The sequence below is a fragment of the Arachis hypogaea genome, chromosome 12 (genome assembly GCF_003086295.3).
Source record: "Arachis hypogaea cultivar Tifrunner chromosome 12, arahy.Tifrunner.gnm2.J5K5, whole genome shotgun sequence".
NCBI lineage: Eukaryota > Viridiplantae > Streptophyta > Magnoliopsida > Fabales > Fabaceae > Arachis > Arachis hypogaea.
In genome coordinates, this window is record NC_092047.1 from 87,748,180 (window position 1) to 87,820,268 (window position 72,089).

Sequence of the window (72,089 nt, forward strand, 5' to 3'; positions counted from 1 at the left end):
TGTGTGGCCGCAAACGACTCGTCAATTAGAGTTCCATATCAAAAGTTATGGAGTTTTGAAGATCAAAGGGGTTAAGGTTTCTCTCTTCTTCCTCTCTTCTCTAATTCAGCGCGTTTCTCTCTTCAAAAAGGGAAATGTGTTGTTTTGTGCTGAAAAGGGGAGTTTATATAGTGTGGGCTTGGGCCTATTTGGGCCCGGTTCATTCGCTTTAGCCTGTTGGCCCAACTTTGGGCCAAAACCTTTAAGATTAGTATTTTAATTCGCATTTTAATTATTTTTACTTTTCCAAATCATCAAGTGTACTTTCTTAATCTCTCTGGCTCATAATTTATTCTCACTTACAGTATCATACAATCTAAGCCGGTACTGCCGGTTAAATTTTCAATATGTGTCCTTATGCATTTTTTCGCAGAAAAGTACATTTTTTCACTCAGAAAAATCCTCTGAATTCAATGATCACATTTAAATTTTCAAATTGTGATTCTAAATTTTTCACCCCCGTCGGCCCATATTTATTAATTATTTATTTAATTTTTGTTTAATTGGGAATTTACATCCTACCCACCTACTTAGAAATTTTGCCCACAAAATTTGGACCACGAAAAGAAAAAAAAATGGGTTAAACCACCATTAAAAGTTTTCTCAATTTTGACTAACCTTATACCATTTATTCTATTATCCTTCAATATCAATTCAAATATCCATTTACAATTTATTTTAACACCAATTCAAATTCCTATTTACATCCTTCATTCTTATCTACAATGCCATAATCTATCCGATTTTAAGCCTATGCTGTACTCATCCATTTCACTTTTAGTCTCCTCTAGGTCTTTCTCGATAGTTAATCCAACATCAAGTTTGCCTCGCCTTTTTGAAACCTCCCATAACTCCCGATTGAAATCTTAACTTAAAATTTCCAGAACTCTTCAAATCCTTACCAAAAGTTGACGGAGTCACTTCTAAGCCAAAATTCACCACCCTTTGCAAATTTCCTCAATTAAATCGCAGCAGAAACTTAGTATACCAACTTTATCACAACTTAACATTTCAATTCAACATCTCGGATTTGTCATTCAAAACCAATTATTTCCAATTCTCAACCTAAAACCAAAATTGACTTATGTACTTTGAAATTGTGAAATTTCTTATGATTAAAAAAGTATGACTGAAAAAGATTTTTTATGAGAAAGTATTATTTAATTTGATTTGATACCTAATATATTAAAAGATTCAAGAACATGTTATATTTGAAACTATATGCTTTGAATTAGTTTGAGAGTCTCGTATTAGAAAACCGTAGTTATTGGCGATAATGACATTAACCTAGATGCATCTGCCTCAGACCTCAACTAGCAGGGTCATTGCTAGCCTAATGTGTAGGTCACACATTAGATCTGTTATTCTATATGGACAAATAAGAAGAAAAGGAATACCTTTAGAGGTGGAGCTGCCCAAGTGTGGACTATTTGATTTGATTTCTGTATTGAAATCTCTCCCTTATTGATTCACTTATTTGTATAAATTACTTTCGAAATAAAATATATTTTGATAATACTGTTATATGATCTCATGTGAATTATCGATGTATTATTTAGTCACTAAGCTATGAAACTCACTCCATTTTCTTTAAAAAAAATCAAGCCAGATAGTCGAACATGTTAGCTTTTGTTATCCAAGGGTAATTATCTTAATGAGAACTTACTCTTTGTTGAGTTCTTAAATGTTATATGCTCCATATGTCACAGACAGGTTAATTTACTTTGTGTCATTATTAAAAATAATATGTAACTTATTCATTTTATTACTTGTATATTTATTAAAAATATTTATAATGTTCTTATTTTATCTAGATTTGAAATTGTTAGGCTTACTAGAGTATTATCCTTGAGTGTCTGTCATGGCTCATTCTAAGCCGTGACAAGTTGTAGGCATAAATTAGAACAAATATGCATTCAATAAAACATCAAATCCTAGCCGATCTAGTGCGCAACTCTTTATTACTTTGCAATTTTCTAGCAAACAAAGGTTTCGAGAAAGCGCCACTAGGCAACCTTCTTCCACTTCCGTCCTAAAACTCTACCATAGAAAAAGTAACTTTAGCATAAAACTTAAAGTTAGAGACAAAGAACTAATCTAGTACTGCACGAACAACTCACGTTTATATCTCAGCAAGAATAACCCACGATTAAAGATAAACGAAGTTCAAACAAAAAAAATCCTAAAATAAAAATAAAATTAATAAATTATAAAAATTATTATTAAATAATGAAATAACAAAAAACTGTTTGCATACTTTTTCAAATGTAATTAAGTAAATATTTTAAATTAATCTTAAATTCATAATATGTAAAGTAGTTATTGTGTACAAGATACAAGGCAACCTTAAAGAAGAAAGAAACTTCAATTTTATATTTAAAAAAAGTTCTACAAGTTTTACCATGTTCCTCCATTTCTAAATCATCTAAACGAAAAGTAATAAAATTCCAAAATTAAAATCTGACAAAAATGGCATTAGTAAATCACTCAGCAAGCAACTAAAACTGAAAAGTGTCTTTTTTATCAAAAAAAAATTACACTCTAATCCATCCAACTCTACCAAAACAGAATTTTCTTCTCCTTTACACTACCAAAAAAGAGAATTCAACTATATATTTTTATTGTTCATAAGTTTTTTAAACATTTAAAATTAACAAGTATGTATATATATATATACACACATACATACATACATATATACAATGTAGCCGAAAATCAAAGTATTAATACCTTCCAGGCGTCGCAGCAGCAACGACGGTGCGGTAGCCAAACTGACTGGGGGGTAAAAACGAGATTAGGATTTTTATATTTGAAAAAATAAAAAAGGGGAGCAGTGGTGAAGAGGGAAGAGGGAATAATTGTGCAACCTACCCGGAAGAGGGAGGAGACACGCAGCTCTAGCAACAGAGGGAACAATGGCGGCAGAGAGACCAACGACGGCAGAGACAGAGGGAGCCGTTGGTCTTAGGTAAGGAAACATGATCTAGGCGAGTCCATGAAGTCTTTGGAGAAGAATGCAGGTGGTCAGCGCTGGCGAAGGGTAGCCTAAGGGGTTGCTAGAGGTAGAGAGAGAAGAGAGAAAAAGAGAGGAGAGTGGTAGAGAGAGAAGGGACTTTTCAAAAGTGAGGGAGGAGGGTGTCCTTTTTGAATTTCGGACATCGTTATCATCTGATTTACCGGCGAATAAATTTGACAGTAACGTATTCAATGACATCAAAACGCATCGTTCACAATATGCGCTTAAAAATCTGCCAGTAAATCTGCCCCTAGATTTCGCACATCTTATTTTATTTTTTCCTCCAAAATTTCCCAACAAATTTACCGTCTGAAAAGAAAATTTTGTCGATAATAGTTTGACCTGACGAATTTGATGCATATGCCACCGATAAATCTGATGGGAAATCTGCCGCTATCATGCAACATTAAATCCAACAGTATTTAGCATTTTTGTTATAGTGATACATGGACAAACCGTGTTCTGCCATGTAGAAACCACTATCTATGTCGACATACCATGTGTAACTAACTCCCACGTCAGCACCCCAATACACATAGTCGAACCATGTTCTGATACGTGGTACTAACGGTCAACGTCAACATGCCACGTCAGCACGCCATTAATGGATATAGTCGAGGAACTAACTAGAGTTACAAATGTAAATTTTGGAGAGTAGGTTAAAATTTTATGAACCAATTTAGAATGAGTACAATTTCGAGATCAATTAACTCATTAGAAAGCCAAACAAATTTTATTGTCTCCAAATATTATTATATTTTTTTCTCCTTACTTAATAGTTGAAATTAAAACCTTTAAAAGATGGTATAAACTCGCCCATTACATGATGAAATCAGTATCTGTAATCAAATTAATTAACTATGTGGGTGAGGACGTGCGGTTTAGTAATTTATCATCATTTCTCTTAATCAAGCAGTTGATGATTTACGGCTTCTGATCCAATAGACCCAGAAAAGGCACTGAAAGAAGTTCCTACAAAGATTACCGATGACATTAACAGAAGAATTACTCGACCCGTGACTGAAAAAGAGATTAAAGTGGTTGTCTTCTCTGTTAATCCCTTCTCAGCTCCTGGTAAGAATGGGTTCACTACAAAATTCTATCAATTTTTTTGGGAGGTAATTAAGGAAGATGTTACAAGAGCAGTTATCAGTCTCTTTATGGGGGGGCCACATACTGAGTGCATTCAATCATACCCACATTTGTTTAATCCCGAAGGTGACTAATACTACATCTACGAAACAGGTCAGACCTATTAGTCTCGGTATTGTTTTCTATAAAGTATTAGTACATCAATTACAGTCAGTGATAGATAAAGTAATCAGTTCTAATCAAAGCGCTTTCATTAAAGGAAGGCTTATTAGTGATAATGTGTTGATTGTTCATCAATTTATGCATTTCTTATAAAACAAGAGGTTTGGAGAATAGGAATTAACATTCAAAATTGACATGAATAGGCGTATAACAAGGTGGAATGGAGCTTTGTTTGGGCTATTATGAAAAAAATGAGTTTTTGTAAGAAATAGATGGACTAGATTAAGGAATGTGTGATGACGGTCTCTTACTCTGTTACTGGGGAAGGACAATCTGATGTCTACTTTATACCATGTAGCGGATTGCGGCAAGATGTTCCTCTATCCCCCTATCTATTTTTTTTTTCTTTTTTTGCAGAAGGGTTATCCCATCTTCTCCACGGAAGAAAATAGAGGCACGAAATTGTGGGTGAGACTTAATCATAGATGTCCATCTCTTACTCATCTATTCTTTACAGATGACTCAGTTTTATTCAGCAGGGCTGTAGAGAGAGATTATCAAAAGTTGATGGCCATTCTCAACACCTACTCTATGCTTAGCGGGAAGTAGAGAGTAGACAACAAATCTTCAGAGATCAAAAATAACAACTTTTGGCAAATCTCCATTCTGAAATAACAAATCTCCATTCTGAACAAATCTTCTGTTTTTTTCAGCCACAACACGCCGATAGAGAGTAGACAACAAATGGCAACCATTCTATAAGTTTCACATGTGGAAAATCAAGATTGATACCTTGGCTTACCATCGGTAGTCCAGAGATCAAAAATAACAACTTTCAACTATATTAAAGATAAGGTGTCTAGCAAACTACAACATTGAAAGAGATCATTCCAGTCGGGTAGTGGAAGAGAAGTCCTTATTAAGGCGGTTGCTACAACAATTTTCATTTATATTCTAAGCTGTTTTAAGCTCCTAGAGACCTTACTAGAGGAATTACACAGGATGATTATGCAATTCTGGTGGGCCACAAAGAGTCAGAACAGAAAATATGGATAAAATGGTGTACTATGTGCAAACCAAATTGCCAAGGCGAATTGAATTTTAAAGAACTCAAAGCTTTTAATTTAGCTATGCTAGGGAAACAAGGTTGGAGGTTGATTGCAAGAAGGAATGCAATGATCTATCCAGTTTACAAAAGCAAGTACTTCAGATACTCCAATTTTCTAAAGGCAGATATGGGATCCAACCCCTTGTGGGGCTGGAGGAGTTTACTGAAAGGCCGAAAAGTCTTAGAAAAAGGTGTTAAATGGAAGATAGGAAGGGGTAGATCAGTATGGATATGGGAAGACCCATGGATTCAGAATATGCCCACTCTAGCCACTATAACCCAACATAATCCAGAAAGTCAATTGATTTGGGTAGAGCAACTAATCACACGCAATCAATAGTGGAACCAACAATTAATCCAAGAACAATTCAGTCCAAAAATTGCACAGGCTATTCTGAGTACTACTATTGAAGGAGAAGAAGATTTGATTACCTGGCCAAGAGTGAAAAATCGGAGTTATTCAGTAGTTTCGGGTTACACAGTGGCACATCAATATTTTCAGCCTCTGCTGAATATGCTACCAACATAGTGTGCGCAGCAATGCCTATGGAGCTCAATATGGAACTTATAATGCCAACAAAAGATCAAATTTTTCTTATGGAAAATCATGCACAATGGCATTCCAATCTGTTCAAAACTCCATGAGAGGTTTCATATTGCAAACCTAATCTACCGAATAAGTGAAATTGAAATTGAAACGGTGGGTCGTTGCTTGGTTCTGTGCGAACAATCTACTGAGCTCTGGAGCCGTTCTGGAATTAATACCCCTACCATGCAACAAAATTCAGATATTTGGCAGTGGTGGTTACAATTGATAGAGAAGACAAAGAACCAAATAAATGGAAAACAGATTATAATTATAGTTGTCACCTACTTTAAAAAATTTGGAAGGTGAGAAACAAGTTTATATTTGAAGGTAATGCAATTTTACCGCAGCAAATCATTGATAACGCTGTAGCAAGTGATGTTAAGTTCAAAACTGTTCGTGAGCCCTACAGAAGAAAGAAGACGAATGCTACTTTTCCTTTCTCAAATTGTTTTTCTTTATTATAAGTTGTATTTCTATTGTAATTGGAATTCCCATCTTAACTCTTGTGAAGTCCATCGTGGACCTAAACTTCTTTTTTACTTATTGAATAAAAATTCTGCCTACTTTAAATAAAAAAGGAGTAAAGTATATTTTTGTACTTGAAATTTGGTAAATATTTTTAAAATATTTTTAAATTTTATTTTATTTTAATTTTATCTTAAAAATTTTTTATATGTATTAACTATATCTTAAACCGCTAAATTTTTAAAAAAAATTAGAAATAAATCAATAATAATTTTATAAAAATAACCTTTAATATAAGCAAATCAAGCATATTTTTTATGTATTTTTGTTGAATTAATCTTAAATTTTTTAAAAATTTTTGAGATAAAATTAAAACAAAATAAAATTTTAAGAATATTTTTAAAATTTTTACTAAATTTCAAAAAAATATATATATATCTTACAAAAAAAATCGATAATTTAAATTTCACATTAAATATAAAAAATATTTGGTCCTTGTCCTGAAATAGTAACTTGTGTCAAAGGTGAATTTTAATCTCTCCATCTCACAGTAGACATCTTAAAAGGTGATTAAATTAATTTTGATTAGGTTTGGATTAAAATAACGATCCGGTTAAAATCAAATTGTAGAATCCAACTTATTTTTTCATACCAATAGTAGTACCAAGGAACTTGCTATTGATGCACCCCCACCCACAAACTGCCTCCCTGCATTTGTGAACCTAACCCAAACACAACACAAACACAAACACAAACATTTTCCTTCTGATTTTCCTTTTCCCCGTTTACGTCACATCTCTTTCGTTTTTCTTTCTGTTTAATTATTGTTAATTAATAATATTTATTATTATATTGATCAACTCAACCCCTACGATCATACCAAAGAAGACATCAACAACAAGAACAGAAAGAAGCCTTTCCATGATTCATCAAAGACAAGAAGACAACGCCTTCTTCTTCCACCTTTCTCCTCCCACGTTCCAATTCCCGCGGTAATTTTGAGGAAACTGCGGGGGCACAACAATTCCAATTCCAATTCCTTTCTATCTCTAATTCCTCAGAAGAACCGAAGAAATATTAAGGGAAAAAAAAAAAGAAAATTCTGATTTAGGATGTCGAATTTGTACGGTGACTACAACCAGAAGATCGATTACGTGTTCAAGGTGGTGTTGATCGGAGACTCGGCGGTGGGGAAGACGCAGCTCTTGGCGCGGTTCGCGAGGAACGAGTTCAGCATGGATTCGAAGGCCACGATTGGTGTTGAGTTCCAAACGAAGACTCTCATCATCGATAACAAAACCGTTAAGGCTCAAATATGGGACACCGCTGGCCAAGAAAGGTTCCTTTCTCTTTCTCTTTCCCTTTCTCTTTCTCTTTTATCATTCAATTCAATTCAATTCAATATGTATAATTTATTATTTTTATTATTATTATGGGTCTTGATTCTTATAATTGTTGAATTAGGTCTGTTTCTTTTATTCTTGATTGCTATAATTATTGTTATGTATGGGTAGTTAGGTTTGGTTTGTGGAGGAGTAGGACCTGGTTCCCTTTAGGGTCATAGTGTGCCTCAACCACCATGACAACACCACGTTGTTGGTGATTGGGTAGTTTAATAGCTGCGAACGTTAAATATAATAATAAAATTAAGAAAAAGTATAAGGAGCCAATGACCTAAGCGTACAATGTGTACAATAAAGGTTTAAAAAGTATTAGAGAAATGATTATTATAGATGGTATCCATCCCAAAGACATGAGATTCCACATTGCTATTCTAAAAATATACTAAACCATAGTAACAGCCTCGTGAAGATACAAATTTCATTCGAGTCTAGAAGGGGATTATACGTTACCAAACTTAACTGCATTGATCACGTAAAGCCAATGGCCTAAGCATACAATGTGTACAATGAGCTAAATCTTTGGTTTATGAATAAAATGAACATCACCTATACTATCCAGAATAACCATCGGGATACCAGGGATAATAAACATTTCATGTTATAAAAAGCTAATTTTGGGTTCACCAATGTTCGAACTCTTGACCTTCCGGATCTGGAACTCTAATACCATGTCCTGAAACCACTCATCCCAAAAGCGTAACCTGACAAGACAATGTAACACTAATAATCATATCTCTAATACTTTTTAAACCTTCATTGTACACATTGTACGCTTAGGTCATTGGCTCCCTATACTTTCTCATCTATTATTTATATGGTACAAGATAAATATATTTTGACATTTTGTAATAGACTTATATAGGTCCTTAAAAGAAATGTATAAAATAAGTCTTTGAAAAGTCTTATTATGAACTTATAAGTATATGTGAGAAAAAAAAAAAAAGGATCCCTGGACTTATAGGTTCCAAAGAAATGAAATGTGTGCAGGTCGTATTTCTTCAAGGATCTATAAATCTAACATTATAGTTCGTTAAGAATTATATTTTCTCATTAAGAATCTATAAGTCCATCATGAAATTCCTTAGAGATTCCTATTGCTCATTTATTTGTGGAATTATTGCAGTGAATTAACTTTTTGTTAGATCCTCAGTGGAGTTTGCATGTTTTGGTTGCTCTAATTCTTAATGTAATTTCATAAAGGAGCTTTTGCTGGTCAATATTATTTTCTACCTTTTTGATTGATTTGTTTTTAATGTTCACCCGTCAGTGGGAAGATAGTACTCCTATTCTGCAAAGTGAATGTCTTTTGAACTTTCTTTTATCTACTAAGTATTTTTCTGGATGTTCCTCTCTATTTTTTTTTCCTTCCCATGTGCGTTTCTATTAATTTCCGGTCAGCGGGTTCAATCCTAGCTTGATATGACTGTGTCTTGTAAAATGGTACAAAAAGTAATTAGGATTCTGTTGTTGGATTGGATCAATTTATAGAAAAACTTTATTTGTTTTAATTGGACTTCCTTCGTGTTTTCTCATACCAAAGGTGCACCGGTCTTACTAATTGGATAAGTTTAGTATGAATTGATGAAGCTTTATCTGAATTATTAATCTATTATTGTCTTTACTGTAATATCCATGAGTGATTGTTTACTGATTTCTGAAAAGCAAAAACCTAGCCTTTGGACCAAACATGGATCCCAACACTATGATTTATGCCAAGGATTGTGATCATATTTTTCTGATTATGCAACACCTCTCTTCTGAAAATTTGTTTGTAATGGCTAATTGCTCCTGGGATGTTAAGATAGATTTTTTCTGCATTATAAGCAATCACAAGTATTTTTGTTTGCTTTTCGTTTGGCTTGGATATATGCTCAAAACATTCAATCTTTTGCATATTAGTTTTGTTTAGTTTTTCTTTTTTCTCTCATCGAGATTTTTTGTTTTGCATCTTAGTTTGTTACACAGCTTCTGAAAAAGTTCTCTCCTCTCTTTCAGGTACAGGGCAGTTACTAGTGCATATTATCGTGGTGCTGTTGGAGCAATGTTAGTTTTTGACATGACAAAACGCCAATCTTTCGACCACATGGCAAGGTGGTTAGAGGAATTGAGGGGTCACGCCGACAAAAACATTGTCATAATGCTAATAGGCAACAAGTGTGATCTTGCAGCTCTACGAGCAGTCCCAACAGAAGACGCCCAGGAGTTTGCACAAAGAGAGAACCTGTTCTTTATGGAGACTTCAGCGCTCGAGTCCACCAATGTTGAAACCGCCTTTCTGACCATTCTAACCGAGATATACCGAATAATCAGCAAAAAAACACTTTCTGCCAATGACGACACAGACCCCAATGGGAGTTCAGGGCTTCTGAAGGGAACAAGAATAGTTGTTCCGGACATGGATCACACCGAAAAGAAGGGTGGCTGTTGTGTATAAATCCTTATAGCTTCTGCTTCTTTTGGTTCTTCTTGAGAAACATATTTCTCAGTCAGGCTCCTCCTCATACACGTGGGGGAATTTGTAGGGAGGGTAGTTGGATTTTAGGCTATAATGTATTAGCTACTGTGCTTTATATATACGTGACTCCTTCAGAAAAATTTAGGTTGAATGTACTTAATTACCATGCTTTGGTTGCAAATATACGATTTTTTTTTTTCTTTTATGTTTGACACTTTCAGATTTAGAATTTAGGCTTCATATAGACTCAGTTGTGAACCATTGGGTCAGAATTTTCAAATAGAGGAATGCAAACTGTTCAAGTTACCAGACCCATCAATCTTCTGTATTAGACTAATAAATTGTTTAGTCGGAATAGCATTGTGATTATAAACAAATACATCACTTTGGTGTGCACAGAAAACTGAAAACACTTCCCTTTTATTGAGAAAAAAAACCAGAGATCCGAGTACCTGCAATCTAGCTACAACCAGCTTTTCTCATTACCTTCCTCTATGTCTTTCTTCTTTTTCTTTGTTGTGATCTTATTTCCTTAACTTGAGAGTGAAGCTTATCTCTCTTCCCTTGTTGATGCTGTTGTAGAGAAGTTGCCTTCAATACTTGAAGATGACTCGTTCCATGGAAGGAACAATCCTGGCATGCAGTTGCTCTGTATCTGGCTGATGGTTTTGTTGGATGAACTCGCCACTCAAATTTGCGGTAATTTTAAAATTGTTTATTTAGAATACCAAAGTTTATCACGACCTTCACCAATTTAGTCATTCAGATCTCAATTATACTCTAGTAGTTTTTGAGAATGAATTGCTGACACCATAGTAGTCCCTAGACCCCTTTTCGACGTCGATTCAACAACAAGAGTCATTATGTGATACTCCCTTATGAGGGCCACATCAAATGTGCAAGGACTCGAAGAGAGAACTAGAGACCACTATGATGTCCAAAGTTCAATTTCGAGAACCACTATATATTGCAATTAGGATATGAGAGATCAAATTGGTGAAAATCATGAATTTGGAAAACTAATATGAAAATTTAGTCTTTGAATATTTAATGATTGATTATGTCTTAAATTTTATCTTTAAATATAAATATTGGTAAACTGTTAATAGAAAAAAAAAATCTAAATATCCTAACTACAAAATTAGTTTAATTACATTGTTAGTTTATGTAGTTTTATCAAATTTGCAATTAGATTTTTTAATAAAAAATATTAAAATTAATGAAAAATTCATTAAAAAATATGTAATTAAATATTTAATTAAAATTTTAATTATGAAACTTTTAATTTAAAAAAAAAAATTAGTAATTATAATTTTTTTATACTGACAAAAATATAATTACAAAATTAAGAGCTGATTAATTAAATCTACAAAATTAGTAGAAAAAGTGAAAAACGGCCTACGCCTGCCACTCCCAATACCCACCTGGCCACTACTCCAAATCCATGATCTTCTCCCACCAAAGTTCCTCATCTCTCCCTGTCACACACCCAGCCTGCCTTCCTCTCCCCCCCCCCCCCCCCCCTCTTTTTCTCTTCCTTTCTACCCGTTCGAGCATCTCTCTCAAACGCCCGAACGATTGCCACTTCTTTCTCCAGCGTCACTCTCATGTCTTCACTGCCGGCTGCTGCTATGTGTTCTCTCTCCATCTTCGCTGTTGCTATTTAATGTTTCTGGAGCAAGGCTGCGAACTTTGAGCTCCTCTCCTCTATTGCTGTGCTCTCTAGTCACCCAGTCTCTGTTGCTGCAGCTGTACTCTCTCTCGCCGCCGGTCAGCTCTCTCCACCAATGTTCTCTTCTAGTCTTCTGTGCCTCTCTCCATATCTTGATTTCTGATTAATTGATTACTTGATCTATGTCACTAAAAAAATTGATTATTTGATATATTAACAATATGGATTAATTCGACTTTTTTTTAAGTTCTTTGTTCATCGAGTTATTTTATTAGATTAGTTCCGGTTTTGCCTATTTATGAGAAGAAGATACAATGTGTGATTAAATTGATTAAATTCAACGGTAGCTCTTTAATCTTTCTGCCCTGTTCTGCCCAAATAGAACCTTAATTTGCTTGCTTGTGATTAAACCTTGTTACTAATAATTAACTAATTAACTTTCTGGAGCCTTAATTTAATTCGGTTTTACTTATCATTTGAGTGTAATTAAAAGATAAATGGAAGGTGGAAGGCCTTAGTTTGCTTCTGTTTCGGTTGCCATTTAGGTTCACTAACCCATCTTTGTTAAACACAATATATAAGTGCCATGCATATGATTGCTTGCAGTTCTTGATCTATCTTTGATCCTTTCTGGATCTTGGACATACTACATTTCAAATGCTTAGCAACATCTAATATGTGTGCTGTGTAAAAGGATTTGCTGCATTTTTACAGGCTATTTCCCTTGAAATTGCTTGCTTTTCTTTGATAAGCTGTTGTTCTAAATTTGGACCTTAATTACATAATTCAGAATTGTCATATATGAAGAAAATTGTCAAGTTGTATCCCAGTCTAGACCTAGTATGGTTGTGGCCTTAGAATAATGAGGTTTCATCCGGTTTAAGGCTGGGTTAGGTTCTCAAAAATTGACCTAGAGAATATTGAGGGCCATGTCTGTGCTAGAACAAATTGGTTTCATCCTACACATGTACACACACCCCTAGTAAGTGCATCAATCCACTTAAAGATAACAGATTATGTAAAATTGAAGTACCTCTAACACATTCATCTATGATGGTTGTTATTGCTATGCCTCTACTTTATTTCCAGCATTGCCTAACTTTCTTTTTGTTTGTTGGTTTTTTCTTCAGCTCGTCCAAAAATAATCATTAGACAAAATAAAAGTGGAAGTTTTCATGGGATGCGCAACTCTGTCCTATGGATTGTGCAACCTACACAGTTTTCAGTTTCTCTCCCCACCCATTCTCCAAGTTCAACTCTTTTCACGTAAACCACCTCGAAACCCCTCCAAAATTTTTGCCACAGTTAGTTCAGCTCAACAGAGGACAGGGACAACACCTAAAAGAGACCCTAGTGGTGAAAATCATTGCTCAGTGCCTCAAACAGAGAAGAACATTGAGATGGAACCGTCAAATGTGGGTAGCAAGCAGAGGCTTAAACAATATTCTTCCTTGTTGGGTAATTGTGCTTTGAGAGGAGCTTTGAATGAGGGAAAGCCAATTCATGATCACCAGATAAAAACGGGTGGACCCCGATTCTCATTTTTGGGTTTCACTCATTAACTTGTATGCAAAATGTGACTACTCCAGTTATGCATGCCAGGCGCTTGATGAAATGCCTGAACAAGATGTTGTGTCCTGGACTGCATTAATTCAGGGATTTGTAGCTCAGAGAAATGGCAGGCAGGGTGTTGATTTGTTTTGTGAGATGAGAAAGAAAGGGATCAGTCCGAATGAATTCACGGTTGCCACTTCTTTGAAAGCTTGTTCTATGTGCTGGGATATTAGTTTTGGGAAACAGGTTCATGCCGAAGTGATTAAGGAGGGTTTATTATCTGATGTTTTTATTGCATCTGCATTAGTTAATCTATATGCGAAATGTGGTGAAATCAATCTTGCTGATAAGGTGCTCTTTTGCATGCCTGAGCAGAATGAAGTATTGTGGAACGTGTTGATTAATTGTCATGCTCAAGTGGGTGATGGGAAAGGAGCATTTAGATTATTTTTTAAAATGATAAATTCAGAAGTAGAATTCAGTGAATTTACCTTGTCCAGTGTACTTAAGGGTTGCACAGATTCAGGACAATCAAGAGACGGCCAACTTGTGCATTGTTTGGCAATCAAAAGTGGTTTTGAAATAGACAAATTCATGTGTTCCAGTCTTATACACGTATATTCAAAGTGTGACATGGTAGATGATGCACTGAGACTTTTTTAGATGATCACAGACCATGATGTAGTTTCCTGGAGTGCAATGATCGCTTGCCTTGAAAAGCAAGGTCATAGCAGTGAAGCAATTAAGCTATTTTACTTGATGAGACATACAGGAGTTGAACCAAACCAATTTACCTTTTCAAGTGTTATTAGTGCTGCTGCTTAATCGGGTGACCTGCTTTATGGAGAAAGCATCCATGCTTGTATTTTCAAATTTGGGTTTGAATCAGATGTCTCTGTAAGTAATGCCCTTATCGGGATGCACATTAAAAATGGTTGTGTGGATGATGGTTATTGGGTGTTTGAGACAATGACATGGCCAGATCTTGTTTCTTGGAATACTCTATTGTCAGGATTTCAAGACTATGCTTACTCTGATCAGGATCAAATGTTTTCTGCCAGATGCTTGTCGAAGGATTTAGGCCAAATATGTATACATTTATTAGAATTTTAAGGTCTTGTTCTAATCTCTTAGACATAAACTTCGGAAAGCAAGTTCATGCTCAAATTCTGAAAAACAGGAAAGCCCTTTTGGACATGTATCTCAAATTTAGATATATGGAGGAATCATATATAGTTTTTGCCAAGTTGATCAATAGGGATGTCTTCACATGGACAGTAATGATCACTGGTTTTGCCCAAACTGAGAAAGAAGAGAAGGCTATCAAATTCTTAAATTCAATGCAGCAAGAAGGAGTAAGGCCCAATGAGTTCACTATTGCTGGCTGTTTAGGTGGTTGTTCCCGGATAACTGCTAGTGAAAGTGGAAGGCAACTTCACTCTATGGCACTTAAGAGTGGACTTCTTCCTGATATGTTTGTTTCTGGTGCACTTGTCGATATGTATGCAAAATGTGGCTGCATAGAAGATGCTGAGACTATTTTGAAGGAACTGGTTCGGCATGATAAAGTCCTATGGAACACTATACGTGGATTCTCTCTGCACGGTCAGGGTGATAAGGCCCTGGAGACCTTTCAGAAAATGAAAGATGAGGGCAACTTACCCGATGATGTTACCTTTATAGGTGTCCTTTTTGCATGCAGCCACATGGATCTTGTTGAAGAAGGGAAACAACACTTCAACTCCTTGAGCAATGTTTATGGCGTAACTCCTAGAGATGAGCATTATGTTTGTATGGTTGACATTCTCAGCCATGCAGGAAGATTTGCAGACGTTGAAAGTTTTGTCGAAGCGATGAAGCTCACGTCTAATGCATTGGTCTGGGAGAATGTTCTGGGCGCATGTGCAAAGCATAGGAATGTTAAATTTGGTGAAAGAGCAGCAAAAAAGGCTATTTGAGCTCAAATGCGAGACAGACTCTACTTACATATTACTTTCAAATATTTTTGCTAGCGAAGGCAGGTGGGCAGAGGCCAAAAGAATAAGGGTCTTGATGTCCAGCCATGGTGTTAAAAAGGAACCTGGTTGTTGCTGGGTAGAAATAAACAATAAAGTACATGTCTTTGTGTTGGATGGGGCACATCCTCACATCAGGGAAATCCATTTGAAATTGGAGGAGCTTGGTGAAAAGCTCAAATTGATTGGTTATGTACCACAAATCGAACATGTGCTTCATGATGTTCCATACACAGAAAGAAGAACATCTTAATCACCATAGTGAGAAGTTGGCTCTTGCCTTTGCCCTTATGAGCAATAGCCATGTGAAAACAATACGACTCTTCAAAAACCTGCGGATCTGTCGCAATTGCCATAATTTTATAAAGCATGTCTCAACGATCACAACTCAAGAAATAGTTATTCGCGACACTAACCAGTTCCACAGCTTCAAGGATGGATCGTGTTCCTGTCAGGATTATTGGTGATTTGGCTGAAAAAACTAACCTATTGAACTTGTTTTCATGTAATTCATTGTTTTGAAAAGAACTACTTGTGCTCATCCATATGCTGAGATGTGAGAAGATATCAAAATAACTCTGGCAAGGTAATGAATGAATTTGAGTACTTCTTTCATTCCTTGTTAATTTCAGCGACATTCATAGCTATGGGAGCATTTTAATCTCATTCATGCCAAACTCGCTTGAAAAAAGATTGAACATTAAATATTTATTATAATAGGCACCAAGCTAGCTCAATTTTTATTTGGTTCATAAATTTTTATAGAAGGTTTCTTTTTGGTGTAAACTTCTTTGAACGACACATTGAATCTGAGAGTAATTAGTGAGACTATAGGCTTAGGTCAGAGTCAATATTAAAATTGCAATTTCATTGTCTGAATAATACATTTAATTTATTTATAACATTTTTTCTTTTACTAATATAGTAGTAATATATAGAGTAAACACCCAACCTGGTTCCTGTCCATATTAAATTAGGACAACGCGATCTCTCACCAAAAAAATAACTCACACCGGTCCCTGTCTATGCATAAAATAACTCATCGCGCCCCCTTCCATGTATGTCCGTCCATGGACAGGGACTGGCGTGGGTTACTTTTTTTGTGAGGGATCGCGTTGTCCTAATTTAAAATGGACAGGGACCGGGTTGGGTATTTACTAAAAAAAATTTAATATTATAAAAAAAATTATATAAAGACTAGTTGACTAATTTTTAAAATTTTACTACAGTTGATATTTTAGAAATTATTTTTAGTACGTATAGAAATAAAAGTGATGTTTTGTCTAATATTGATATTTGACAATTGGATACGCAAGGGATGTTACTACAGCGTCATCAAAGATTCGTCCAAACATGGCACACATATAGTGTTCAACATGTATTTTATGTTTTAGTTATGACTTATGATCCACCTTATATATTAGACATGTTCCACCTACAGCAATATCCAAATTTTTTCAATAAAAGGCCAATTTTCAACAAAAATATCCAAAAATTTTTTTATAGAAAAAAATTAAGCCATGATATTCTTTTATTTTTAAATTAATTCTTATTCAATTTATTAAAATTAATATATTAGAAAAAATTCACCTAAATATATTTATTTTTTAATAAATTCAAAAAGTTAAAAGATTTTAATAATATAGATATAAAACTTATTTTATACAATTATATTACCTTAACACAAAAAATTAATCACCATATAAAAATAAGTTTAATATTCATAAAAAAATACTTTCTTTGTTATGAAAAAATTAATTTTTTTATTATTGACAAATTTATTATTCTCTTATATCAGATTTTGTTTTCTTTGGAAAGTATAGAACCTAACTTTGCTTCGTGGCTGCTCGCCAGTGAAAAAATAAAAAAGTTAATAGGAAATTTCGAATATAATTAGTTCATTACTTAGAGTATAATAGATATTTTACCAATTATTTTTACTAAAATCTTTTCACATAGCCAACGTGAAACATCTTATGACTAAGGTAATATTCACTAATTTTATTGTGTATTATCAATTTTTTTACTTTTGTGTCATTCTTTTCCGTCAATCTTCTCTTATCTTTTATATCTTTAACACTTATGTTGCATTATTTATATTTATTACACAATGTGTCAATATAACAAATGATTCAATATTTTAATAAATATTTTTTCCATGTTATATCAATTATGACGTGCGAACACTTTTACTGATTTACTGTATCGGATGAATATCGAGAAGTATTATATTTAAAATATATTCAACATATAGAAGTGTCATATTTTTAACTAATTATATCTTAATAAAAAAAAATTTGCAATATTTTTTGACACTACTAATTTTAATTTTTTTTAGTAAACACCTAACCCGGTCTCTGTCCATTTTAAATTAGGACAACGCGATCCCTCACCAAAAAAGTAACCAACGCCGGTCCTGTCCATGGACGGAAATACATGGGAGGGAGCGCGATGAGTTATTTTATACATAGACAGGGACCGGCGTGGGTTACTTTTTTTGTGAGGGATCGCGTTGTTCTAATTTGATATGGATAGAGACCGGGTTGGGTGTTTACTCTAATATATAGTATCCATCTGTAATTCTTGTACTACCCAATACATCATCAAAAGGTCCTGTTATCTACAATCAGCAAAGAAAGGTGCTTTTATATCAATTATAATGTCTTAGTTGGTTTCTATGTATCCAGCATGCTAATATTGATGATCTACTGGAAAAAGTTCTCTAGAAGATAGAACTTCTGTGGAAAGCGGATGGAGTAGTGCTCCTCATTGGCAAATGGATCTTGCTGTTGTGTGCATCCTATTATTCAGGTTTGGCATCTAAACTAAATTTATTTGTGTTTTGAGGAATCAGATCATGCTTAGAGATCATTGTCCAGAAAAAATCCCATTTTATTAATTGTTTTTTAATTCAAATTTGCTGTGAGATTCGAGTCCCAAAGACTTGTTTGAGTGGACAAACGAACTAACTAATCGACCAACCAAGTTAGTTAAAATCCTAACCATTACTGTTAGAAATAATACTTTAATTAAATTATAATTAAAGAATAACATAGCCAATATTTTTTATTAAATAATTATGTAATTATTTTATTTTATACCAATAAATAAATATATAATAATATAGACTTTCTTGTTCTTAAAAATATGTTGTTGTGTATAATAGTTTTTTATTTCTACTTATGACTATAGTTATCTTAATAAAGTATTTTTATAAAAAATTTTAAAGAATTTTTTTTCTTTATATTTATTTCTACTTCTATAAAATCTCTTTTAACGGTACAAACAAGCAAAAGAATGTTTCTCGAGGCATTTGATGAAGAATAGAAACTTTCACGACGCAAAGAAAATAAGAATATAAAGACTTTGACTAATGGTTAGGAGCCTAGGACTGAAGTACGTAATTATGTTCGTATCGCGAGTCAAGGTTGGTATATAGAAACATAGATTAAGACTTTCACGACCAGCAAAAAGAAGAATTATGACTTTGACCAATGGTAGGACTGAATTACGTAATTGTCTTTGTAGTTTGTATCGTGACTCGCGAGTCAAGGTTGGAATATAGAAACATAAATCAAAATTCACATATTTCACTAAAATGAAATGAGTAATTATCCAAATTAGTTCTTAATAATTTTAAAAATAGACATTATAGTCTTAAAAAAAATTAAAACATAGATTAATCTCTAAGATTTTATTCAAGTAGACAAACTAGTTAATTCTTTGACAGAGTAATTATTTAGATTAGTTTCTAAGGATTTTAAAAGTAGATATTTTAGTCCCAAAAAAATTAATACACATATCAATCCTTAATACTTTTTTCTATCAGATATAACAGTATCTGTCTATTTTACTTTTATTATATGTTTTATTATTATTAGCTTAGAATTGTGCATGTGAACCATAATACTAGCATATTAATACACTCTTTTCGTTAGAAACAAGTAAGGTGAATAATTATGTTTTGAAATCTAAATTAAAATATTTTCTTTTAATACAAACATATTTTTTAAAATAGAACATTTTTTTGTTATATTAAATACAAAAATATTAAATAATTTCAATCTTAAATTTCTTATAGAATAATATCTAATAATTTTATTATTATTATTATTATTATTATTATTATTATTATTATTATTATTATTATTATTGAGTGAATATATATATATATAAGAATTTAATGAATAAATTTATTATTATTTTTGTCCAAAAAATACAAAAAATTATAGTACAGTATTATTGTGCAATTAATAATTATTTTATTTTACTTTTTTTAGACGGAAGACTGTTATATCTGACGAAAAAAAATGTTGAGAACTGATCTATGTATTAATTTTTTTTAGAGACTAAAATGTCCACTTTTTAAATCCTTGAGGACTAATCTAAATAATTACTCAAATAAAATCTTATTTAAGCGTAATTTTTGTGGAGTTTATTATCTTGGTCGGTCTCATCAGTCATTCTTAAATCTTAAGTATATAGATGTTTTATTTTATTTCTGAAATTCTTCATCAAACTATAACGAAAGAAACGTATGTTAGGAAATTATTTGATTTCCTAACTTATTTGTGGGCAATACATATATTAATTATAATCACAAATTATGCTATTTCAAATTAAATGACTTATATAATGGTGATCTCATTTATTGTTATAAATGCTAAATTGAATAAGTCATTATTACTTTTGATTTGGAATTAAATGAGAATAAAACCGGATATTATCTTTTGTTCCTTAGATAATTATCTTTTTGGATTTTAGATATATTATCTTTTGGGCTTTAGATACTATTTTATTTGGGTTTAAGGGTTTAATGGGTGCCATGCTCAAATATAAATAGACTTACAGGGTTTCGGTCCCCAATATACCAAAAGCCGCCTTTGTTGCTATTTCCCCATCAAAAGAGTTGCAGTTCAGCCACCTAGGAATACAGAAGGCTTTGGTTGAGGAAGATCGAAAGAACCACAAGATCCAAACTCTTCCGATCGTATGATTCATGTTTATGAATTCAGGTACGCTTCCGCATTATGATATGATATATTTTTTGATGATTCAATATGGATGATCTAGGTTATTAAAATTAAAATTTATTCCAACAAGGGGTATCAGAGCCATCCATTATTTAGTCATCGAAAATATTCGATTTTTGCTTTTCTATTGTCGAATCAATATATATATATATATATATATATATATATATATATATGCATGTTGTTTACGTTATAAATTGTTGCACACGCATATATATATACTTGTTTGAGTTTGTGTGTGCGTCAATGTATATATATAAATTGATACGTAGATATATATCCATTGATATGCCTCCTGTGTGTTTTTTATATATATATGATTTTAGTATTGTTTCAGATTACATGTTATTACTGCCACTTGGATATATATACTTTTGGCTGCTTATATATATATATTTTACCGTATCGATATTCTTATTTGATATAGTAATTGATTTATTCTGAAACATTAGCACAAAGAATTATTATAATTGTCTCGTTTCTCTTATTTTGTGCGTTTTTTAATTTGATATAAAGTTAATTGATTATCCTTTTAGGATATAAGGATTATTATGTATATGTAACTTATGCGAATATTAATCGATCCAAAAGGAGATTTATATTTGGCCAAATTATGTATACATATTAATAATATTTGAATAATAGAAAATATTATTTAATTGTTACATAAAGAAACTAGTAACAATTTGGATTATTATACCCATCTATTTTATAAAGATTTAGTTTTGGAATAAATTGATTGAACATTATGCTGCCAAAGTAGCCTCTTTTGTGAAAATTGATTTATTTAAAACATTAAGAATATGGTGATATGTAATTCATGCGAATATTGGTCGGCCCAAAGGAAGGCCTATATTTGGCCGAATTACATACACATATTAATGGTAAATAAATATTTGGGTAACTAATTAAGAATAAAGTAATGTTTATTATTTATGCAAACAATAATCGGCCCAAAGGAAGTTTATTGTTTGGCCAAATAATAAGCATTGCATACTTCTGTTTATTTTCTATTAATTATGCGGTCAATAATCGGCCCAAAGGAAGGTTATTGTTTGGCCAATTAATAGAAAATATATGCGGTAATAAATAGGTTGCGAAGTTTAAGTTTCCATGTGCGCATTAAGTCGGTCCAAAGAAAGGCTTAATGTGTGACAGGAATTTTGACAATATTTGATTACTGCAATGAGAGTATCACTTACAGTTAATTTTTCTATCCAAAGATTGAAAATTAATGTTGTGCTAGATATCTCAATATGGATTTTTTACCCATTAATAACTAATATTTACTGCATGTTCCTTTTGTTCTGATCCAGAAACTATGGCTTTAGCTACCAATGTTTCTGCGCAAATTAGCAGTATTCCTATGCTGAATGGTTCAAACTTTAAAGTTTGGAAAGATACCGTGGAGATTGTCCTCGGTTCTATCGATCTAGATATAGCTCTTCGAGAGGAGAAACCCACTTCCACTCCGGAAAACCTCAATGAGGTTAAAATAGAGAAGTGGGAGAGATCCAATCGAATGAGCATTATGATCATGAAACGCTCAATTCCTGAGGCGTTTCGGGGCTCAACTACTGAGGATAAAGATGCCAAACAGTTTCTAAAGGATGTTGAGAAATTCTTTACTAAGAAATTCAATGCTTACATGGCTTTATCTTCTCAGTATAAAAGAAAGCGTGATACTACTGCGGATGCGCCTTCTCAGCAGAAAAAGGCTAAGAAACAGGATCAAGTTTTAACCTGTTTCTTCTGTAAGAAGGTGGGACACATGAAGAAGGATTATACCAAATATGCCACTTGGCGTGTAAAGAAGGGTATAATTCTTACTTTCGTTTGTTCTGAGGCTAGTTTAAGTTATGCACCTGTTGATACTTGGTGGGTAGATTCTGCTGCTACTACTCATGTAAGTGTCACTATGCAGGGTTGCCTGTGGAGCCGACCGCCAAGTGATGCTGAAAGATACATCTACGTGGCAGACGGCAATATAGTTGCAGTCGAAGTTATAGGAACCTTTAGATTATGTTCCACGAGTGGATTTTACTTGGATTTATTAGAGACATTTTATGTACCGTCATTTAGACGAAATTTGGTTTCTGTTTCTCGTTTGGACAAATCAGGTTATTTTTGTTCATTCGGAGACAATAAAGTCAGTCTCTTTTACAATTCGAATAATATTTGCTCTGGTTATTTGGTGGATAATCTATATAGGCTTAACTTAAATTCCTATAATAATGAAATACTGCAAACGGGTACAAAATAAAAACTGAATGAGAATTCGGCATCATTATGGCACAAACGCCTAGGCCACATCTCTAAACAGAGAATTCAGAGGCTCGTGTCGGATGGAATTCTCGGATCCCTAAATTTGGCGGACTTTGAAGTCTGCATTGAGTGCATAAAGGGGAAAAGGACAAACGAAAGGAAATTAGGTGCCGAGAGAGCTAAAGATGTCTTAGAACTAATACATACCGATATATGTGGCCCATTCCCTACTGTCTCTTGGAATGGACAACGGTACTTTATTACGTTCATAGATTATTACTCTCGTTACGGGTATCTATATTTAATTCATGAAAAGTCCCAAGCCTTGGATGTTTTCAAGTCTTTCAAAGCTGAAGTTGAACTTCAACTTGGAAAGAAAATTAAAGCTGTCAAATCTAATCGTGGTGGTGAATACTACGGAAGATATGATGGTTCAGGTGAGCAATGTCCCGGGCCTTTTGCTCTTTTCCTAGAGGAGTGTGGTATTGTTCCGCAATACACCATGCCAGGCAAACCTAGCATGAATGGTGTTGCAGAGCGAAGGAACCGAACTCTTAAAGACATGGTGAGAAGTATGATTAGTCATTCTTCCTTGCCTGAATCACTCTGGGGAGAAGCCTTAAAGACCGCAGTGTACATCCTTAATAGGGTGCCAAGCAAAGTAGTTAACAAAACCCCATATGAAATTCGGACTGGGAAAAGGCCTAGTATAAAGCATTTGCATATTTGGGGATGTCCAGCTGAGGCGCGACCTTATAGGCCGCATGAAAGAAAATTGGACTCAAGGACAATTAGTTGATACTTTGTTGGTTACGCTGAGCGTTCACGGGGGTACAAGTTTTACAATCCTGCATCAAGGTCTATTTTTGAGACGGAAAATACGAGATTTCTTGAGGATGTTGAGTTTGGGGGGGAAGGAAATATTAGGAATGTTGCTTTTGATGAGGATTCTATAACTGACAATGATCAGGACCTTGTGCCTATTGTTGTTCAAGATACAGTTATAGTACAATAGCAAAATGAGAATCCTACCGTAGATCCAGTTACAGTACAAGAGAACAATGAGAATATTGTTGTTGCTCAAGATACTGCTACAGTACAAAAAAAATGATGAGAATCCTCATCAACCTCAACCCATACAGCAAGCTCAACAACCTCAAGAAGTGTCATTAAGGAGATCCAATAGAAAAAGGACAAAATCCATCTATGGTCTCAAACAAGCTTCCCGTCAATGGTATCACAAGTTTCATCAAGTCATTACCTCATACGGTTTTGAGCTAAATATTATAGATGAATGTGTATACCGCAAGTTCAGTGGGAGTAAATACTTTTTTTTGGGTCTTATATGTTGATGACATTCTACTTGCCGGCAACGATATAGGCTTGTTGCATGAAACTAAGAAATTTCTATCGAACAAATTCGAAATGAAAGATCTTGGTGATGCCTCTTTTGTATTAGGAATTGAGATACTAAGAGATTACTCTCAAGGTATTCTTAGATTGTCACAAAAGAACTATATCAAAAGATTTTAAGTAGATATGTCATAGAAAGTTATAGACCAATGGACACACCCGTAGTTAAAGGAGACAAGTTTAGTCTCAAGCAATGCCCCAAAATGATCTTAAGAAGACAACAATGCATGATAAACCTTATGCATCAGCACTAGGGAATTTAATGTATGCTCAAGTCTACATACATCTCGATATATCATTTATAGTGGGAGTGTTGGGTAGATACTTGAGCAATCCGGATATGGATCATTGGATAGCTGTTAAACGCGTAATGCGTTGTTTAAAGAGAACAAAGGATTACATGCTTATTTGTCGGAGATCAGAAAATTTGGAGATCATTAGGTACTCTGATTCCGATTTCATGGCATATGGTTGCGAAACTTTGTCACTGAGCTTCGTATAGTAGATGACATTGAAGGCCATTAAAGATATTTTGTGACAATAAGTCAGCAGTAATATACTCCAATAACAATAAGAGCTTGATAAAATCGAAGCATACAGACATTAAGCTCTTAGTTGTCAAGGAGAAAGGTTAAGAAAAACAGATTTTCATAGGACATATAGGAACAGAGTATATGCTAGCAGACTCATTAACCAAGAAATTGATCCCTAAAGTTTTCATGAGCACACTGCTCGGATGGGTGTCAATATTTGTGATGCCTTGGATTAGTGGGAGTTTATTTTATGATATATGTCCTATGACAGATATTGAGTTATTTTTCTGCAGAATTAAGTTGATGGTTTATTTCATATTATGTGAAATGTTCATTTTGCAATATTTGTATTGTGTTTGATCTCAATAAAGTTGGACCAGCTGGAAATAGACATGCATGAGATCACTTGGCATGTAATTTCCATATTACTCATCCAAATTTGATCTATGTCGTTGAGTATATTAGGATGGTGATTGGCGTGGTTTAGTCACGGCATTTAATGTGATAAAAGCTGCGGTAGTTCCATGTCTAATGTTTGAGACGGACCAGATTGTTAAAGTAATGAGAGAAATAGCATTCAGATGCGCGCATAAAGTTTATAAATATGTGATTATGTCAAGAAATAATATATGTATAGCCCAAGTGGGAGATTGTTAGAAAATTATTTGATTTCCTAACTTATTTGTGGGCAATACATATATTAATTATAATCACAAATTATGCTATTTCAAATTAAATGACTTATATAATGGTGATCTCATTTATTGTTATAAATGCTAAATTGAATAAGTCATTATTACTTTTGATTTGGAATTAAATGAGAATAAAACCGGATATTATCTTTTGTTCCTTAGATAATTATCTTTTTAGATTTTAGATATATTATCTTTTGGGCTTTAGATACTATTTTATTTGGGCTTAAGGGTTTAATGGGTGCCATGCTCAAATATAAATAGACTTACAGGGTTTCGGTCCCCAATATACCAAAAGCCGTCTTTGTTGCTCTTTCCCCATCAAAAGAGTTGCAGTTCAGCCACCTAGGAATACAGAAGGCTTTGGTTGAGGAAGATCGAAAGAACCACAAGATCCAAACTCTTCCGATCGTATGATTCATATTTATGAATTCAGGTACGCTTCCGCATTATGATATGATATATTTTTTAATGATTCAATATGGATGATCTAGGTTATTAAAATTAATTTATTTCAACAACGTATGCTCCATTAAGAGACGCAGCTGCAAACGTAAAAGACAGGGAAGAGAAAATTACCACTCCTACAATTTTTCCAATGAAATAAAAAGGTGGTTACTTTTATGAGACACCTTTATGTGGAGATGATACTGTAAATTGATAGATAATTTAGTTATATATATTGAGTCAAATATGTTAAATCTTCTAACGGTTTGCAATATCATATTCATATGAAGATGTTTTTTGTAGAAGTAAATCACAAAAATATGAATAAATAAAAAAAATCATGGATCATATTATTTGCATTAATATATATTTTTTATTTGTGTTTTTAAATTATATTATATAGTTATTAGAGTAAAGTATCGTTTTTGTCCCCAACGTTTGGAGTAAGTTCTAAAGTTGTCCCTAACATTTCAATCATCCTATTTAAATCCCTAACGTTTCAAAATTGACTCAATGTTATCCTGCCGTTAGGGATCCGTTAACAGAATTGACGGCGGGACAAAATTGAGACGATTTTGAAACATTAGGGATTTAAATAGGACGAAAACGTTAGGGACAAAAACGATACATAAAAATAAATTTTAATTTAATTTTATCTTTCAATAATATTAATTTTTTACTGTACATAGTATTCAATTATTTTTTTAGTTACACGTAAATAAATTACACTTAATCACATTACTTTCATTTTAAATAAATTTATTTTTTTTATAATTTTAAAGAATTTTGATACATTAGAGACAAAAGGTATAATTTATATTTTATTGTATATATATTATTTTTTTCTTTTCTGCAAGTTTATATACTAGTCATTATACAAACATTTCATGATAACTAAAAATTTTTAAGAGTAAAATTATAAAAAAAATTAATTTATTTAAAATGAAAGTAATATGATTAAGTGTTAGATGTGATTAAAAAATAATTGAATACTATGTATAGTAAAAAATTGATATTATTGAAGGATAAAATTAAAATTTATTTCTATGTATGATTTTTGTCCCTAATGTTTTCGTCCTATTTAAGTCCCTAACGTTTTAAAATCGTCTCAATTTTGTCCCGCCGTTAATTATGTTAACGGATCCCTAACGGCAGGACAACATTGAGTCAGTTTTGAAACGTTAGGGACTCAAATAGGACGATTGAAACGTTAAGGACAACTTTGGGACTTACCCCAAACGTTGGAGACAAAAACGATATTTTACTCTAGTTATTAATAATAAAATGTTTTTGTTCTAAATTATAAAAGGAGTAACATAGCCACAAAAATAACCTTTTTAATCTTTTTAAAATTAATCCTTAAAGTGGTATTTAATCTTTTCAAAATTAATATTTGAGGGGCATTTTAGTTTTAGAATTAAGTAAAAGTGTAGTTTAATCATTTTAAAATTAAATTTCTTATTTATAATATAATTAAATAAAATTAATTTTAAAAGTTATTATAGTACTTTTAAAATTAGTTAAAAGGATAACTTTTGTATTTTTAAAAATAAATAAAAAAGTTATCTTTTGAAAATTAAAACATATTTTAGTCATTTTAATAAATTTAGTCAAAAATGTATTTTAGTAATTTATAATTGATAATTGATGATAAGGGAATTTTAGTATAAATTATTATATAATATATTTTAGAAAAATAATGATACCGACATCATCTTACGTACGCATTAATTAATGATCTTAGGCATGCATCAAATCAGCCAGTCAGCCACCAGCAGTTTTATAGAGCAATGCTAGCAATTCCTTCATAATCTTTCTCTATAGCTTGCATAGCTTGAACATGGCTTCCTCAACCTTAATGTTATTTCTTCTGGTCTTGTACTTTTCATTTCAATTCTCGTCATCTTTAGATGCACTGAACAAAGGCTACTCCTCTCTCTCAGTGGACAAAGCCGAACAAGATGTCATTGTTTCAGAAAATGGCATGTTCTCTGCGGGCTTCTTTGAAGTTGGTGATAATGCCTTCTCCTTTGCAATATGGTTCACTAGAAGGACTGATTCCCAAAATATTACAACTCCTACTGTTGTTTGGATGGCAAATCGTGACCAACCTGTGAATGGAAAGCGCTCAAAGATTTCTCTCTTGCACACCGGCAATCTTGCTTTGGTAGATGCAGGTCAGTTCCAAATATGGTCTTCTGAGACCGAGTCATATCTTCCAACAGAATTACGACTCGGAGATGATGGCAATCTTGTTCTACGAGAGTTGCAAGGAGGACGTATTCTGTGGCAGAGTTTTGATTTCCCAACGGACACTCTTCTTCCCGGACAACATCTCACCAGAAGTACACAGTTAGTTTCTTCAAGAACAGAGAGTAACCATTCCTCTGGTTTCTATAAGTTGTCCTTTGACAATAGAAACGTTCTTACCCTTCTTTACGATGGCCCTGACGTGTCGAGCACTTATTGGCCCGATCTTGTGCTCAGAGTTTGGGAAGCTGGAAGGTTTACTTACAATAGTAGCAGAATTGCAGTGCTAAATCCTCTTGGACATTTTGATTCGTCAGATAATTATAGTGTAAGAACATCTGATTACGGTGTGATGCTGCCTAGAAGGTTGACAATCGATCATGATGGAAATCTTCGAGTGTACAGTCAAGATCTATCACAAAAATGGTACGTCTCAATGCAAGCCATTTCTAACAGTTGCAGCATTCATGGGATTTGTGGTGCAAATAGTGTTTGCAGATTTGATTCTAAAAAGGGAAGGAAATGTTCATGTGTTCCTGGGTACAAAGTGAAGAATCAAAGTGATTGGTCTTATGGGTGTGAATCCATTTTTTCTGCTACGTCTAATGAAAGTGACTTTACTTTCTTGGGATTGGACCGAGTTGAGTTCTATGGCTATGACTACAATTTCATACCCAATTGTACCTACACTGATTGTGAAAACGGGTGCTTGAATAGTTCTCATTGCAAAGGGTTTCAGTATTCATATGACAACGTTAAGGGCGTCTTCAAGTGCTATCAAAAAAGAGAATTGCTCAACGGACATTTGCCAGGAGCTGCGAGAACTATAACCTACTTGAAAGTGCCCAAAGGGAAAAGCTTTCCCCCCAGCTATGAAGACTCTGTCATCAGAAACAGTGATTGTTCTGTGAAAATTCATAGAGAATATTTGAAAAAACATGTAAGCCATTTTGTGAGCTTCCTTTTGTGGTTTGCCGCTGCAATTGGAGTTCTTGAAATGACTTGCATTTTTGTTGTTTTATTCTTAATCAAGTGCCAGCACAATTCTAGCATAGATCCACATGGCCATCATCTTGCAGCGGTGGGATTCAGAAAATTTAGCTATTCTGAGCTAAAAAAGGCGACAAAAGGATTCAGCCAAGAGATTGGAAGGGGTGCAGGAGGCACTGTATACAAAGCTCTATTGTCGGATCAAAGAATTGCTGCTGTAAAGAAACTCAATGATGCTAAGCAAGGAGAAGGTGAATTCCTTGCTGAAGCGAGCATCATTGGAAGGCTCAACCACATGAACTTGATTGAAATGTGGGGTTATTGCGCCGAGGGAAAGCATCGGCTATTGGTGTACGAGTACATGGAAAATGGTTCTTTGGCAGATAACCTCTCATCCAATACACTTGATTGGAGCAAGAGGTATAACATCGCTCTCGGAACAGCAAGAGGTTTGGCATATTTACATGAAGAATGCTTGGAATGGATTTTGCACTGTGATATAAAACCTCAAAATATTCTCTTGGATTCAAATTATCAACCCAAGGTTGCAGATTTCGGATTGTCCAAGTTATTGAACAGAGATGTTCTCACCAACAATCCAAATTTCTCAATGATAAGAGGAACCAGAGGGTATATGGCGCCTGAGTGGGTTTTCAACCTAGCAGTTACTTCCAAAGTGGATGTTTATAGCTATGGAATTGTTCTCTTGGAGATGATAACTGGAAAGAATCCGACAGCAGATATTCAAGCAATTAATGGAGAAGAACCATACAATGGGAGGCTAGTAACATGGGTGCGAGAGAAAAGGAGAGAATGTGCATCTTGGGTGGAGCAAATCTTGGATTCTGCATTAGGGTCAAATTATGATGAGAATAAGATGGACATTCTGGCTAGAGTGGCTTTGGGTTGCATAGAAGAGGACAAAGAAGAGAGGCCTACCATGAGCCAAGTCGTTGAAGTGCTTCAAAACCAAGATTGTGATCCTAATGGTGGAGTATACTATTAATCAAATTATGATTATCAAACACTAGAAGTGGGTCTTTCTCAGAGAACAAAGAAAATGAAATAATGCATTTCTTGCCCCTGGTTTTGTCTTGCAACTTGGATTATTATATGTAATATAGCATGTGCTATATTAATTATGTTATCAGTAGTTATGCATGTAAGTTTTTAATAAATAGGTTATAAATGTAGTTTTCAATTATCTATGTTAATAAAGATGTGGGGAAAAAATAGAACTGAAACTACTACTCCAAATCTATGTTAAGATTTTGTGTATTAATGTGTTGGCGAGAAGTTATGTGCTTCATGAAATAAATCGTGTTGTTTGATTTGTGCAAAGGTTTATTTAGTTTGACAAGGTTCAATGTTTTATCATCTTGGTTTGGGTCAGTCAGATTTGAGCTCATGGAATTCTATGTGTTGCTTGGGTGACTTTTATCATCTTTAAACCAAATCGAACAGCTCAAGATTCTTGAAATTTTTATCTTCTTTTTTTGGTGTTTGTTTATGCAGAAACTAAATATTAATATCCCAATATGCTTTTCTTTGTGAACATCTATAATCTCTAATATACTCATACGGTGTTGTATAATTTGAGTTTTAAATGAAATATTGGTTTCATAACACCAACACAGCTTTGTTCTTAAAGCTTTAACTCAGCTTTTTCAGTTAGCATATCAAATTATGTACTCTGGGGCAATGTGAGAATTGAGGTGGACTGAGTTAAGACTAAGCATTAACTATATAATCTTGCCTTTACTTTATTCAGGTGTATAAGAGCATATGGAACACCTTGATAAGTCAATGAATCTCTAGCTTCAGAAATTATGTCAATTAAATAAGCCTTATCTCACTAGGTGGGGTCGGCTACATCTATCATGTATCTAGTGAGATTGTTCACATAGAGATCTTGCTTGGTCACCTAATGCAGGTTCTCTAAATTGTAATTTTAATGCAGGCTCACATAGCAATAAAGCAACCTGGTTATAGCTGGGTAGAAATCAACAATAAAGTACATGTCTTTGTGTCGGATGGAGTACATGTCTTTGTATCGGATGGGGCACATCCTCACATCAGGGAAATCCATTTGAAATTGGAGGAGCTTGGTGAAAAGCTAAGATTGATTGGTTATGTACCACAAATTGGAACATGTGCTTCATGATGTTCCAGATACAGAGAAAGAAGAACATCTTAATCACCATAGTGAGAAGTTGGCTCTTGTCATTTGCCCTTATGAGCAATAGCCATGTGAAAACAATACGAATCTTCAAACACCTGCGGATCTGTTGCAATTGCCATAATTTTATGAAGCATGTCTCAAAGATCACAACTCAAGAAATAGTTATTTGCGACACTAACCGATTCCACAGCTTCAAGGATGGATCGTGCTCCTGTCAAGATTATTGGTGATTTGGCTGAAGAAACTAAACTATTGAACTTGTTTTCATGTCATTCACTGCTTTGAAAAGAACTACTTGTGCTCATCCATGTCCCTACTGCTGAGAAGTGAGAAGAAATCAAACTAACTCTAGCAAGGTAATGAATTTAAGTACTTCCTTCTTTCTTTCCTTTTTTCTTTCTGCAACTTCATAGCTATAAAAGCATTTTTAATCTCACTCATGCCGAACTCGCGAAGTAAAAGAAATGACTGAGGGTTAAATATTTATAATGGTATGCACCAAGCTGTCTCAATTTTTATTTGTGGTTCATAAAAATTTGATAGGAGGTTTGTTTTTTGGTGTACACTTTCTTTGAATGACGCATTGAATCTGAAGAGTAATTAGAGAGATTACAGACTTAGGTCAGAGTGCATATTAAAATTGCAATGTCAATGTCTGAACAATACGTTTAATTTTTTTTTTTTATCACATTTTTTGTACTAATATAAGCATCCATCGGTAATTGTTGTACTACCCAATACATCATCAAAAGGCCTGTTCTCTGCAATCAGTAAAGAAAGGTGCTTTCTATATCAATTATAATGTCTTAATTGGTTTCTATGCATCCAGCACGCTAATATTGATGATCTATTGGGAAAAGTTCTCTAGGGTAGTGTTTGGAAGAGAGACAGAGATTGAAAGACTGAGACTGAGAGACTGAGACAAAGAGTGAAATAAGTCTCAGTATTGTGTTTGGTATAAAGTAGGAGATAGCGACTGAAATAAGAATGAAGCTCTAATTTAATTTGCATAAAGGGTAAAGTTGAAATTAATTAATTGAAATGGGGTATTTTAGGTATAAAATATTATTAAAGTTTCAGTCTCCGTTCCCAAAAATTTCAGTCCTCTATGTCCCTACTTTTTGGAAGTACTGAAATACTGAAATTTTAGTACTAATTTCTGGACCAACAAACACAATACCGAGTTCCAGTCTCTCAGTCTTTGTTCTAATACCTCAAAACAAGCGCTACCTAAAAGATAGAACTTCTGTGGAAAGCAGATGGAATGCTCCTCATTGTCAAATGCATCTTGCTGTTGTGACTGCATCCTGTTATTCAGGTTTGGCATCTAAACTAAATTTAATTGTGTATAGAGGAATGACATCATGCTTGGAAATCATTGTACAGAAAAATTCCCATTTGTGATGAATAAAGTAATTGTTTTTTTATTCAACTTGACAAAATAGCTTTCCTTTTCTTGTTTTATTTCAATTAATGTTATGAATGCTTTATTTTCTTTGGATATTGTTAGTTTATATTTCTTGATGTTAGTTTTATGTTTGTTGCAAATTCGGTAATCTTAGCTTTACATTTTCATTATTTGTAAGTTTATGTTTTATAATTGCACATCAAATGTTTGATGAATTGTCTAGTTTAGAAATAGAATAGTTTAGTTATTTGTCTTGGAATATGACTTGGATCGCGTCTTGAGTTGCTATCAACTACTAACTCCTAAATTCATAGTATACAAACTCTTACAAAAATACTAAAGTCCAATGCATTAAAATAGAAAAATCATTAACAAACAAGTAATGATAATTAACAAATATACTAAAATCTCCAAATACAAACCCTAAACCCAAATTTTATAGAATTTTTGTGTTGTTTTAGTAGAATTTCTATGTAACATTTAAAGAATTTCTATTTTCTTTTCAAAAACTTCCTTTTTTTTCTCCTCGGTAAAAAAAAATTATTTTGCTTTCATTGAGATTAATTTAAGATTCTTAAAAAAACCACTAATAAAGAATCATGAGCGGATGAGAGAGCGGAGGAGAGTGTTCGAGGAAGAAATACAGTGAGGAAGCCGGCAATGCCGGTGGCAGAGATAAGAGAAAGAGTGCAAGGGGGGTTTGTATCTGGGGACAAAGAGGGGATCAACTTGGGAGAGACGGTCAAATCTTTAAAGGTATCCTTTAGAGATAAGTAGTGGGTGCTAAGACGGCTAAGGCTTTCACATGGGTAGAATCTCTTTCTGGATAGCATGGCTGTGATGATTGGAAAGTAGGGGGACTCCACACCACCATGTATAACTTTTTCGGAGAAAGCTAGATCTTCTTTGGCTAAACTATCCGGATGCAGTGGTTATTAAGGTGTTAGGAAAGCGTTTTAGTTACACAGCGCTTCTTCACAGGCTTAAGGTCGTATGGCGCCTCAAAGGTGGCTTTGAATTATTAGATGTTGGGTTTGAATATTTCATGGTTAAGTTTGATTTTTTCGAAGATAGGGAGAGAGTGCTCTTAGGTGGTCCATGACTGATTGCGGGGTTTTATGTGGTTATAAAACCTTGGTCCTATGATTTCAGACCATGTGAGGCCTCTTTTGGATCCACCATGGTCTGGATCCGCATCTCTGGACTTCCTATATGGTACTACCAGGAGGAGACAATGATGCGCATAGCAGCGGCAGTGGAGAAGCCAATTAAAGTTGACTTAGCTACAAAATCGGCAGAGAAAGGCAAGTTTGCGCGTGCATGCGTCCAGATAGACCTCGGTATGGCAGTGATAAAGAAAATCATTGTTGATGACTATGAATATGAGGTAGAATACGAGTTTTCATCTTATTTGTGAGACGTGTTCATGCCATGGTCATGTAGCAAGGAAGTGCAAGAGTGCTTCTTCTTACATTGATGAGGGTGTGGAAGGAATTGCTTTGAATGAGAACCATGGGAAGGTGTCATCGAAAACTGACAAATTGCCGGAGATGAGGAATGTAACAATTGATCAAAAAATGTCATTTTTTGAATTTGAAAATAATATTGGTGAGGAGCAAAAGAATAGGGAAGGTTCGGATTCATCGGAGAGTGTTTCTCGTGCAAATTACGTTAATTTGGCAACAAGTGATGAAGAGGAGGGGTGGACTAAGGTGATTAAAAAAGGAAAAGCTAAAGTGAGTTTTAAAAAGGGTGGAGTTTCATATGGGTTATCTTCCAGCAAGGCCCACAAAGCTAAGAAAAGAATTACCTTGAAGGACTCAGTGAATTTGGGCCAAAACAAACAACAACATGCACCCAAAGAAGAAAATGCTAAGAAAGGCAAAATTGAAGAATCTTCTGAAATTGCATAATAGAACCTGAAGAAGGGTGCAACCCCTCGAGTGTATACTTCTCTCTTCGGAACTGGTAGAAAAAGACCAAGACTAGCGTCCTTCCAAGCATCCCCGATGGACAATGACTGAGCTCATGAGGAGCCTAAGAATGACGAGAAGCAAGCCGAGGTGGAACAGAGAGATGGCTAGATCGGGACTGGTGCACGAATTGTAAATCACACGTTTCACAACTCGTACCACTAACCAGCAAGTGCACTGGGTCGTCCAAGTAATACCTTACGTGAGTAAGGGTCGAATCCCACGGAGATTGTTGGTTTGAAGCAAGCTATGGTTATCTTGCAATTCTTAGTCAGGATATAATATCAATAATAATTCTTAGTTTAAACTGTAAAAAGTCAAAGGGCATAAAATAAATACTTGTTCTGCAGTAATGGAGAATATGTTGGAGTTTTGGAGATGCGTTGTCTTCTGAATCTTTGCTTTCTCCTTCTCTTCTTCTTCACACACCCAACCTTCCTCCTATGGCAAGCTGTGTGTTGGTGGATCACCGTTGTCAATGGCTACCATCCGTCCTCTCAGTGAAAAAGGTCCAGTGCGCTGTCACCGCACGGCTAATCATCTGTCGGTTCTCGATCATGTCGGAATAGGATCCATTGATCCTTTTGCGTCTGTCACTACGCCCAACACTCGTGAGTTTGAAGCTCGTCACAGTCATTCAATCCCTGAATCCTACTCGGAATACCACAGACAAGGTTTGACTTTCCGGATTCTCAAGAATGCTGCCAATAGATTCTAGCTTATACCACGAAGATTCTGATTAAGGAATCCAAGAGATATTCATTCAATCGAAGGTAGAACGGAGGTGGTTGTCAGGCACGCGTTCATAGGTTGAGAATGGTGATGACTGTCACGGATCATCACATCCATCATATTGAAGTACGAATGAACATCTTAGATAGAAACAAGCATGTTTGAATAGAAAACAGAAATAGTTGCATTAATTCATCGAAACACAGCAGAGCTCCTCACCTTCAACAATGGAGTTTAGAGACTCATGCCGTCAAAGAGTACAAAGTTCAGATCTAAAATGTCATGAGGTGCGAAATAAACCTCTAAAAGTTGTTTAAATACTAAACTAGTAACCTAGGTTTATAGAAAATGAACAAACTATGATAGATGGTGCAGAAATATACTTCTGGGGCCCACTTGGTGTGTGCTGGGGCTGAGACTTAAGCTTCTCACGTGCCTGGGCTGTTTTGGGCGTTCAACGCTAGGTTGTAACCTGTTTCTGGCGTTGAACTCCAACTTGTAACTTGTTTCTGGCGCTGGACGCCAGACTGCAACATAGAACTGGCGTTGAACGCCAGTTTACGTCGTCTATCCTTGAGCAAAGTATGGACTATTATATATTGCTGGAAAGCCCTGGATGTCTACTTTCCAACGCAATTGAGAGCGCGCCATTTGGAGTTCTGTAGCTCCAGAAAATCCACTTTGAGTACAGGGAGGTCAGAATCCAACAGCATCAGCAGTCCTTTTTCAGCCTGAATCAGATTTTTGCTCAGCTCCCTCAATTTCAGCCAGAAAATACCTGAAATCACAGAAAAACACACAAACTCATAGTAAAGTCCAGAAATGTGATTTTTAATTAAAAACTAATAAAAATATACTAAAAACTAACTAAATCATACTAAAAACTAAGTAAAAATAATGCCAAAAAGTGTATAAATTATCCGCTCATCACAACACCAAACTTAAATTGTTGCTTGTCCCCAAGCAACTAAAAACAGAGTAGGATAAAAAGAAGAGAATATACAACGAATTCCAAAAACATCTATGAAGATCAGTGTTAATTAGATGAGCGGGGCTATTAGCTTTTTGCTTCTGAACAGTTTTGGCATCTCACTTTATCCTTTGAAGTTCAGAATGATTGGTATCTATAGGAACTCAGAATTTAGATAGTGTTATTGATTCTCCTAGTTCAGTATGTTGATTCTTGAACACAGCTACTTTATGAGTCTTGGCCGTGGTCCTAAGCACTCTGTTTTCCAGTATTACCACCGGATACATACATGCCACAGACACATAACTGGGTGAACCTTTTCAGATTGTGACTCAGCTTTGCTAAAGTCCCCAATTAGAGGTGTCCAGGGTTCTTAAGCACACTCTGTTTTTTTGCTTTGGACCTCGACTTTAACCGCTCAGTCTAAAGTTTTCACTTGACACCTTCACACCACAAGTACATGGTTAGGGATAGCTTGGTTTAGCCGCTAAGGCTAGGATTTTATTCCTTTAGGCCCTCCTATCCACTGATGCTCAAAGCCTTGGATCCTTTTTATTACCCTTGCCTTTTGGTTTTAAGGGCTATTGGCTTTTTGCTCTTGCCTTTTGGTTTAAAGAGCTTTTGGCTTTTTCTGCTTGCTTTTTTTTTTCTTTTTTTTTTTCGCAAGCTTTGTTCTTCACTGCTTTTTCTTGCTTCAAGAATCATGATGAGCGGATATTTTATACGCTTTTTGGGGTTAATTTCATATAGTTTTTAGTATGTTTTAGTTAGCTTTTAGTTTATTTCCATTAGTTTTTAGGAAAAATTCATATTTCTGGACTTTACTATGAGTTGTGTGTTTTTCTGTAATTTCAGGTATTTTTCTGGCTGAAATTGAAGGAGCTGAGCAAAAATCTGATTCAGGCTGAAAAAGGACTACTGATGCTGTTGGATTCTGACCTCCCTACACTCAAAGTAGATTTTCTGGAGCTACAGAACTCGAAATGGCATGCTTCTAATTGCGTTAGAAAGTAGACATCCAGGGCTTTCCAGCAACATATAATAGTCTATACTTTACACAAGGATAGACGACGTAAACTGGCGTTCAACGCCAGTTCTCTGCCCAATTCTGGCGTCCAGCGCCAGAAAAGGATCAAAAGCTGGAGTTGAACGCCCAAACTGGCACAAAAACTGGCGTTCAACTCCACAAATGGCCTCTGCACGTGGATTGCTTAATTCTCAGCCCCAGCACACACCAAGTGGGCCCCAGAAGTGGGCTTCTGCATCATCCATCATAGTTTACTCATTTGTTGTAAACCTAGGCTACTAGTTTAGTATTTAAACAACTTTTAGAGACTTATTTTATATCTCATGATATTTTAGATCTAAACTTTGTATTCTCTGACGGCATGAGTCTCTAAACCCCATTGTTGGGGGTGAGGAGCTCTGCTGTGTCTCGATGAATTAATGCAAGTATTTCTGTTTTCCATTCAAACACGCTTGTTCCTATCTAAGATGTTCATTCGCGCTTAACTGTGATGAAGGTGATGATCCGTGACATTCATCACCTTCCTCAAACCGTGAACGTGTGCCTGACAACCACCTCCGTTCTATATCAGATTGAATGAGTATCTCTTAGATCTCTTAATCAGAATCTTCGTGGTATAAGCTAGAATTGATGGCGGCATTCATGAGAATCCGGAAAGTCTAAACCTTGTCTGTGGTATTCCGAGTAGGATTCAAGGATTGAATGACTGTGACGAGCTTCAAACTCCTGAAGGCTGGGCATTAGTGACAAACGCAAAGGAATCAAGGGATTCTATTCCAACCGGATCGAGAACCAATCGGTGATTAGCCGTGCTGTGACAGAGCGCGTGAGCGTAGTTTTCACTGGAAGGATGGAAGGTAGCCATTGACAACGGTGATCCACCAACACACAGCTTGCCATAGGAGGACGTGCGTGCGTGAATCAGAAGACAGAGGAAAGCAGAGATTCAGAAGACAAAGCATCTCCAAAACTCCAACATATTCTCCATTACTGCACAACAAGTAACCTTTAATTTATGCTCCCTTGGTTATTCGCAATTCAACTGATAAACATAATTGACTTCCTGACTAAGATTTACAAGATAACCATAGATTGCTTCAAACCAACAATCTCCGTGGGATTCGACCCTTACTCACGTGAGGTATTACTTGGACGACCCAGTGCACTTGCTGGTCAGTGGTACGAGTTGTGAAAAGTGTGATTCATAATTCGTGCACCAAGTTTTTGGCGCCGTTGCCGGGGATTGTTCGTGTTTGAACAACTGACGGTTTATTTTGTTGCTTAGATTAGGAAATTTTTCTTTTTCTTGTTTAGAGTCTCTTATTATTGTCGTGTTAAAATTTTAGAATCCTTATTTTCTTTTTAAAATAGTTTTCAAAAATAATTTCTCTATTAAATCCTGTGCCAAACTTTAAGTTTGGTGTTTTCTTGTTGATTTTCCTTAAAATTTTCAAAAATTTATTCTGGTTTTCAAAAAAATTTAAGTTTGGTGTTCTTCCTTTGTGTTTTTGTGTCTTGATTTTAAAATTTTTAAGTTTGGTGTTCCTTGGTGTTTTCCATCCAAAATTTTCGAAAATAGGGAGCATTAGATCTAAAAATTTTAAATCTTGTGCTAACTTATTGTTTTTCTCTTTCCTCTTAAAAATCAAAAATATCTTTTCTCTCTATTTTAAAAACAAATTTTCGAAATATATTTCTAAAATTTAGATTTTTATTTCAAAATTTAAAACTTGTTTTCAAAATCATCATATCCTTTTCAAAACTCCCTAACCACTTTCTCTCTCCTCAGTTTTTCGAAAATCTTCACTCAATTTTTATTTATTTTATTTCAATTTATTTCATTTTCGAAATAAATATATAAATAAATAAATAAAAATATTTTTTCTATTTTACATCATCTCCCTTTCTCCATCATGGACCTAAGCGGAAATGAACAGTCCAGGAGGACTCTGGGGTCATATTCTAACCCCTCTACTGCTTCATATGGGAGTAGTATCTGCATACCCTCCATTGGAGTCAGTAGCTTTGAGTTGAATCCTCAGCTCATTATCATGGTGCAGCAAAGTTGCCAATATTCCGGTCTTCCACAGGAAGAACCTACAGAGTTTCTGGCACAGTTTTTACAAATTGCTGACATAGTACATGATAAAGAAATAGATCAAGACGTCTACAGACTATTACTGTTTCCATTTGCTGTAAAAGATCAAGCTAAGAGGTGGTTGAATAACCAACCTAAGGCCAGCATAAGGACATGGAAACAGCTGACAGAAAAATTCCTGAATCAATATTTCCCTCCAAAAAGGATGACACAGCTAAGGCTGGACATCCAAGGCTTCAAGCAAGGAGATAATGAATCTCTTTATGATGCCTGGGAGAGATACAGAGAGATGCTACAAAAATGCCCCTCTGAAATGTTTTCAGAGTGGGTTCAGTTAGACATCTTCTACTATGGACTTGCAGAAGGAGCTCAAATGTCTCTAGATTACTCAGATGGTGGATCTATCCACATGAAAAAGACAATTGAAGAGGCTCAAGAGCTCATTGATACAGTTGCCAGGAATCAGCATCTGTACTTAAGCAGCAACCCTTCCATGAATGAAGAGGTTAAAACAGTAACTGCTGAACTCAGCCCTGTAAAACAAGTTGCTGAATTCAATCAGCAATTGGACTTTCTAACAAAGCAGTTAGCCGAATTCAAAGAAAGGTTACAAGAGACAAGGATGGCTAATATACATATGGACGAACAGTTTAAGCAAACAAAGCAGCAGCTGTCAAGGCAAATAGCAGAAGAATGCCAAGCAGTTCAACTAAGAAGTGGGAAAACATTAAATACCCCACCTCAAGGCAGCAAAAAGCTAAGAAATGAGCAAACCACCCAAAATTCACCTGAGGACAGTAAGAGCCCAGGAAAAAATAATTCTGGTGCTAAAACGCCAGAAAATTGGTGGAAGGCTGGCGCTGAACGCCCAGACCATGGCCAAAACTGGCGTTCAACGCCAGAAATACAGCAGGACTGTATGGGCAAGGATCTGGCGTTGAACGCCCAAAATGGGCAGGATCTGGCGCTGAACACCCAAAATGGGCACAGTTCTGGCGTTCAGACGCCAGGAGCAGACAAGGAGCTGGCGTCCAGTTTCACTCCAGCTTCTAACTCTGGCACTCAATTGCCAGTGAGGGATCAGACACACACAAATGCTGATAACAACCCCTCTAAAAAGGCTTCTTCAACCACTTCTGTAGGCAATAAACCTGCAGCAACTAAGGTTGAAGAATATAAAGCCAAGATACCTTATCCTAAAAAACTCCGGAAAGAGGAGCAGGATAAGCAATTTGCTCGCTTTGCAGATTATCTCAGGACTCTTGAAATAAAGATTCCATTTGCAGAAGCACTTGAGCAAATACCTTCTTATACCAAGTTCATGAAAGAGATCTTGAGTCATAAGAAGGATTGGAGAGAAACAGAAAGAGTTCTCCTCATTGAAGAATGCAGTGCAGTCATTCTGAAAAGCTTTCCTAAAAAGCTTAAAGACCCTGGGAGTTTTCTGATACCATGCATATTAGAAGGTAATTGCACCAAGACAGCTTTATGCGATCCTGGGGCAAGCATCAACCTAATACCTGCATCCACTATCAGGAAGCTTGGCTTAACTGAAGAAGTTAAACCAACCCGGATATGTCTCCAACTTGCTGATGGTTCTACTAAATACCCATCAGGCGTGATTGAGGACATGATTGTCAGAGTTGGGCCATTCGCCTTTCCCACTGACTTTGTTGTGCTGGAAATGGAGGAGCACAAGAGTGCTACTCTCATTCTAGGAAGACCCTTCCTAGCAACTGGACGATCCCTCATTGACGTCCAACAGGGGGGAAATAACCCTGAGAGTCAACGATGATGAGTTCAAGTTGAACGCTGTCAAAGCCATGCAGCATCCAGACACATCAACAGACTGCATGAAAGTTGATCTTATTGACTCTTTGGTAGAAGAGATCAACATGGCTGAGAGTCTCGAATCAGAGTTGGAAGATATCTTTAAAGATGTTCAGCCTGATTTAGAGGATTCAGGGGACATAAAAGAGCCTCTGAACTTTCTTCTGAAAGAGGAAAAACCTCCTAAACCCGAGCTCAAGCCATTACCACCATCCTTGAAATATGCATTTCTGGGAGAAGGTGACACTTTTCCAGTGATCATAAGCTCTGCTTTAAATTCACAGGAAGAGGAGGCACTTATTCAAGTGCTAAGGACACACAAGACAGCTCTTGGGTGGTCCATAGGTGACCTTAAGGGCATAAGCCCAGCTAGATGCATGCACAAAATCTTATTGGAGGATAATGCCAAACCAGTGGTGCAACCACAGAGGCGACTAAATCCAACCATGAAAGAAGTGGTGCAGAAAGAGGTCACCAAATTACTGGAGGCTGGGATTATTTATCCTATTTCTGATAGTCCCTGGTGAGCCCTGTTCAAGTCGTCCCAAAAAAGGGAGGCATGACAGTGATTCATAATGAAAAAATGAACTGGTTCCTATAAGAACAGTTACAGGGTGGCGCATGTGTATTGACTACAGAAGGCTCAATACAGCCACCAGAAAGGATCATTTTCCTTTACCATTCATAGACCAGATGCTAGAAAGACTAGCAGGTCATGATTATTACTGCTTTTTGGATGGCTACTCAGGCTATAACCAGATTGCAGTAGACCCCCAGGATCAAGAGAAGACAGCATTCACATGTCCCTCTGGAGTGTTTGCTTATAGAAGGATGCCATTTGGGCTATGTAATGCGCCCGCAACCTTCCAGAGATGCATGCTCTTTATTTTCTCTGATATGGTGGAAAAATTTCTAGAAGTCTTTATGGATGACTTCTCAGTATATGGAGACTCATTCAGCTCCTGTCTTGATCACCTGAAACTTGTTCTGAAAAGATGCCAAGAGACCAACCTAGTTTTAAACTGGGAAAAGTGTCACTTCATGGTGACTGAAGGAATTATTCTTGGGCATAAAATCTCAAACAAGGGAATAGAGGTGGATCAAGCAAAAATAGAGGTAATTGAAAAATTACCACCACCTGCCAATGTTAAGGCAATCAGAAGCTTTCTGGGGCATGCAGGATTCTATAGGAGGTTTATAAAGGATTTTTCAAAAATCGCAAAACCTCTAAGCAATCTGCTAGCTGCTGACACGCCATTTGTGTTTGACACAGAGTGCCTGCAGGCGTTTGAAACGCTGAAAGCTAAGCTGGTCACAGCACCAGTCATTTCTGCACCAGACTGGACATTACCATTTGAGCTAATGTGTGATGCCAGTGATCATGCCATTGGTGCAGTATTGGGACAGAGGCATAACAAGCTTCTGCATGTCATTTATTATGCCAATCGCGTTCTAAATGATGCCCAGAAAAATTACACAACCACAGAAAAGGAACTACTTGCAGTGGTTTACGCCATTGACAAGTTCAGATCATACTTAGTAGGATCAAAAGTGATTGTGTATACTGACCATGCTGCTCTTAAATATCTACTCACAAAGCAGGATTCAAAACCCAGGCTCATCAGATGGGTATTGCTTCTGCAAGAGTTTGATATAGAAATAAGAGACAGAAAAGGGACAGAGAACCAAGTGGCTGATCATCTGTCCCGGATAGAGCCAGTGGAAGGGACGTCCCTCCCTTCTCTTGAGATCTCTGAGACGTTTCCTGATGAGCATTTATTCGCCATTCAGGAAGCACCATGGTTTGCTGATATTGCAAACTATAAAGCTGCAAGGTTCATACCCAAGGAGTACAACAGGATACAAAAGAAGAAATTAATTACTGATGCAAAGTACTACTTGTGGGATGAACCTTATCTCTTTAAGAGATGTGCAGACGGAATTATCCGTAGGTGTGTGCCTAGAGAAGAAGCGCAGAGGATCCTGTGGCATTGCCACGGATCTCAATATGGAGGCCATTTCAGAGGTGAGCGAACAGCCACCAAGGTCCTCCAATGTGGCTTCTATTGGCCCACACTCTATAAAGATTCCCGAGAGTTTGTACGTAATTGTGACAGTTGCCAAAGAGCTGGTAATCTGCCTCATGGTTATGCCATGCCTCAACAAGGAATCTTGGAAATTGAGTTGTTTGACGTATGGGGAATTGACTTCATGGGACCTTTCCCACCATCATACTCAAACACTTATATTCTGGTGGCAGTTGACTATGTATCAAAATGGGTTGAGGCTATTGCCACACCCACCAATGATACTAAAACAGTGTTGAAGTTCCTCCAGAAACATATCTTTAGCAGGTTTGGTGTCCCTAGAGTACTAATCAGTCATGGGGGCACCCACTTCTGCAATAAACAGCTTTACTCTGCCATGGTTCGGTATGGAATTCGCCACAAGGTGGCCACTCCATATCATCCACAAACCAATGGGCAAGCTGAAGTCTCTAACAGAGAATTAAAGAGAATCCTGGAACAGACAGTAAATACCCGTAGAAAGGATTGGGCACGGAGCCTGGATGATGCTCTGTGGGCTTACAGGACAGCATTCAAGACCCCCATAGGGACATCTCCATACCAACTCGTGTATCGTAAGGCATGTCACCTGCCTGTGGAATTGGAATATAAGGCCTACTGGGCAACCAGATTCCTAAATTTTGATGCCAAATTAGCAGGAGAAAAACGATTGCTCCAGCTAAATGAGCTAGAGGAATTCAGATTCACAGCTTTCAAAAATGCCAAGCTTTATAAAGAAAAATAAAAAAAATGGCATGACAGAAAGCTGTCATCTAGAATCTTTGAACCAGGACAGAAGGTCCTGTTGTTTAACTCTAGACTCAGGTTATTCCCTGGGAAACTGAAATCCCTGTGGAGGGGACCATACGTGATTACAAGTGTATCACCATATGGTTATGTGGAGCTTCAAGATATTGATTCTGATAAGAAGTTCATTGTCAATGGACAGAGAATCAAGCATTATCTTGAAGGCAACATTAAGCAAGAATGCTCAAGGCTGAAGCTAGATTAAAAGCTCAGCAAGGTCCAGCTAAAGACAATAAAGAAGCGCTTGCTGGGAGGCAACCCAGCCATGGGGCAACAATCCTCTAAGCATTTTGCCCTATTTCTATTTTTATTTTTATTTTATATAGAGTTCATCGATAACAAGGTAAATAATCATTTATAGAAGACCTCGGCACACAAAACAGAGAAAAAGATCTCACTGGCAAGAAAACGCCAGTAAAAGTGCATTTTGGGCGTTCAACGCCCAAAATGGGCATCCACTGGGCGCTGAACGCCAGTGATGGTAGCAGCTGGGCGTTCAACGCCAGAAAGGGGCACCCACTGGGCATTGAACGCCAGTAATGGCAGCAGCTGGGCGTTGAACGCCCAGGAGAGCAGCAATTGGGCGCTGAACGCCCAAAACAGGCAGTGTTTGGGCGTTCAAACGCCAGGAAGGCAGGGAGGAGCCAAATTCATTTTTTCCACACGTATTTCCATTTTAATTTCAAATTTTATGTTTCAATGCATGATTTTTACATGAACATGTTAAGAACCCTGATTTCTAAAATCCTTAATTTAAAAAAAAATCCCTCTTTCCAAATTCAATCTAACTCTTTTCAAATCTTTTCTGAAAACAAATCTATCTTTTTCACTCAAAAATCTTTTCAACTAATCCATATCTTTTTCAAATCTTCATATTATCTTTTTCAAAATTCAGATTTATCTTTTTCAAAAATCTATCATATCTTTTCAAAATTAAACTATATCTTCTATCTTATCTTTTTCAACTCAATCTTTTTATCTTATCTTTTCCAATTTTTCGAAAACCCACCCCCCCATCCCTTTAAATTTGGGTTCGGCCTCCCTCCTCCTCCATCAACAATTGCACCCAGCTCTCCTTCTATCCTTCTCCTTTCTTTTCTTTTGCTTGAGGACAAGCAAACCTCTAAGTTTGGTGTGTTTATCCGAGATCACTAAGATCATGGCTCCTAAAGGAAAACAACCCACTCCAAGAGGCAAGAAAGAGAGCGTTCCAAAACCACTTTGGAATCAAGGGAAGTTCTTATCTAAAGAACATTCAGACCATTATCTTAAAGTAATGGGTCTGAGATCAGTGATCCCGGAAGTTAGATTCGATCTGAAAGAAGATGAATATCCGGAGATCCAGGAACAAATTCGAATCAGGAACTAGGAAGTCCTAGCTAATCCTGAAACGAAAGTAGGAAGGAACATGGTCCAGGAGTTCTATGCTAATATGTGGCAAACTGACAAGCAAAAACTATCTGGAACTGCCTTCTATGAATTTCGGACCATGGTCAGAGGAAAGATTGTTCATACCACCCCTGACAAGATTAGAGAGATCTTAAAGCTACCTCAGCTAAAGGATGATCCAGACTCCTTCAACAGGAGGATGATGAGAGCAGACATTGACCTGGATAAGATTCTAGAGGACATATGTATCCCTGGAGCCAGGTGGACCACCAACACAAAGGGTGTCCCAAATCAACTCAAGAGAGAGGATCTCAAACCAGTCGCCAGAGGATGGCTGGACTTCATTGGGCGTTCTCTGTTGCCCACTAGCAACCGTTCTGAAGTCACAGTTAAGAGAGCAGTGATGATCCATTGCATCATGATGGGAAAGGAAGTGGAGGTTCATCAACTGATTTCAGCTGAACTCTACAAAATTGCTAACAAAAATTCTAAAGAGGCCAGGTTGGCTTATCCAAGCATGATTTCTCTGCTCTGCAAGGATGCTGGAGTGAGGATGGGAATAACTGAGTATATCCCAATTGAGAAGCCAATCACCAAAGCATCAATGGAAAAACAACAATCACAGGAGGATCCCATCAAGAAGAGAGCACAGGAATTCCTCCCAGAGATCCCTCAATCTGAATACTGGGAGTATCTTGAGATGTCTGTTACCAAGATACGGGAAGCTATGGAGCAAATAATAAAAGAACAGAAGGAACACAGTCAAATTCTGACCTATATGTTTAAAGAACAAGAGGAGCAAGGGCGTGACTTAAGGGAATTGAAGCGCCAAAAGTCTTCTCTTGTAGGACCAAGCACCCCAAGGATCAGAGGAACCCCCGTTCCCCCAGAATAAAGGTTGTTAATTTCCAATTTCTGCCTTAACTCTGTGACAGTGTCCTTATAGAAGTTTACCTTAGGAGTCATATAGTAGTAATTAATATCTATTTTGATTTTATCTCCAATTAAGCTATAGTTTATTTTTCTCATCATCAGCAAACATGAATAAAGTAGTAGATCTTTTGAATAAGAGGCAATAAAATTTCGAGTTTTAATAAGAGAAATTCTAATTAGTTAAATGTGGTGGTAATGCTTTCTGTCTTCTGAATGAATGCTTGAACAGTGCATATGTCTTTTGAATTTGTTTTTTAAGACTGTTAAATATGTTGGCTCTTGAAAGAATGATGAACATGAGACATGTTATTGATAATATGAAAAATCATAAAAATGATTCTTGAAGCAAGAAAAAGCAGCAAAGAACAAAGCTTGCAGAAAAAAAAATATAGAGAAAGAAAAAGAGAAAGCAAGCAGAAAAAGCCAAAGCTCTTAAAACCAAAAGGCAAGAGCAAAAAGCCAATAGCCCTTAAAACCAAAAGGCAAGGGTAATAAAAAGGATCCCAAGGCTTTGAGCATCAGTGGATAGGAGGGCCTAAGGGAATAAAATCTTGGCCTAAGCGGCTAAACCAAGCTGTCCCTAACCATGTGCTTGTGGCGTGAAGGTGTCAAGTGAAAACTTGAGACTGAGCGGTTAAAGTCAAGGTCCAAAGCAAAAAGAAGAGTATGCTTAAGAACTCTGGACACCTCTAATTGGGGACTTTAGCAAAGCTGAGTCACAATCTAAAAAGGTTCACCCAATTATGTGTCTATGGCATTTATGTATCCAGTGGTAATACTGGAAAACAAAATGCTTAGGGCCACAGCCAAGACTCATAAAGTAGCTGTGTTCAAGAATCAACATACTGAACTAGGAGAATCAATAGCACTATCTGAATTCTGAGTTCCTATAGATGCCAATCACTCTGAGCTTCAATGGATAAAGTGAGATGCCAAAACTGTTCGGAAGCAAAAAGCTACTAGCCCCGCTCATCTAATTAGAATCTGAGCTTCATGCAAAAAACTCTAAGATATTATTGCTTCTCAACCTATTAGTCTTCTATTTTATTGGTCTAGTTGCTTGAGGACAAGCAACAGTTTAAGTTTGGTGTTGTGATGAGCGGATATTTTATACGCTTTTTGGGGTTAATTTCATATAATTTTTAGTATGTTTTAGTTAGTTTTTAGTTTATTTTCATTAGTTTCTAGGAAAAATTCATATTTCTGGACTTTACTATGAGTTTGTGTGTTTTTCTGTAATTTCATGTATTTTCTGGCTGAAATTGAGGGAGCTGAGCAAAAATCTGATTTAGGCTGAAAAAGGACTGCTGATGTTGTTGGATCCTGACCTCTCTTCACTCGGAATGGAATTTCTGGAGCTACAGAAGTCCAATTGACGCGCTTCCAATTGCGTTGGAAAGTAGACATCCAGGGCTTTCCAGAAATATATAATAGTCCATACTTTGCACAAGGATAGATGACGTAAACTGGCGTTCAACGCCAGTTCTCTGCCCAATTCTGGCGTCCAGCGCCAGAAAAGGATCAAAAGCTGGAGTTGAACGCCCAAACTGGCACAAAAACTGGTGTTCAACTCCACAAATGGCCTCTGCACGTGGATTGCTTAATTCTCAGCCCCAGCACACACCAAGTGGGCCCCAGAAGTGGGCCTCTGCATCATCCATCATAGTTTACTCATTTGTTGTAAACCTAGGCTACTAGTTTAGTATTTAAACAACTTTTAGAGACTTATTTTATATCTCATGACATTTTAGATCTAAACTTTGTATTCTCTGACGGCATGAGTCTCTAAACCCCATTGTTGGGGGTGAGGAGCTCTGCTGTGTCTCGATGAATTAATGCAAGTATTTCTGTTTTCCATTCAAACACGCTTGTTCCTATCTAAGATGTTCATTCGCGCTTAACTGTGATGAAGGTGATGATCCGTGACATTCATCACCTTCCTCAAACCATGAACGTGTGCCTGACAACCACCTCCGTTCTATATCAGATTGAATGAGTATCTCTTAGATCTCTTAATCAGAATCTTCGTGGTATAAGCTAGAATTGATGGCAGCATTCATGAGAATCTGGAAAGTCTAAACCTTGTCTGTGGTATTCCGAGTAGGATTCAAGGATTGAATGATTGTGACGAGCTTCAAACTCCTGAAGGCTGGGCGTTAGTGACAAACGCAAAGGAATCAAGGGATTCTATTCCAACCGGATCGAGAACCAACCGGTGATTAGCCGTGCTGTGACAGAGCGCGTGAGCGTAGTTTTCACTGGAAGGATGGAAGGTAGCCATTGACAACGGTGATCCACCAACACACAGCTTGCCATAGGAGGACGTGCGTGCGTGAATCAGAAGACAGAGGAAAGCAGAGATTCAGAAGACAAAGCATCTCCAAAACTCCAACATATTCTCCATTACTGCACAACAAGTAACCTTTAATTTATGCTCCCTTGGTTATTCGCAATTCAACTGATAAACATAATTGACTTCCTGACTAAGATTTACAAGATAACCATAGATTGCTTCAAACCAACAATCTCCGTGGGATTCGACCCTTACTCACGTGAGGTATTACTTGGACGACCCAATGCACTTGTTGGTCAGTGGTACGAGTTGTGAAAAGTGTGATTCATAATTCGTGCACCCAAATCATTTTTATGATTTTTCAGATTATCAAATAATATTTCTCCTTTTTCATCATTCTTTCAAGAGCCAACAATTTTAACATTCATAAACAACAAATTCAAAAGACATATGCACTGTTCAAGCATTCATTCAGAAAACAAAAAGTATTGCCACCACATTAAAATAATCAAACTATTTTAAAATTCGAAATTCATGTACTTCTTTTTCTTTTTCAGAAAACAATTTTCATTTAAGAAAGGTGATGGATTCATAGGACATTCATATCTTTAAGACATAGACACTTAGATACTAGTGATCATATAGTGAAGACACAAACATAATTAAACATGAAGCATAGTAAATGAAAAACAGCAAAATAAGAACAAGGAAATTAAGGAATGGGTCCACCTTAATGAGGGTGGCCTCTTCCTCTTCTTGAAGGACCAATGGTGCTCTTGAGCTCCTCTATGTCTCTTCCTTGCCTTTATTGCTCTTTCCTCATAGCTCTTTGATCTGCAGTCAATTGCTCTACCACTGAATTATGGAAAAACAAAAGCAATGCTTTTACCACACCAAACTTAAAAGGTTTGCTCGTCCTCGAGTAAAAGAAGAAAGAAGTGGAGAAGATGGAAGAGATGGAAGTGTGTGAATGGGTGGGTTTGGGAGGGGAATGGTTTGAATTTGAATGGTGAGGTAGGTGGGGATCCTGTGGGGTCCACAGATCCAGTGGGGTCAAGGATTTAGCATCTCTGCTCCAATTAGGCGTACAAAATGCCCTTACTGTGCAATCCTGGCGTTTAACGCCAGACTGCTGCCTGTTTCTAGCATTAAACGCCCAAATGTAGCCTGTTTCTGGCGTTTAACGCCAGACTGATGCTTGTTTCTAGCGTTAAACGCCAGCTTGGTGCTTGTTTCTGGCATTAAACGCCAGACAGATGCTTGTTTTTGGCGTTTAAACGCCAGAATGATCTTCCTCCAGGGTGTGCTATTTTTCATGCTGTTTTTCATTCTGTTTTTTATTTTCCATTTGTTTTTGTGACTTCACATGATCATCAACCTAAAGAAAACATAAAATAGCAATGGAAAATAAATAGAGATAATTAAATAACATTGGGTTGCCTCCCAACAAGCGCTTCTTTAATATCAATAGCTTGACAGTGAGCTCTCATGGAGCCTCACAGATAATCAGAGCAAGGTTGGGACCTCCCAACACCAAACTTAGAGTTTGGTTGTGGCCTCCCAACACCAAACTTAGAGTTTGACTGTGGGGGCTTTGGTTGACTCTGCAGTGAGAGAAGCTTTTCATACTTCCTCTCCATGATTACAGAGGGAGAACCTTGTGTCTTATAGTTTGCAATGTCTTCAAACCACAGAGCTTCCTGAATAGCAAACAATTGCTCATCCGGAAAGGTTTCAGAGATCTCAGTAGGAGGGGGGATGCTCCTGCTACTGGTTCTATCCGGGACAGGTGATCAGCTACTTGATTCTCTGTCCCTTTTCTGTCTCTTATTTCTATATCAAACTCTTGCAGAAGCAACACCCATCTTATGAGCCTGAGCTTTGAATCCTGCTTTGTGAGTAGATATTTAAGAGCAGCATGGTCAGTGTACACAATCACTTTTGATCCTACTAAGTAGGATCTAAACTTGTCAATGGCATAAACCACTGCAAGTAATTCTTTTTCTGTGGTTGTGTAATTTCTCTGGGCATCATTTAAAATACTGCTAGCATAATAAATGACATGCAGAAGCTTGTTATGCCTCTGTCCTAATACTGCACCAATGGTATGGTCACTGGCATCACACATTAGTTCGAATGGTAATGTCCAGTCTGGTGCAGAAATAACTGGTGCTGTGACCAGCTTAGCTTTCAGGGTCTCAAACGCCTGCAGACACTTTGTGTCAAACACAAATGGCGTGTCAGCAGCTAGCAGATTGCTCAGAGGTTTTGCAATTTTTGAAAAATCCTTTATAAACCTCCTATAGAATCCTGCATGCCCCAGAAAGCTTTTGATTGCCTTAACATTGGCAGGTGGTGGTAATTTTTCAATTACTTCAACTTTAGCTTGATCCACCTCTATTCCCTTGTTTGAAATTTTATGCCCAAGGACAATCCCTTCAGTCACCATAAAGTGACACTTTTTCCAGTTTAAAACTAGGTTGGTCTCTTGGCATCTTTTCAGAACAAGTGCTAAATGGTTAAGGCAGGAGCTGAATGAGTCTCCAAATACTGAAAAGTCATCCATGAAGACTTCCAGAAACTTCTCTATCATATCAGAGAAGATAGAGAGCATGCACCTCTGAAAGGTTGCAGGTGCATTACACAGACCAAAAGGCATCCTTCTGTAGGCAAATACTCCAGAAGGACATGTGAATGCTGTTTTCTCTTGGTCCTGAGGATCTACTGCAATTTGGTTGTAACCTGAATAGCCATCCAAAAAGTAGTAATATTCATGACCTGCTAGTCTCTCTAGCATCTGGTCTATGAATGGTAAAGGAAAATGATCCTTCCTGGTGGCTGTATTGAGCCTTCTATAGTCAATACACATACGCCACCCTGTGACTGTTCTTGTAGGAACCATTTCATTCTTTTCATTATGAACCACTGTCATTCCTCCCTTCTTAGGGACAACATGGACAGGGCTCACCCAGGGGCTATCAGAAATAGGATAGATAATCCCAGCCTCTAGTAACTTAGTGACCTCTTTCTGCACCACCTCCTTCATGGCGGGATTTAGCCGCCTCTGTCGTTGAACCACTGGCTTAGCATCATCCTCCAATAGGATCTTGTGCATGCATCTGGCTGGGCTAATGCCCTTAAGATCACTTATGGACCACCCAAGAGCTGTCTTGTGTGTCCTTAGCACCTGAATTAGTGCTTTCTCTTCCTGTGGCCCTAAAGCAGAGCTTATGATTACAGGAAAAGTGTCACCTTCTCCCAGAAATGCATATTTCAGGGATGGTGGTAGTGGTTTGAGCTCGGGTTTAGGAGGTTTCTCCTCTTCCTGAGGAGTTTTCAGAGGTTCTTTTATTTCCTCTGGCTCCTCCAGATCAGGCTGAACATCTTAAAAATGTCCTCTAGCTCTGATTCGAGACTCTCAGTCATATGGACTTCTTCCACCAGGGAGTCAATAATATCAACGCCCAGGCAGTCATCTGATGTGTCTGGATGTTGCATAGCTTTGACAACATTCAACTTAAACTCATCCTCATTGACTCTCAGGGTTATCTCCCATTTTTGGACGTCAATGAGGGTTCGTCCAGTTGCTAGGAATGGTCTTCCTAGAATGAGAGTTGCACTCTTGTGCTCCTCCATTTCCAGCACTACAAAGTCAGTAGGGAAGGCAAATGGCCCAACCTTGACAATCATGTCCTCAATTATGCCTGATGGGTATTTAATATAGTCATCAGAAAGTTGAAGACAGATCCGGGTTGGTTTGACTTCTTCAGTCAAGCCAAGCTTTCTGATAGTGGATGCAGGGATTAGGTTGATGCTTGCCCCAAGATCACATAGAGCTGTCTTGGTGCAGTTACCCTTTAATATGCATGGTATCATAAAGCTCCCGGGATCTTTAAGCTTTTCTGGGAAGCTTTTCAGAATGACTGCACTGCATTCTTCAATGAGGAGAACTCTTTCAGTTTCTCTCCAATCCTTCTTATGACTCAAGATATCTTTCATGAACTTGGCATAAGAGGGTATTTGCTCAAGTGCCTCTGCAAACGGAATCTTTATTTCAAGAGTCCTGAGATAGTCTGCAAAGCGGGCAAATTGCTTATCCTGCTCCTCTTTGCGGAGTTTTTGAGGATAAGGCATCTTGGCTTTGTATTCCTCAACCTTAGTTGCTGCAGATTTATTTCCTACAGAGGTAGGTTGAGAAGCCTTCTTGAGGGATTTATTATCTGCACTTGCAGGTGTCTGATCCCTCACTGGCATTTGAAAGCCAGGGTTGGAAGCTGGAGTGGCGTTAAACGCCAACTCCTCATCTGTTCCTGGCGTCTGAACGCCAGAACTATGCTTCCTTTGGGCGTTCAACGCCAGTTCCTTGCTTGTTTTTGGCGTTGAACGCCAGTCTTGAGCATGGTTTGGGCATTCAGCGCCAGTCTTCCACCCAATTTCTGGCGTTTTAGCGCCAGAATTATTTTTTCCCGGGCTCTTACTATCCTCAGATAGAATTTGGGTAGTTTGCTCATTTCTTGGCTTCCTGCTACCTTGAGGTGGGGTATTTAATGTTTTTCCACTTCTTAATTGAACTACTTGGCATTCTTCTGTTATTTGTTTTGACAGCTGCTGCTTTGTTTGCTTTAATTGTTCTTCCATATTTATATTAGCCATCCTTGTCTCTTGTAGTCTCTCCTTGAATTTGGCTAACTGTTTTGTTAGAAAATCCAATTGCTGATTGAATTCAGCAGCTTGTTCTGCAAGATTGAGTTCAGCAGTTACTGTTTTAACCTCTTCTTTCATGGAAGGGTCACTGCTTAGGTACAGATGCTGATTTCTGGCAACTGTATCAATGAGCTCTTGAGCTTCTTCAATTGTCTTTCTCATGTGGATAGATCCACCAGCTGAGTAATCTAGAGAAAGCTGAGCCCTTTCTGTAAGCCCATAATAGAAGATGTCTAGCTGAACCCACTCTGAAAATATTTCAGAGGGGTGTTTTCTTAGCATCTCTCTGTATCTCTCCCAGGCATCATAAAGAGATTCATTATCTCCTTGTTTAAAGCCTTGGATGTCCAGCCTTAGCTGTGTCATCCGTTTTGGAGGAAAGTATTGATTCAGGAATTTTTCTGTCAGCTGTTTCCATGTCTTTATGCTAGCCTTAGGTTGGTTATTTAACCACCTCTTAGCTTGGTCTTTTACAGAAAATGGAAACAGTAATAATCTGTAGACATCCTGATCTACTTCCTTATCATGTACTGTGTCAGCAATTTGTAAAAACTGTGCCAAAAACTCTGTAGGTTCTTCCTGTGGAAGACCGGAATACTGGCAACTTTGCTGCACCATGATAATGAGCTGAGGATTCAACTCAAAGCTACTGACTCCAATGGAGGGTATGCAGATACTACTCCCATATGAAGCAGTAGAGGGGTTAGCATATGACCCCAGAGTCCTTCTGGACTGTTCATTTCCACTTAGATCCATGATGGAGAAAGGCAGATGATGTAAAATTAGAAAAAAAAATTATTTTTATTTATTTATTTATTTATTTATTTCGAAAATAAAATAAATTAAAATAATATAAATAAAAATTGGGTGAAGATTTTCGAAAAAAATGAGGAGAGAGAAAGTGGTTAGGAAGTTTTGAAAAGGATATGATGATTTTTTGAAAAAGGTTTTAAATTTTGAAATAAAAATCTGAATTTTAAAGGTAAATTTCGAAAATTTGCTTTAAAATAGAGAGAAAAGATATTTTTAAATTTAAAGAGGAGAGAGAAAAACAATAAGATAGCACAAGATTTAAAATTTTTAGATCTAATGCTCCTTGTTTTCGAAAATTTTGGGGGGAAAATACCAAGGAACACCAAACTTAAAAATTTTAAGATCAAGGCACAAGGAAAACTCAAGAACACTTTGAAGATTCACAAGAACATAAGAACATGAAGAAAGAACACCAAACTTAAAATTTTTAGAAAACCAAACTAAAATTTTCGAAAAATAAAGAAAAATCAACAAGAAAACACCAAACTTAAAGTTTGGCACAAGATTTAATAGAAAAATTATTTATGAAAAAGAAGATTTTGAAAAGAATATAAAATATTCTAACCCAATTACCAAGAACACAGACTAACGCTCTAGCCAACTGAGTTATGAATGTAACACTTGTTTTGAAGAAGTATATTTTTTTAAATAACTAAGAATAAAAAATATTTTTTTGAAAACTAATGTTTTGAAAAGGCACAAGAAAACCAAGAAAAACTAAAGATCAAACAAGAAAAATTCAATAAAATAAAAAAAATAATTTTCGAAAAAAATTTTTTGAAAGAGAAAATAAGGATTCTAAAATTTTAACCAAAAACAATAATAAGAGACTCTAAACCAAAAAGAAAAATTTTTCCTAATCTAAACAAAAAAATAAACCGTCAGTTGTCCAAACACGAACAATCCCCGGCAACGGCGCCAAAAACTTGGTGCACGAATTGTAAATCACACGTTTCACAACTCGTACCACTAACCAGCAAGTGCACTGGGTCGTCCAAGTAATACCTTACGTGAGTAAGGGTCGAATCCCACGGAGATTGTTGGTTTGAAGCAAGCTATGGTTATCTTGCAATTCTTACTCAGGATATAATATCAATAATAATTCTTAGTTTAAACTGTAAAAAGTCAAAGGGCATAAAATAAATACTTGTTCTGCAGTAATAGAGAATATGTTGGAGTTTTGGAGATGCTTTGTCTTCTGAATCTCTGCTTTCTCCTTGTCTTCTTCTTCACGCACGCAAGGTTCCTCCTATGGCAAGCTGTGTGTTGTTGGATCACCGTTGTCAATGGCTACCATCCGTCCTCTCAGTGAAAAAGGTCCAGTGCGCTGTCACCGCATGGCTAATCATCTGTCGGTTCTCGATCATGTCGGAATAGGATCCATTGATCCTTTTGCGTCTGTCACTACGCCCAAGAGATCCAAGAGATATTCATTCATTCTACGGTGGAACGGAAGTGGTTGTCAGGCACACGTTCGTGGGGGAATGATGATGATTGTCACGTTCATCACATTCATGTTGAAGTGCGAATGGATATCTTAGATAGGAACACGCATGTTTGAATGAAAAACAGAAATACTTGCATTAATTCATCGAGACACAGCAGAGCTCCTCACCCCCAACAATGGAGTTTAGAAACTCATGCTGTCAAAGAGTACAAAGTTCAGATCTAAAATGTCATGAAATACAAAATAAATCTCTAAAAGTTGTTTAAATACTAAACTAGTAACCTAGGTTTACAGAAAATGAACAAACTATGATAGATGGTGCAGAAATCCACTTCTAGGGCCCACTTGGTATGTGCTGGGGCTGAGACTTAAGCTTCTCACGTGCCTGGGCTGTTTTAGGCGTTCAACGCCAGGTTGTAACATGTTTCTGGCGTTGAACTCCAACTTGTAACTTGTTTCTGGCGCTGGACGCCAGACTACAACATGGAACTGGCGTTGAACGCCAGTTTACATCATCTATCCTTGAGTAAAGTATGGACTATTATATATTTCTGGAAAGCCCTCGATGTCTACTTTCCAACGCAATTGAGAGCGCACCATTTGGAGTGCTGTAGCTCCAGAAAATCCACTTTGAGTGCAGAAAGGTCAGAATCCAACAGCATCAGTAGTCCTTTTTCAGCCAGAATCAGATTTTTGCTCAGTTCCCTCAATTTCAGCCAGAAAATACCTGAAATCACAGAAAAACACACAAACTCATAGTAAAGTCTAGAAATGTGATTTTTAATTAAAAACTAATATAAATATACTAAAAACTAACTAAATCATACTAAAAACTAAGTAAAAACAATGCCAAAAAGCGTATAAATTATCCGCTCATCAGGGACGAATGTTGAAAATTAAAACTCCCGTTTTTTAGTCTTCTTTGATGTTATTGTTTATGGATAGTCTTAATATAATAGTTTGGAATATTAGAGGTGTCTCTAACAAATTGGCGCGGGTTCATTGCAAGGAGCTGGTGAGGAAACACCATCCTAACTTTTTCATTATTGTGGAAACTCATTCACCTTTTCAAAATCTTAAAGTGTTTTGGGAGAGGCTGAAATTTCATTCTATTGGTATTGTGGAGGCTACAAGTCATAAAGAAGGTATTTGGTTTGTCTTTTCTATTCCAAATATTCCTTATAGAGTTATTAGTAATTTTGATCAATGTCTCACTTTTGAATTTTGCCGAGGCAATATGAATTGGAGATGTAGTGCAGTGTATGAGAGTCCTCATTTTAATAGTAGAGTCTTGTTGTGGGAACATCTTTTATCTTTGGCTTCTATTTTTGATGGTCCGTGGCTTGTGCTTGGAGATTTTAATGAAATTTTGAGAGAAGATGAGGTCAGAGAAGGCTCCTTTTCTGTTCAAAGGGTTGAGATCTTTGCCTCGGTCTTAGAAGATTGTGGCTTACTTGACTTTCGTATAATTGGTAGGAGCTTTAATTGGTATAGAAGAATTCAAAATTATAGAGACATAGCAAAGAAGTTGGACATGACTCTTATCAATAGTTTTTGGCTATCATTGTTTCCAGAAACTTATGCAGAAATTCTCAGTAGACTTCATTCAGATCACTGTCCAATCTTAGTGAGATGTGAAGGTGTTCCTCAACTCAAAGGTTCTCCTTAGGTTCCAAGCTGCTTGGGCTACTCACCCAGCATATAAACATGTTGTGCAGCAAAATTGGAGGCATGGGTCTTGGTGTGTAGCTGAAAATCTTCACAAAGTGCAAGAAGGTTCTTTGGATTTTAATTCTAAGATTTTTGGTAATGTTTTTGTGAAAAAAAGAAAGCTAGAAAAGAAAATTCAGTCCATCCAGAAGAGGCTTGAGTTGGTTGATTCTCTTTCTCTTAGAAACAAAGAAAAGGAGCTTACAAATGAGTATAATTGTATTTTTTTATAGGAAAAAAATTTTTTTGTTTCAAAAGTCCCGAGATAGTGGGTGCGTTTTGGAGATTGGAATACAAAATTTTTTCACCTCCAATCTCTGAATTGTAGGAAACATAATAAGATTAATGGGTTATTTTTAAACGATGGTACTTGGTCCACGGATTAAGATTCTCTTTAAAATGAAGCCATATCTTTCTATAAGCAACCTTTTTCTTCAACAGAGGAAGTGAATTTGGATTATCTTGGGGATATTCGCTCACCCTCTTTAAGTGATGAAGTTTGTCAGAATCTCACTGCACCAGTAACGCTAGCTGAGATAAAAGAAGCTATTTTTGGTATGAATTTCTTTAAGACTCCAGATCCGGATGGCTTTCAAGCTTTTTTCTTTAAAGAGTATTAGGAGATTCTTAGTTTGGATATTTGGAGGCTTATTCAGAATGCTTTCTCAGGTGGTTACATTGACCCTTCATTTATGAAAATTCTCATAGTGCTTATTCCCAAAGTGGAGGTGCTTAATTACATGAAAGATTTTAGGCTGATTAGTCTGTGTAATGTGGTGTATAAGATTATCACCAAAGTTTTAGTGAACCGGCTCTGACCTTTTTTTATAGATATCATTGGACCTCTTCAAGGTGGTTTCATCCAAGGCAGGGGCGCACCAGAGAACATTATCATTGCTCAGGAGATTCTCCATTTCATGAAGAAAACAAAATTGCGCAAAGGAACATTGGCCTTTAAAATTGATTTAGAGAAGGCTTATGATAGGGTTGACTGGAGGTTCCTAGAGCATTCCCTTAGGGGTTTTGGTTTTCTCACTACTACTATCAAACTTATTATGTCCTGTGTCCAAGCTTCCTCTGTTTCAATTCTTTGAAATGGCAGCAAGTTAGATAAGTTTGTCCTTAAGAAGGGTCTTCGACAAGGAGATTCTATGTCCCATTATTTGTTTGTTATTTGTATGGAACGTTTAGCTTGCTATATTACTAATCAGGTTGACATGGGTATTTGGGATCCAGTAGCTATTTCTAAAGGGGGACCTAAGGTCTCCCATCTTATGTTTGCTGATGATCTGTTGCTTTTCTACAAAGGAAGGAAATTTCGAGTCCAAGTTGTTATGAATTCCCTCTACTTATTTTGTAAAGCTTCCGTGATGAGAATTAATTTAGATAAATCCAAAGCTCTTTGTTCCAAGAATATTTCTAATCAAAGGAAAGAGATGTTCACCGAAGTTTCTGCCATTAGATTCTCCCAGGATCTTGAAAAGTATCTCGGCATCAATCTTAATCACTCTAGGGTATCTAGAGCTTCATTTAATAGTGTCGTGGATAAAATAAGGAGTTGGCTTGTTAATTGAAAAGGGCGTCTCTTGAATAGGGTCAGGCAACTTTGTTTGATTAATTTAGTAGTGGCCTCTTTACTAGTTTACCAAATGTAGGTTTCGTTCTTTTCTATCAATGTCACTAATAAGATATCTTTGTTAATGTGTTGATTTCTTTGGAAAGGTCAGGTCGAAGGAAGGTATATGAGTCTTGTCAATTAGAGGACGATGGTCACCTCAAAGAAGTTTGGTGGACTTGGGATTAGAGACTATGCTTGCACCAATATAGCACTAATAGGCAAACTTGTTTGGCAGTTTTTTCAGTGTCTAGAGAAACTTCGAGTTCAAATGCTTGCTACTAAATATAAGAACAGAGGCTTGCCCTCCTATAAGAATGCTTCCTATATTTGGACAAATATTGTGAAGGCTTATCAAGTTCTGAAAGAAAGTTTTTCTTGGTGTATTGGTTTTCTAAACGATTCCTTTTGGTTTAATTCTTGGAGAAGAGAAGGTGCTGTTGCAAATGAGTTTCCATATGTCCACATCGTAAATACTGACCTTGCTATTGGTGATCTTCGGAGAGATGGTTGTTGGAATTTCAATGGAATTTACATTGCTATACCTGATGTTTTGTCTCTAAATATTAATTCTTACAATCCTAATGTAGAATTTGGGAACATAGTAGGTTGGAGATGGAATGCATTAAATTTAAAAATTTACTCCTCTAGTAGTGGTTACTTATAGCTTTGCAAGCATAAATATGGATGGGAGGATACTAAAGAGTAGCTGTGGCTTTGAAGAATCCAGGTACCTGAGAAATTTAAATTTTTTGTTTGGCTTTGCCTCTAAAATGCTCTTTTAACTGCTGTTTTTAGACATCACTCTTTCTTCTTCTGATTTATGCCCACGTTGCTCCCTAAATCCAGAAACCGTCTTTCATTGTTTATATGATTGTCCAAAAACTAGTGCAGTTTGGCAAACTTTACAATTTAATGATGTTCACTGTTCATCCTTGAAACAGTGGATTTTTGAATGTAAGAATGTCAATGCTACTCTTTTCTTCTCTGGTTTTTGGTGGATTTGGAGAGACAAGAATAATGATGTTTTCAATCTTATGAATTCTTGGCCTTTTAATAAAGTGCTATCATTAATATTAGCATCTAATAAGGAATTAAAGTCTTTGTTCACTAAGCTTAACGGTGTCCATTTATCTTGTCCGAGCTCATCTTGGTTTCCTCCTCCTGGGAGGATGTTTAAGATTAATAGTGATGCTAGTATCCATGGCGATTGTGCTGTCTTTGGCTGTATTATTAGAAACTTGAATGGTGCCTGGCAATGTGGTTGTATTAGGATTTTGCCGCTAGGAACGGTACTTCGTTGTGAGTTTTTTGCTACTTGGAGAAGATTACTTTTGACTTGGGAGGCAGGGTACAGGCAGGTATCTTGTGAGACAGACTGCTTGGAAGCTTTTCTCATAGTCCAAAACTATTTTACTAACATCCAAAGTGCTGATCATGATTTGGTTTCTAAAATTCATGAGATTTTTGACTTGGAATTGGAGGGCTGATGTCAAGCTAATTCAGAGATCAGCCAACCATGTTGCGGATGCTATAGCAAAGTTTGCAGTAGTAAACAATATCCCTCAAACTGAGTTGTTGGAGTTTTTGGATGAGCTTCGCGTCTTACTTACGAGGGACGTAACTGCTGATTTTTAGGAGGCTTTCTTCTCCCTTTTGTTTGTTTTGTTTTCATTATTTTTTTTCTTTCTTGTCTATTCACCAAAAAAAAAGTTTAAGATTCTTAAAAAGATGATAGAAGAGGAGCGTCGCATAGAATCATAATGAGAAATGTTAGAGGATTATTAAAATTTATTATTTTTAGTCATCACTTTTAGTTATTAATCAAATTTTTTTAGTTTAATAGTCTAACAATATCCTTTAGCCCATACTTTTAAATATTAATGGCTAATTAATAATCAAAAATAACAAATTCTAATAATCATCTAGCATTCCTCAATCCGACACAAATTGAAAACTAGTTGTAACTTAGTTATAAATAATAACTTATTCATGATATATTTATACTTTATTTGATCACTAAAAATAGAATTGATTTAATTTCAAATTTAAAACTATATAATTAGATTCATTAAATAAGTAAGACATGAATTGAACTTCTAAGTTCAATTTAAGTTTTATTTAAATAAATATAAATTTATAAAATTAAAATTATAAAAAAATGCTTAATCAATAAAAATTAAAGGTAAATTGACAAATATAACAGATAACATATATAAATAAAAGGGAGAAAACACAAAACGAAAAGAATCGTATAGAATTTAATTTATAGAGAGAAATTTATTAACTTTCAGAATTGATATTTTGTATGGTAAGTTACTGCTAGTCAATTGATTATTGCACAATTCAAACTCCAATTTGGTTAAAACCCTATTCACTATTGTTAGAATAAAATACTTTAATTAAATTATCATTGAGAAAATAACATAGCTAAAATTTTTAATTAAAAAATTATGTAATTATTTTATTTTGTACTAATAAATAAATATATAATAATAGTTATACTTGCTTTTTTTTAAAAAAATACATTGTTATGTAAAATAATTTTTTTTTACTTAAGTCTATAATAATGTTCAAATAGGTTAACTGCTTTGTATTTAATAAAAATTACTTTTATAAATATTTTTAAATAAAAAATAGTTTTCTATTTCTATTTTTATTTCATCTTTTAAAAATATCGCTTTTAACGGTAGAAACGAACAGAAAAATATTTCTAGAGGCATTTGATGAGAGGATGAAGACCAATAGACCATACAGAGTTTACTTTGACGAGTGCCTAGGTGGAGGACTGAAGTACTTCATTGCCTTTTATAGCTAGGCAAGGTAGGAGTATAGACATAAATCAAAATTTCACATATTTCACCAAAATTAAAATATTATTTAAGCGTAGTTTCTGTGCAGTTTACTATCATCGTCGTTCTCATCAATCGTTTTCCAATATACAGATAACGAGTAAAGTATCGTTTTTGTCCCTAATGTTTGGAGTAAGTTCTAAAGTTGTTCTTAACGTTTTAATCGTTCTATTTAAGTCCCTAACGTTTCAAAATTGACTCAATGTTATTCTGTCGTTAGGAATCCGTTAACAGAATTGATAGCGGGACAAAATTGAGACAATTTTGAAACGTTAGGGACTTAAATAGAACGAAAACATTAGGGACAAAAACGATACATAAAAATAAATTTTAATTTAATTTTATCTTTTAATAATATTAATTTTTTACTATACATAGTATTCAATTATTTTTTAATTACATCTAAATAAATTACACTTAATCACATTACTTTCATTTTAAATACATTTATTTTTTTATAATTTTAATGAATTTTGATACATTAGAGACAAAAGGTATAATTTATATTTTATTGTAGATATATTATTTTTTTCTGCAAGTTTATATACTAGTCATTTTATAAACATTTCATGATAACTAAAAATTTTTAAGAGTAAAATTATATAAAAAATTAATTTATTTAAAATAAAAGTAATATGATTAAGTGTAATTTACTTAGATATGATTAAAAAATAACTGAATACTATGTATAGTAAAAAATTGATATTATTGAAAGATAAAATTAAAATTTATTTTTATGTATCATTTTTGTCCCCAACGTTTTTGTCTTATTTAAGTCCCTTATGTTTCAAAATCGTCTCAGTTTTGTCCCACCGTCAATTCTGTTAACGGATCGCTAACGACAGGACAACATTGAGTCAATTTTAAAATGTTAGAGACTTAAATAAGACGATTGAAATATTAGGAACAACTTTGAGACTTACTCCAAACGTTAAGGACAAAAGCGATACTTTACTCTATAGATAATTTATTTTGATTTCTGAGATTTCCTTTCACACAATAATGAAAGAACCCATTGCTCTAATAAGAGGCAGGTGCAAAAGTACAAAACAGGGAAGAGGAAAATGCCATATTCAATTTTCGAATGAAATCAAAATATCTTCAGTTCAGTATGAATACTCAGTCCGGTGGCTATAATAATACCTATTAGTATTACAAAAATAAGAATAAATAAAAAAAATTACGTAGATCACATATTTGTATGAAATTTTAATTTATCTTTTAAAATTATATTATATAGTAATTAATAATAAAATGTAATTGTTATTAATTATAAAATGATTAAAATAGCTATTTGACTCATTTTTAAATAAACAAATGTTTTTTTAATTATTTCACAAAAAATTCTTTTAATCTATTTCATAAATCTTTAAAAATATTCTTTATCTACAGGTACGCATTAATTAGCCACCTTCACAAAACAAGCACCTATTTGACTATATACACACCACTAAATCATCCAGCAGCCACCAATAATTTTATTTAATTGCAATTTGCGAAAACACAATCAATTTTTCCATTCAAGTAATCGATTGGTTAAAGAATATAATGGAAATTCTTTTTCTGTTACAACTTGCAAAAAACTAATTGATTTTTCCAATCAAATAATTAATCGGCTAGTGAATGAAAATATTTTCTTTTTACATCAATCGATTGTTCACAAACTGTTTTTGAGCTTGTTGAACCGGTTGATAAGGGGTCGTTAGGAGTGAAGTCCGGGGCCTGAATGCGAGTCTTGAGGTGGGCGACTATTCTAGCAAGTCGTCAGATGGTTAGCGGGTGGAGTCACCTGTAAAGACACTTTGATGTTTAAGTTAACGTCCATATGACTAGGCGGCTAGGTTAGGGTATGGTGACGTACTTGGGAAGAGGGGTAAGTCCCTCTACTTTTTTCCCATCCGTTCGGGTGGGCCCTCCTGCTCAGGCTCGGCTCCATAGAAGCTTCCTCCAGCTATTCAAATCTCCTTTGATGAGATCGTGTCACGTGATGCACATCTTGTCGTACGACCAGATCATGGATCCACTTGGTGGACCTCTGGTTCTCGTTGGGTTGGGTCAGAACAGTACCTCCAATGCGTCAAGGTGCGAAACTCGCGACTGGCGCATTAGCTTAGCCCGTGTTCTCGTGAGAAGCAGTCTTGGCCCAACACGGTCTCGTTGTTGGGGCTCACACCTCCAGCGCTTTCCTCACGTGTGGGAGTTGCCCCCAACCGTTACTCGAAGGTGTCGCTTCGATTACCATGGCCAAAGCATTAAATGCACTTTAAGTGATTTGAAAGATCAAGAAAAAGTCTATTATACCCATGTCTTTCTGCACTTCATCTTCCTTAGTAGTAGTTACCACCCCTACTTCATATCATCAATTTCATATTCTTCTTTCCTTATTCCTGTAACTGCTTACCATCCTTCATTTTCCAAAACTGCCATCACCATTTGCGTCCTTGTCTTTTTCTGCGATTATCCTCTCTGTCCTCTCTCGTGGATTTCTCTTTACACCCGCAATCACCACTGTCTGCTCCCTGCAACCTTCTGCATTCATCTTTGCTGGTAAGTGGCCACTTGTTTGCATTATTTTGCTTTATTTTCCTCGGATTGTCCCTACCGACCTATCGTCTGCGATACATTTCATTGTTAAGAATTTCGTGCAAATGACCGCTAGCAGGTCGATGATGGTTCTTGGTGCACGAAATTGTAATGTCAATGTTCATATTACTCTCTTACAACTTCGCACAACTAACCAGCAAGTGCACTGGGTCGTCCAAGTAATACCTTACGTGAGTAAGGGTCGAATTCCACGGAGATTGTTGGTTTGAAGCAAGCTATGGTTATCTTATTATTCTTAGTCAGGATGCCAACAACAGTGTTTTTCAAGTTCAATTGTAACAAGTGAGAGGGCATAAATATAAATACTTATTGTGCAATGATGGAGAATATGTTGGAGTTTTGGAGATGCTTTGTCTTCTGAAATTCTGCTTTCCTCTGTTTTCTGATTCACGCACGCAAGTCCTCCTATGGCAAGCTGTGTGTTGGTGGATCACCGTTGTCAATGGCTACCATCCATCCTTCCAGTGAAAAGGGTCCAGGTGCGCTGTCACCGCACGGCTAATCATCTGCAGGTTCTCAATCGTACTGGAATAGGATTTGCTATCCTTTTGCGTCTGTCACTACGCCCAGCACTCGCAAGTTTGAAACTCGTCACAGTCATTCAATCCCTGAATCCTACTCGGAATACCACAGACAAGGTTTAGACTTTCTGGATTCTCTTGAATGCTGCCATCAGTCTAGCTTATACCACGAAGATTCTGATTAAGAGATCCAAGAGATATTCATTCATTCTACGGTGGAACGGAAGTGGTTGTCAGGCACACGTTCGTGGGGGAATGATGATGATTGTCACGTTCATCACATTCATGTTGAAGTGCGAATGGATATCTTAGATAGGAACACGCATGTTTGAATGAAAAACAGAAATACTTGCATTAATTCATCGAGACACAGCAGAGCTCCTCACCCCCAACAATGGAGTTTAGAAACTCATGCTGTCAAAGAGTACAAAGTTCAGATCTAAAATGTCATGAAATACAAAATAAATCTCTAAAAGTTGTTTAAATACTAAACTAGTAACCTAGGTTTACAGAAAATGAGTAAACTATGATAGATAGTGCAGAAATCCACTTCTGGGGCCCACTTGGTGTGTGCTGGGGCTGAGACTAAAGCTTCTTACGTGCCTGGGCTGTTTTGGGTGTTCAACGCCAGGCTGTAACCTGTTTCTGGCGTTGAACTCCAACTTGTAACGTGTTTCTGGCGCTGGACGCCTGACTGCAACATGGAACTGGCATTGAACGCCAGTTTACGTCATCTATCCTTAAGCAAAGTATGGACTATTATATATTGCTGGAAAGCCCTGGATGTCTACTTTCCAACGCAATTGGAAGCGCGTCAATTGGACTTCTGTAGCTCCAGAAATTCCATTCCGAGTGAAGAGAGGTCAGGATCCAACAACATCAGCAGTCCTTTTTCAGCCTAAATCAGATTTTTGCTCAGCTCCCTCAATTTCAGCCAGAAAATACATGAAATTACAGAAAAACACACAAACTCATAGTAAAGTCCAGAAATATGAATTTTTCCTAGAAACTAATGAAAATAAACTAAAAACTAACTAAAACATACTAAAAATTATATGAAATTAACCCCAAAAAGCGTATAAAATATCCGCTCATCACAACACCAAACTTAAACTGTTGCTTGTCCTCAAGCAACTAGATAAATAAAATATAATACAAATGAGTCAAGAAACAATAATATCTCAGAGTTTTTGAGTGAAGCTCAGATTCTAATTAAATGAGCGGGGCTAGTAGCTTTTTGCTTCCGAACAGTTTTGGCATCTCACTTTATCCATTGAAACTCAGAATGATTGGCATCTATAGGAACTTAAAATTCAGATAGTGTTATTGACTCTCCTAGTTCAGTATGTTGATTCTTGAACACAGCTACTTTTATGAGTCTTGGCCGTGGCCCTAAGCACTTTGTTTTCCAGTATTACCACCGGATACATAAATGCCACAGACACATAATTGGGTGAACCTTTTCAGATTGTGACTCAGCTTTGCTAAAGCCCCCAATTAGAGGTGTCCAGGGTTCTTAAGCACACTCTTCTCTTTGCTTTGGACCTTGACTTTAACCGCTCAGTCTCAAGTTTTCACTTGACACCTTCACGCCACAAGCACATGGTTAGGGACAGCTTGGTTTAGCCGCTTAGACCAGGATTTGATTTCCTTAGGCCCTCCTATCCACTGATGCTCAAAGTCTTGGATCCTTTTTATTACCCTTGCCTTTTGGTTTTAAGGGTTATTGGCTTTTTCTGCTTGCTTTTTTTTTTTTGCAAGCTTTGTATTCACTACTTTTTCTTGCTTCAAGAATCATTTTTATGATTTTTCAGATTACCAATAACATGTCTCATGTTTATCATTCTTTCAAGAGCCAACATATTTAACATTCAAGAACATCAAATTCCAAAGACATATGCACTGTTCAAGCATTCATTCAGAAGGCAAAAAGCATTGCCACCACATGTAATTAATCAGAATTTCTTGTATTAAAAACTCGAGAAATATTGCCTCCTTATCCTAAAGAAAATCTTTTATTTTATTCATGTTTAATGATGATGAGAAAAATAAATTATAGCTTTATTGGAGATAAAATCAAAATATAGATACTAATTACTACTATATGACTCCTAAGGTAAAATTCAAATAAAAAAAATTATCACAGGGTTAAGGTTAAGATCAGAACTCAACAACCTTGACTTTGGGAAGCGGATGCCTTTTTAGTCTGTGGAGTGCTTGGCCCTTCAAGAGATAGTTTCTGACGCTTTAGTTCTCTTAATTCACACCCTTGCACTTCTTGTTCTCTGAGCAGTTTGCAAAGCATGCTGTTTTGATTTTGCTGTTCTTCCTTTATTTGGTCCATGGTTTCTTGCAACTTAGTGACAGATACCTCAAGATGCTCCCAGTATTCAAATTGAGGGAGTTCTGGTAGGAATTCTTGCACCCTCCTCTTGATGGGGTCATCCTGCATTTGTTGTTTTTCCATTGTGATTTTAGTGATTGGTTGCTCCACTGAGATATACTCTGTTATTCCCATCTTTACTCCAGCGTCTTTGCAGAGCATAGAGATTAGGCTTGGATAAGCCAACCTGGCATCCTTGGAGTTCTTGTTGGCAAGTATGTAGAATTCAGATGGAATCAGTTGATGAACTTCTACTTCTTTTCCCAACATAATGCAATGGATCATCACTGCTCTTCTAATATTGACTTCAGAATGGTTGCTGGTGGGCAATATAGAACGTCCAATGAAGTCCAGCCATCCTCTGGCGACTGGTTTGAGATCTTCTCTCTTGAGTTGATTTGGGGCACCCCTCGTGCTGGTGGTCCACCTGGCTCCAGGGATGCATATATCCTCTAGAATCATATCCAGGCCCTTGTTTGTTCTCATCATTCTCCTATTGAAGGAGTCTGAGTCATCTTTCAGCTGAGGTAGCTTAAAGATCTCCCTGATTTTGTCAGGGTGGATGTGAACAATCTTTCCTCTGACCACAGTCTTATAGTCATAGAGGGCAGCTCCAGATATTCTCTGCCTGTCTGTTTGCCACAGATTAGCGTAGAATTCCTGAACCATATTCCTTCCCACTTTCGTTTCAGGATTAGCTAGGACTTCCCAGTTCCTGTTTCGAATCTGCTCTTGGATCTCCGGATATTCATCTTCTTTCAGATCGAACTTGACTTCCGGGATCACAGATCTTAGACCCATTATTTTGTAGTAATGGTCTGAATGTTCTTTGGTTAAGAACCTCCCTTAATTCCAAAGTGGTTTTGGAACACTCTCTTTCTTGCCTCTTGGAGTGGGTTGTTTTCCTTTAGGAGCCATGATCTTAGTGGGTATGGTTTAGTGATCACGGATAAACACACCAAATTTAGAGGATTGCTTGTCCTCAAGCAAAAGAAAAGAAAGGAGAGGGATAGAAGGAGAGCTAGTGTTGAATGGTGGATGAGAGGAAGGAGGCTGAATGTGTTTTTAAAAGGGAGGGGGTGGTTTTTTTTTTTTTCGAAAATAGGGAGAAAGATAAGATAGAAGATATGATTTAAAAAGAGATAAGTATGATAAGAAAAGATATAATTTAAAATTGAAAAGATATGAAAGATATTTGAAAAAGATAAATTTGGATTTTTGAAAAAGATAATATGGAGATTTGAAAAAGATATTGATTAGTTGAAAAGATTTTTGAATGAAAAGAGATAGATTTGTTTTGAAAATTTTGAAAAAGAGTTGAATTGGATAAAAAAAGGATTTGTGCTTATGGATTAAGATACATTTGATATTTTTAAAGTAGGGTTTTTAGAAATTAGGGATTTTAGAAATCAGGGTTTGTAACATGTTTATGCAAGAAATCATGAATTGAAACATGAAAATTAAAATTAAAATGAAAAATATGAAGTAAAAATGAAATTACCTCCTCCCCACCATCCTGGTGTTTGAACGCCCAAACGCTGCATGTTTTGGGCGTTCAACGCCCAACTGCTGCTTCTCCTGGGCGTTCAACGCCCAGCTGTTGCTTCTTTCTGGCGTTGAACGCCAGGAACTCCTTTGTCACTGGGCGTTTTTCTGAACGCCCAGGACGCTGTAAATCTGGCGTTAAACGCCCAGAAGATGCTTCTTTCTGGCGTTTAACGCCCAGATGGCTATCCTTACTGGCGTTCAACGCCCAGTGGATGCTTCTTTTGGGCGTTGAACGCCCAAAACAGACTTTTACTGGCGTTTTCTTGCCAGTGAGCTCTTTTTTTCTCTGTTTTGTGTGCAGAATCCTTCTGTAACCCTGTAAACTTATACAATTGACTATTTACCTTAGTATCAATGAACTTTATATAAACAAATAAAATTAAGAATAGGGCAAAATGCTTAGAGGAAGTGATGCCCCATGGCTGAGTTGCCTCCCAGCAAGCGCTTCTTTATTGTCTTTAGCTGGACCTTGCTGAGTTTTTAATCTAGCCTCAGCCTTGAACACTCTTGCTCAACATTGCCTTCAAGATAGTGCTTGATTCTCTGTCCATTAACAATGAACTTCTTATCAGAATCAATATCTTGAAGCTCCACATAACCATATGGTGATACACTTGTAATCACATATGGTCCCTTCCACCGGGACTTCAGTTTCCCAGGGAATAGCCTGAGCCTAGAGTTAAACAACAGAACCTTTTGTCCTGGTTCAAAGATTCTAGATGACAGCTTTCTGTCATGCCACCTTTTTTATTTTTCTTTATAAAGCTCGGCATTTTCGAAAGCAGTGAATCTGAATTCCTCTAGCTCATTCAGCTGGAGCAATCTTTTTTCTCCAGCTAATTTGGCATCAAAGTTTAGGAATCTGGTTGCCCAGTAGGCTTTATGTTCCAGTTCCACGGGCAGGTGGCATGCCTTATGGTGCGCAGAAATTATGATTACACTTTGATTATGTAAAATTCATTGCTCTTTCTTTCCCTGGAAATGGCACCAAAAATGCGCGATGCCAATACCATGGTTCACAACTTCGCACAACTAACCAGCAAGTGCACTGGGTCGTCCAAGTAATACCTTACGTGAGTAAGGGTCGAATCCCACGGAGATTGTTGGTATGAAGCAAGCTATGGTCACCTTGTAAATCTCAGTCAGGCGGATATAAAATAGTAATGGGGTTTTCGAAGTTAATTAATAAAATAAGGATAGAAATACTTATGTAACTCATTGGTGAGAATTTCAGATAAGCGTATGAAGATGCATTCGTTCCTCTGAACCTATGCTTTCCTGCTGTCTTCATCCAATCAATCTTACTCCTTTCTATGGCTGGCTTTATGTAAGGATGTCACCGGTGCCAATGGCTACTTTCGATCTCTCTCGGGAAAATGATCCAAATGCTCTGTCACAGCACAGCTAATCGTCTGGAGGCATCACCCTTGTCGCTGGTTGCATCCTATTCCTCTCTGTGAAAATGGTCCGATGCGCTGTCACTGCATGGCTAATCATCTTGGAGGTTCTCAATCATACTGGAATAGGATTTACTATCCTTTTGCGTCTGTCACTACGCCCAGCACTCGCGAGTTTGGAGTTCGTCACAGTCATTCAATCCCAGAGTCCTACTCGGAATACCACGGACAAGGTTTAGACTTTCCGGACCCTCATGAATGCCGCCATCAATCTAGCTTATACCACGAAGATTCTGATTAAGAGATCTAAGAGATACTCATTCAATCTAATGTAGAACGGAAGTGGTTGTCAGGCACGCGTTCACAGGGAATGATGATGATTGTCACGTTCATCACATTCAGGTTGAAGTGCGAATGAATATTTTAGAAGCGAAATAAGATGAATTGAATAGAAAACAGTAGTACTTTGCATTAATCTTTAAGGAACAGCAGAGCTCCACACCTTAATCTATGGAGTGTAGAAACTCTACTGTTGAAAATACATAAGTGATAATGGAGTTCATTGGTCTCGGCCCCAGAGGAGAACCGGAGTAACCAAGACTGTGAATACAATGATAACAAGTTCTATTTATAATAAACTAGCTACTAGGGTTTACAGAAGTAAGTAATTGATGCATAAATCCACTTCCGGGGCCCACTTGGTGTGTGCTTGGGCTGAGCTTGAAGGTTACACGTGCAGAGGCTCTTTCTGGAGTTGAACGCCAGCTTTTGTGCCATTTTGGACGTTGAACTCCACTTTGCAACTTGTTTCTGGCGCTGGACGCCAGAATTGGGCAGAGAGCTGGCGTTGAACGCCAGTTTGCATCGTCTAAACTTGGACAAAGTATAGACTATTATACATTGATGGAAATCCCTGGATGTCTACTTTCCAACGCAATTGGAAGCGCGCCATTTCGAGTTTTGTAGCTCCAGAAAATCCACTTTGAATGCAGGGAGGTTAGAATCCAACAGCATCAGCAGTCCTTATTCAACCTCTGAATCTGATTTTTGCTCAAGTCCCTCAATTTCAGCCAGAAAATACCTGAAATCATAGAAAAACACACAAACTCATAGTAAAGTCCAGAAATGTGGATTTAACATAAAAACTAATGAAAACATCCCTAAAAGTAACTAGATCCTACTAAAAACATACTAAAAACAATGTCAAAAAGCGTATAAATTATCCGCTCATCACAACACCAAACTTAAATTGTTGCTTGTCCCCAAGCAACTGAAAATCAAATAGGATAAAAAGAAGAGAATATACTATAAATTCCAAAATATCAATGAAACATAGCTTCAATCATATGAGCGGGACTTATAGCTTTTTGCCTCTTGAATAGTTTTGGCATCTCACTTTATCCATGGAGGTTCAGAATGATTGGCATCTATAGGAACTCAGAGTTCAGATAGTGTTATTGACTCTCCTAGTTCAGTATGATGATTCTTGAACACAGCTTCTTTATGAGTCTTGGCCGTGGCCCTAAGCACTTTGTTTTCCAGTATTACCACCGGATACATAAATGCCACAGACACATAATTGGGTGAACCTTTT

The 72,089-nt window shown here is 36.4% G+C and overlaps 2 protein-coding genes, 1 long non-coding RNA gene and 1 pseudogene across 3 annotated transcripts; 3 read left to right on the forward strand and 1 right to left on the reverse strand.

Moving 5' to 3' along the window:
• Window positions 1-5,824: 5,824 nt before the first annotated feature.
• LOC112727654 (uncharacterized) lies at window positions 5,825-6,520 on the reverse strand. The gene is made up of 2 exons (XR_003165935.3): window positions 6,349-6,520; window positions 5,825-6,184 (listed from the first exon to the last, which is right to left on the reverse strand). It is a non-coding gene; the product is annotated as an uncharacterized lncRNA (long non-coding RNA).
• A 577-nt stretch (window positions 6,521-7,097) lies between these two features.
• On the forward strand, window positions 7,098-10,534 carry LOC112727655 (ras-related protein RABA4d). Its single transcript, XM_025777512.3, has 2 exons — window positions 7,098-7,810; window positions 9,870-10,534. Exons 1-2 carry the CDS (start codon window positions 7,584-7,586, stop codon window positions 10,306-10,308), a joined length of 666 nt encoding a protein of 221 aa, XP_025633297.1. The 5' UTR covers window positions 7,098-7,583; the 3' UTR covers window positions 10,309-10,534.
• A 1,423-nt stretch (window positions 10,535-11,957) lies between these two features.
• Window positions 11,958-16,293, forward strand: LOC112727656 (pentatricopeptide repeat-containing protein At4g13650-like; annotated as a pseudogene).
• Window positions 16,294-27,758: 11,465 nt separating this feature from the next.
• On the forward strand, window positions 27,759-30,456 carry LOC112727657 (putative receptor protein kinase ZmPK1). Its single transcript, XM_025777514.3, has one exon. The coding sequence runs from the start codon at window positions 27,794-27,796 to the stop codon at window positions 30,197-30,199; it is 2,406 nt and encodes an 801-aa protein (XP_025633299.1). The 5' UTR covers window positions 27,759-27,793; the 3' UTR covers window positions 30,200-30,456.
• Window positions 30,457-72,089: the final 41,633 nt, after the last annotated feature.

Coding starts and splice junctions, on each gene's coding strand:
- LOC112727655 (XM_025777512.3), top strand. CDS start 7,584: ATGTCGAATTTGTACGGTGACTACAACCAGAAGATCGATTACGTGTTC. Junction 7,811..9,869: donor GACACCGCTGGCCAAGAAAG/GTTCCTTTCTCT, acceptor CCTCTCTTTCAG/GTACAGGGCAGTTACTAGTG.
- LOC112727657 (XM_025777514.3), top strand. CDS start 27,794: ATGGCTTCCTCAACCTTAATGTTATTTCTTCTGGTCTTGTACTTTTCA.